Source organism: Oryctolagus cuniculus, chromosome 5 (assembly GCF_964237555.1).
Source record: "Oryctolagus cuniculus chromosome 5, mOryCun1.1, whole genome shotgun sequence".
NCBI classification, from domain to species: Eukaryota; Metazoa; Chordata; class Mammalia; order Lagomorpha; family Leporidae; genus Oryctolagus; species Oryctolagus cuniculus.
This window is the reverse complement of record NC_091436.1, coordinates 121,651,799-121,723,887: the sequence shown is the minus strand read 5'-3', so window position 1 is coordinate 121,723,887 and position 72,089 is coordinate 121,651,799. Positions and strand designations below refer to the sequence as shown.

At 36.1% G+C, this 72,089-nt stretch overlaps 1 long non-coding RNA gene across 2 annotated transcripts; it reads right to left on the bottom strand.

Moving 5' to 3' along the window:
* Positions 1-17,897: 17,897 nt before the first annotated feature.
* On the bottom strand, positions 17,898-67,666 carry LOC127493030 (uncharacterized). 2 transcript variants are annotated; one of them, XR_007922952.2, is made up of 5 exons: positions 67,478-67,666; positions 43,013-43,066; positions 27,488-27,609; positions 19,371-19,567; positions 17,898-18,340 (listed from the first exon to the last, which is right to left on the bottom strand). It is a non-coding gene; the product is annotated as an uncharacterized lncRNA (long non-coding RNA). The 2 variants fall into 2 exon arrangements; XR_007922951.2 differs by having other exon boundaries at positions 17,898-19,567.
* Positions 67,667-72,089: the final 4,423 nt, after the last annotated feature.

Here is a 72,089-nt window from a genome sequence, read left to right as displayed (position 1 = left end):
ACTAGGGTCTTTAAAAAGAATGAATCCTCTACACCAAGATGGCTCATATAGACCCATTAGATTGCTTGTTGGTTTGTATAATTTGCCTTTAACAATACATCTGTAATATTGGAACACGAAATAAATTAGCACTAATTTCAGAATCAGAAAATTTTCCTATTCATAAACCATTTTCTAAAACTTTCTTCCCATTTGGTTTTATAAAAGTGGCTTTAAAACTCAATACATAGTCTGTCAGCCACTTTCTTGCTTCCCAAAGTATGAAATTCTGAGTGAAAAAAAATAGGCAGATGCTCTAGGAAAGTATAGGTTTCATTAAAGAAAAAGTGGTGAAACCTCACAAAGGGAAAGCCTTCTTTTAGGAATCTTTCTCCTTTTTTTTTTTTTTTTTTTTTTTTTAAATCTTGATTGAATAAGTAGAGTTGAGGTGGGCAGTTTTACCATGAAGATAAAAATGTCAGGCTCCTCAGCAAACTTGGATGAAAGCTAACAGATTGCTTCCCTATGCTTTAACTATCAGTGATATGTTTTTCTTCAGATTTTTAGTATATTTTATTTACATTTAGTAAATTTTAAATTGACATAACTCTAAATAACTGTACTTAAGACTACATTATTAGAATTATTCCTATTTCTGTAATGAAAAATGAACTGGATATTTTTCAGATCATTCTCAGATCTTTAATGATTTGTAAAGTGTTCAATTTTTCAGCAAAATGAAAGAAATAAAAATACATGACATAATACATGCCAAACTTAGGAAACAATGAAAGAACAAGTTATTGTCATTTGCAACACTCTCAAAAAAATTGAAACACTAAGGAAATGGTGATTTTCTAACAAAGATTATGAATTACCAAAATATTATCCTAAGGGCCGATGCTGTGGCATAGTCTGTAAAGCTGACACTTGGTTAGGCTCATGGCTGCTCTGCTTCTGATCCAGCTCTCTGCTGTGGCTTGAGAAAGCAGTAGATGACGGCCCAAGTCTTTGGGTCCCTGCACCCACTTGAGAGACCCAGAAGAAGCTCCTGGCTCTCCTGGTTTTGGATAGGCACAGCTCTGGCCATTGTAGCCAATTGGAGAGTGATCGAGTGGATGGTGAGCTATCTCTCTCTCTCTCTCTGTTTCTCCTTCTCTTGGTGTGTGTTACCCTGACTGTCAAATAAATAAAATCTTTTAAAAAATATTATCCTCAACCAGGCATCAAATTTAACAAATTAATTTATCTTACTTATCAGAGAATATTAAAATGATGTAGACCCTCTACTATAAAAGAAAAAAGAAAGCAAAAATCAGAAAAAATACTAGTTTTCTCAATTTTTAAAGAAGATTTTTCATTACTTCAAATTATTCAAATTATAGGAGAAAATGGAAAGCTTTTGAATCATTTTGTAACAGTATTATGCATTTAATACCAAAATATAAAAGCCAAAAGTCACATTCAAATAAAAATATTACCATAAGAGAATAATACAAATAAATACCTAGCAAATAAAATCAATGTGGCAGGAAATATTGTTCTATGGACTTATAAGCCTTTTTCTAGGCAAATATAAATGATTCAATATCTAGAATGTTAACATAATTCATCATAATTGTAAATTGAACAATTATAGAATAAAAGTCTATTCATAAGTCATACCAGACTATAAAATTAGAAACTCTATCTCTTTATAAAACCAAAACTCTTGTAAAAAATCTGTCAATGATCAGAAAAAATGGGTGATAATTTGTGGATGAGTGCAAATATTTTTTTCTAGTGGAAGTATTCCTATAATATACAATATTATTCTTGGACTTTTCCATTTGAAGGTGTAAGATATATTTTCAAAATAAATACATTATAATTTATTTCATAAAACAGTACATGTTATTTTTTGAAATAGCAATGATTAGTGCTCAGATCCTAAGCCTAGTTCCTTCACTAAGCTATGTGTACATAGTCAAATTGGTAAACTTATCTGCCTGTCATATAAAAACCTAATATACTTTCCATATCACGAGGTATTTGTACAGCTTATATAAACTATGTATGTTTAGGTTTCTATAATCGTATTTACCTCATAGCAAATGAATGCTAGCCTTAGGATCTTTGTCATCATCATTGTCACTGAAACTACTACTACTGTAGTAGAGACCTTCCCAGTGTCAGAGAAAGAGAAACTCTGGAAATGAAATGAGGTCATTATCTGCTTGCCTATGAATGCTTCAACTGTAGTTATTATCTGCTTATATGTAACCATTCCAGGTTCTACTTGCTAGTAGAGAGCAATGGTGTTTACCTTGCCAGCCATGCAGCTCAGTAAGTGTGTGGGGGAAAAAATCAGTAACTATATACACATGAACAGTATTGTATCAACATTAGAATATCCAGTCAAATGTATGCATGTAGCCATATAAGGGAGACAAAGAAGATAAACGTTTTATAAAAAAATACCCCCTCAGTGCCAGCACTGTGCACAGCCAATTAAACTGAAGCCTGCAGCACCAACCCCATATGGGTACTGGTTTGAGTCCTGGCTGCTCCACTTCATTCCAGCTCCCTGCTAATGCGCCTGGGAAAGCAGTGGAGGATGGCCCACATCCCTGGGCCCCTGCCACCCATGTGGGAGACCCAGAAAGGGCTCCTGGCTCCTGGTTTGGCTGGGCCTACCCCTGGTTATTTTGGCCATTTGGAGAGTGAGCCAATAGATGGAAGATTTCTTTCTCTCCCTCTCCTTCTCTCTATGTAACTCTGACTTCCAAATAAATCAATATTAAAAAAAAAATACCTTTTGTTCCAGTGTTTGTCTTTTTGGAGGAATCCAACTGAGTCTTATGCCAGCATAAATTAAGACTGCTTTCTAGCTTTGATGTCTTGTCTCTACTATGAATCCCAATGCACTACCACTATAGAAGTGATTCCAATCTGACCAAATCAAGGTGCCTTGGAAAGAGAAGGGAAAGTCAGCAACTAGCATAATTTAATGAATAATATATACTTTCAAACACTGACTTCTTAAATTTTCCAAAATTTGTCTGTAGTTGGGAATACATCTATGAATTACATCTTGATGATGAGGATAAAGCATTTTTTGCAAGGAATAAGATGTGCTTAAGCATATACTCAGCTTATTTTAGTTGAATCCCTACTGGCATCTAAGCCTATACATCTGTGTCCTAAAACTGGTCATTTTTGGATATCCTGCAACAGTTGAATTTAAGAATCCTTTATTTTAGTCTTCTGAGCATATTTTAGTTACTCACAACATGTGGAGAAAAATGGTGGAACAGCCTTCATGAAGGTTCTATTCTGTTATTTTCATAAATGCCAGCATAAAAGATTCGTGTATCATTTATGGAATGATGAATCAATTTCATTATAATTTCTAAATTTATAATTTTTGATTTTTAAGTAAGGAATTTTATAAAGATTAGTAATATAACAGTAGTATTTAAGAATGACTGGATAAGAGAAGTTAATGCATTTCAGAATATGGGAAATCTGTACAATCTTGAAGGCAAAATAAATTCATGTGCTATATGAACTATGAGTTGGTTTCAGAGAGCAACTTAGATCTTACTACATTATTTTCCTCCAGGACATTAAACATATTGCCTCTCACATTATTATTCAAGACCCATTAGCTTCATTCAATTCTATCTTAATCCCTAAATGCCACATCCCTTACTCAGCATCCCTCTTTGATACTTCTTAATCTCTTTGATGGTCCAGCTAATGCTCCAACACATTCTTTTTCTCTTTTCCAATTGTATACATTTTTTTAACTCTTTCTTTGCAACCATTAAAAGAAAAATAAGGAAGGAGAAAGGGTGGGAGAGAGGGAGAGTAGGGTGAGAAGTATCATTATGTTCTTAAAACTTTACATTTGAAATTTTTTTGCTTTATATAAAAAAAATTAAAAAGGAAAAAAAAAGCATGGAATTCATTCTTAGTACCATCACACTTGCTTTCTTCAAGGTGTATTTGTTTTACCCTTCTAAAAATGAATTTGAGGGAAGGGGATTGATGTTCTCTGGATTTTACTTCAATTAGATAAAATTCAATGGCATTTTGTACATAAAATAATGAAAATTTCTTACAGTGTCCAAACTTATAGTGTATAATAGACAAGGATCTTCAAAAACTTCATGGAAAGTATAATTAAACACATCTATTTTATGCATAAATATTTTGAAATCCATGCATAGTTTTTATAATATATATCTCCATGAACTTTCTGAAGAATCATTATATGAACATTCAAAAATCTCACTGCCTCAAATAACTGGGTCCCCATCTCCCATTTGTGAGAGACTTGAATTGAGTTCATTCCTCCTAATTTGATGCTGACTCATTCCTGGCCAGTATTCTCTCTCTCCTACCCCACTTCTCTCACAAATAATTTTTTTTTAAATAAATCTCAAATCCAATTCACAAAATCTGTTTGTGGCTATGATCTATCTGTTTGATCCTTGATATCATCATGGAGCCTTCAAATCTTGGCTCCACTGTTACCTAGATTGTAGACACCAATTATTATACATAAACATTATTTGCACAGGTGTTCTTAGGATTGAAGAGATGATCTATTTTAATAAACTAGGACAATGGCCTGCACCATACACTTCCTAGGTTATAGCCCCTTCTGCCTTTCTTTGTCAGCTTATATTTCATATGCTTTCACTTATTCGGCAAAGATGCCAAAATTTTTATACCACTAACACTTAACTCCTGTTCTTTTTTTGATTATTAAATATTTATCACCATTTATTTTCTTAGTATCTCTGCAATGGAGTCTCAGCAGCAAGAGAAGATAAATGTGTAGTCTTATTCTTCCACTTCGGATAATAAACTCAATATAATTTTGTTACCAAATAGATTTCTTGAAAGTGACATTTTCTAAGTCTATGAATGGTATACATATAAAACTTAAAACTTACCAATAAGTTGAATGTTATTTTCTAATTTTTATATAAAATTGAGTTTTTAAGTGGTAAAATGTTTTATCTCACTGAACTAATAAATTCTATAAGAATGATTCAAGCCCGCTTCTTTAAATAGACTATGGTCCTTTTACCTTCTCAGACTGAGGCACCATCAATAGTTTAATTGAGATGTAAGCTTATTTTAGTAATGAGAGAGACACAGCAATAATATTTGTTTCCTCAAATATTGTTTAATTTCCTTTTGTACTTATCATAAAAGAGTGCCTGTCACCTGTGAACACTTTCACAAATGTGAAATTGGCAATTCCAGGTCACCAATGATTTTTCCTGTTGCTGAATCTGAGTCAATTTTCAGTCCTTTGACACATTTGATTACTTCCTTCACCAAGAAATATTCTTTTTATCTGCACTCTAAATGGCTACAAGTCAAATGGACACTATGAGAAACAGTGACTTGATCAGATCTTGTCCTGACTATTGATGTACAATGTAATACTTTATCCATTTTAGTATTTTGTTCTAGTACTATTGGTTGAACTCTGAAATTAACACACAATTATTCTTAGGTGTTTACATTTTAACTGAAAAGTGATCCCTGTTAGGAATTTGGAAAGCAATATGCTGAGTGAAATAAGCCAATCCCAAAGGGACAAATACCATATGTTCTCCTTGATAGGTAACAACTAACTGAGCACCAAAAAGGAAACCTGTTAAAGTGAAATGAACACTATGAGAAATGGTGACTTGATCAGCCCTCACCCTGACTGTTGATGAACAATTTAATACGTTATCCCTCTTAGTATTTTTTTGTTTGTTCTACTTAATACTTTTGGTTGAATACTGTAAACAATACACAGTTATTCTCAAGTGTTGAAACTTAACTGAAAAGTGATTGCTGTTAAATATAAGAGTGGGAATAAGAGAGGGAAGAGATGTGCAATTTGGGACATGCTCAAGCTGACTTACCTCAAATGGTAGAGTTAGAAACATACCAGGGGATTCCAATTCAATCCCATCGAGGTGACATGTACCAATGCCATCTCACTAGTCCCAGTGATCAATTTCTGTTCACAATTGATCATAATGATAGGACTAAGAGCCAAAGGGAGCACACAAACAAGACAATTGTCTGCAAATACTAGCTGATAGAATCAAAAAGGGAGAGAATGATCCAACATGGGAAGCGAGATACACAGCAGACCCATAGAATGGCAGATATCCTAAACAGCACTCTGGCCTCAGAATCAGCCCTTAAGGCATGTGGATCTGGTTGAATAGCCCATGAGAGTATTACAGTCATGGAAAGCCAAAACACTTTATCAAAAAAAAAAAAAAAAAACCTAAACGAAAGATCTCTGCAAGTGAGATCCCAGTGGAAAGAATGGGTCAGCAAAGAAGGAGGTACCTTTCTCTGTTTCTCTGAAGGGAGGAGAGAACTTCCACTTTGACCATGGCCTTCTCTAAATATGATCAGAGTCGGTGAACTCAAAAGTCTTCCATAGCCTTGGCAACTCATGACAAGTGCCTAGGATGATTACTGATGCCATAAACAAGAAGGTCAATTGGTTAAGTCAACAACAGGAGTCATTGTGCACTTACTCCGCATGTAGGATCTTTGTCCTTAATGTGCTGTACATTAAGATTTAATGCTATAACTAGTACTCAAACAGTATTTTTCACTTTGTGTTTCTATGTGGGTGCAAACTGATGAAATCTTTACTTAATATATGCTAAACTGATCTTCTGTATATAAAGATAATTGAAAATGAATCTTGATGTGAATGGAAGGGTGGAGGGAGCAGGAAAGTGGAGGGTTGCATGTGGGAGGGAAGTTATGGGGGGGGGGCATTGTAGTCCATAAGTCGTACTTTGGAAATTTATATTCATTAAATAAAAGTTAAAAAAAATAAATGGCTACATTCCTTTCTTCCTCTTTCCTTGCTGATATTTGTTCTCTAATTCTACTAATATTGGAGGGCCTTAGAATTTAGCCTTCATTTGACATCATTTCTGCCATTATAATTCCTTTGGAGATTCATCTAATCTCCACAAATACATCTCTTGTTTATGACTTGCACAGCTATTTCACCAGCCTTGATTTCTCCCCTAAAATCAATATTTCTTTATCTCATTAGCTACTTGACATCTCCATTTTTTTCTAATAAAAATAGACATCTAAACATACCAAATTTCACATGTTCAGAACCAAACTGTAGGGAACATGTGATGGCGTAGTGAGCAAAGCCTCGGCCTATGACACCAGCATCCTGTATGGGCACTGATTCAAGTCCAGGTTGCTGCAGTTCAGATCCAGCTTACTCCTTATGTGCCTGGAAAAGCAGCAGAACATTGCCCAAGTGTATTGTTCCCTACCACCACATGGGAGACTCAGAAGAAACTCCTGGCTCCTGGATACGGTCTGGTCCAGCTCCGGCCTTTGTGCCATCTGGAGAGTGATCCAGTAGATGGAGATCTCAGTCTCTCTCTCCCTCTCTGTTACTCTGCCTTTCAAGTAAATTAATTAATTTTTATAAAACAAACTCTATAATCTTACTCCCAATTCTATTTTTTTTATAATTTCTCATGCCAATTATTGGTTACTTCATCTTTCAGTGGCTAAAGGCAAAAATATGGCTTTCATCAACATGATACATTCATTCCATCAAGCAGTTAACTCTACCTTAAAAATATATCCTGTACCATCTTCTGATTACAACTGCCATTGTTTCTTGTTTTTTTTTTTTTTTTTTTTTTTTTTTTTTTTTTTTTTTTGGACAGGCACAGTAGAGAGTGAAAGAGCGAGAGAGACAGAGATAAAGGTCTTCCTTTTACCATTGGTTCACCCTCCAATGGCCGCTGCGGCCGGCACACCGCGCTGATCCAATGGCAGGAGCCAGGTGCTTCTCCTGGTCTCCCATGCGGGTGAAGGGCCCAGGCACTTGGGCCATCCCCCACTGCACCCCCGGGCCACAGCAGAGAGCTGGACTGGAAGAGGAGCAACCGGGACAGAATCCAGCACCCTGACCGGAACTAGAACCCGGTGTGCTGGCACCACAAGGTGGAGGATTAGTCTATTGAGCTGCAGTGCCAGCCATTGTTTCTACACTGTTTCCAAGCATTATAATCTCTTGCACTGGCTATTGCAACAAACTCTCAACTGGTCTTCTGCATCCTACCCTTATCTCTATAGAGTCTATTCTCAGACCTGTAGGGATATCAGATTCCATCATACCCTTCTCTAAATCCTCTAATAGCATCCTGTTTCCTTCAGAGTAAATAAGAAATCCCAGTCATAGTGTTGGTGGTATTGACATAATTTACTTTTAGGACTTTCCCTATCGTGTGCTCCACCTTTATTGCTGCTTGAGGTTCCAAGCACCCTCCAACCTTGGAGTTTTGCATTATGTCCTCTCTGCTTATAATATTCTTCCTTATATATGAGTATCTGCAGGGCTTACTTCTTAAATATTTGCTAAGAAATCGCCTTCCCTGTATTCTACTCAGTACATTGTATGTACAAATTGTAGCCTCTCGCATAGCTTTTAAAGCTTCCTTTGTTTTGTGCCATTCTTTCCCTCAGGATTTGTCACTTATTAGACTATATAATTACATTGTTTTTCTATATTTCTTGTCTCTCTAGTTTCATCAGTATGTTAGCTTCATGAGAGTGTGGATTTCTCTTTCCTCCCTTTGCGGCTGTTTTCTCAGTCCTTAAAATGGTGTCTGGTTTATAGCAGAGTCTTGAAAACATTTGTTAAATTGAAGAATGAAATGAAATAGTCTTACTATGATAACACTCCAGATATTTGGGATAGTGGTTGATTAATCTACTACATGAAAAATTAAAGTACACTGACTTGTAATATATTTTTGTATCCAGGCAGTCTCTAAAACAAAAAGTTCCGAAACTCTGATTCTTTTATTTACATCATTCTCAGATCACATCGCTAAACAGTCCAGTCTCTATGACAGCAAAGATTTGAGACAGATCCTCTGTTATGTTAAAATAATTTCTTAAGAGAAAAATTTAAAAATGTGAGCAACAAGGTGTAAAATTAAGCAAAAAGCTACATTTGCTGACTTAATGTTCATGGAAAAATACTAGACATCTTCATTTCTTTTCCTCTCCTTTCACCTCATAAAACACGGCTAGGACCTTGAGAACATCAAAAATTCTCCAAACTAGGTCAGTAAGTTCATTGCCTTCCCAAGCTATTCTTTAAGTAATGCTCCTTCCCTTAAAACTGGCTGTTCAGTTTGCCACTTTTAGGAGCACTAACATTTGGCTGACCAATGCTCTTCCCCCACTCCTGCAGGTAGCTAGCTTTTTAAACAGCAAGCCTTGCTCTAATGAACAGAAGTTATATCCCCCAAGATATTCATTTGGCAGAGCTATTGGGCTGTTCTCAGCAATTCTCCAAACTTACATTTCACACTTCTTTACGTCTGAACAGGAAAAAGGGAAAAACAACTTCTATGATTTTCAAAAGCAAAATAGAATATGTCATAGCGTTAAGTAGCTACAAAATGAATTTCTAAGTGCTCTTTTGCTAGCTTTCTGGGACAAATCATACAAGATGATACCACTTTGAATTCAATACATGGTTAAGTGCTTTCTGCTCTTGTTAAGGGCTAGGTTACCTAAAAAGTGTTCCTATTTTCAGCTTAGTGTTGATTCAGTGCTACAAGTATTTTTGAGAATCTGGTTTTACTTGGAAGAACTCAGAATTGTAATGAAATAAAGACCACATGCCTTGCTAATGTTGTTTGATATATTGTATCAGGATAATTAAGGTACATATTTAAAATTAACTGCTTTGTTGAATTTTATTTCTTCTAAAATTCTGAAAATATTGAGGGAGTTTTTTTGTTTGTTTAGTTTGAGAAAATAGTTGTGTAATAATCAAAAGTAGGCTTAGTTAAATGAGTAGTTTATGCAGCAACAAGAGAGAAGGAACGAACCAGTATGAGGAGAGCTAAAGTAGAGATGCTGGGAAAAGAAATGAAGAAGATACTGTTTTGGAAGCAAAAAAGGGTGGTTAACTAACCCTGATATTATGAAACTGCGTATGATGTTGAAGGAGGGGCAAGGAAAGCATTAATCAAATCTGGGAAAGATAAAACAACATAAGCTTCTAAGATGCATATTGGTAGATGAATTCACTTTTGTAACATTCTCATGAGTACAGCTAGCTCATAAAATATATATGAATTTCCATTTATAATTCAAATGCTCAGCTTACATGCATTCTCTCTGTTCCTCTTTCTATTCAACTACCTTTTATCATAAATAAAGGCCAAACAAGCTTTAGTATATACATAGTACATTGAGTATACACACATTATCTTTAGTAAATATTACTAATTAACCAAGAACCTGCATTTGAAAGGGCAATAGACAAATATTTAAGTACTGGAAGAACTGTTTTCTTTATGTTCTCAAAATACCTCCTCTGGGAACCTTAAATCATTTCTGCTCTAGGAAGTAAAACTTCAGAAATTACATGTTTTTAAGTTTGGAAGTTATATTTTGTCTGTACTCCTGTGGAACTGTGATCTTTCTACACTTTTCTTGTTGAGCTCTTTGTTTCATAGAGTATTAAGCCTAAAAATATGTTATTGCAAAATTTAAAAGAAAAATGAATAAGGGAGAGAGTGAGGGAAGTCTCATTATATTCTTAGAATTGTATCTATGAACTACATGAAATCTGTTCTCTTTATAATCATAAAAAATAAAAAGAAATAATAGTCAAAGTAATTATTTTGATGAAACATATATTATAATAGATTATTAATCTCATCCTCTGAGATCATCTTCCATCATCCTAAGGGTTTTGAATCTTTAATTTTTGGAATCTCTCTGAAAAATACTTTAAGGACTTTGATAAAATAATAGAAATATATATTTATGAGAGTTGATATTGATTAAAAATATTTATTGGGGGCAGACATTTCAGTTAGTGCCTTAGAGGCCTTCTTCTACATCATAATACCTGGATTTTATTCCTACCTCTGTCTGCTGTTCCCAGATTTCTGTCAGTACACACCCTAGGAGGAAGCAGTGATGACTCATGTGGCTGGATCCCTGCCACACATGTGGGAGAAATGGGCTGTGTAGTTGACTCCAGGCTTCAACCCAGACCCTCTGACAGTTGCAGGCACTTGGGGAGTGAATTGGTGAATGGGAGTGTTCTCTATTTCAAATTAGCTAAATAAATACTTTAAAAGTTCTCTTCTTCACAATTAAGATAGTCTGTGTAGTCTCTATATACAGCCTTTATAATTAGCAAACAGAATGCCTTCTGGAGAAGACACCTATGTAGATGAAGCTATCACAGAGGCAGAGTAATATGAAAGAGAAATCAGTTTTAATACCTGGAATATTTCCTTAAAAATATAACATAACCCCCTGAGGTTTTATGATTCAAAGCATAAATATCTCATTTAATTACAAAGCATTTATGTCTTTTTCTGAATAATTGAAGATTTTTTTAAAAAAAATCTATGTAATAATATGTTAAGTAATTGAACATAAATAATATGGACAAAGTAGGGAAAGGGAGAAATTTGGTCCAATTTCTGGGACTAGCAAAGGGTCTCCAAAATTGATTCATCCTTCTGCTTCAGCAGTCTTTCTGTATCAAAGACCTACCCCATCTGGTCCACTATTCCAAGGCATGGTTTTTTTTGTATGATTGTGTGGAAGACAGAAGGAAAGATGGTTCTTTATAGAGTATAAGAAAGGGAAAATCAGAAAAAAAAATCAGACTTACAAAGTGACAAGTACAATAGACACTTTCCATATTTAATGTGTCTTATTCCCTTATCCTAGTAATTTATTAATTCATTAATGCATGTGTTACTCTACCTCTTACCCTTTGAATAAACCAAGGTTGATCCCAAGTATATAAGAAACTAATAATAAAATCTATTTGTTTATTTGAGAAGCAGAGTTACAGAGAGACACAGAGGTAGAGACAGAATGGGAATGCTTCCATTGGCCGGTTCATTACTCAAATTAGCTGCAATGGTCAGGCTGAAACCAGGAGCCAGGAGCCATATGGATGGCAGTGACTCAAGCACTTGGGCCGTCTTCAGCGGCTCTTCTGAGTGCATTAGCATAGAACTGAATCATAAAAGGAGTATCCAAACTCCAACTGGTGCAAACTCCAACTGGTGCTCATACAGTGTTCTCGTGTTAGAGATAGCGGCTTAACCCACTGTGCTGGAAAGCCAACACCTAAACCTAACATTATATTGGAAAATCTTTACCATCTGCTATAAGATGCCCCATTAAAGATAACAGAAATCTTACTAAGTTAGATTTTCCCCTAAAGAACTCAATCCAGCTTTAATGTTCCCAGTATACAACATTGCTTGGATATTATCGTATTTTATGATAATAGCGTTATTATTCTTCCATGCCATAGGAACTATTGTCTCAAATGATATTCATGGTTTACTGGGAAGAAAAGGAGATGATACAGGTAGTGACCCAATAATAAGACCTCACTTTTAATGCTCTACAGAATTCACAAGTTAACATTAGCTTCTTTTAAAATTTTATTTATTTGTTTATTTGAAAGGCAACAAGACTAAGAAAGATCTCCCATCAGATGATTCACTACCTAAATGCATCCAACAGCAGGGCTTGGTGAAGCCAGAAGCTGGGAACTCAATTTAGATCTATGTAGATTATAGGGACCAAGGACTTGGGCCATCACTCGCAAGGCGTGCTTTAGCAAGAAGCTGAAATAGAGGGCAAAGCTGAGACTTAACCCAGGTACTCTGATATGGGATTTGGGTGTCCAAAGTGATGGTGTAAGTGCTGTGCCAAAAGCCCACCCAAACATCAGTTCTTTCACTGTTGGTGGCAAACAGGTATTTCAGCTAAGGGACGTACTACAATAAAATTCTCAAGTAAGTGGCATTTATCAGTGGAAAATAGGCTATAAAAGGAGAGAAAAAGCAAATAAACATGAGTTATTGATTTGCTAAATTGAATATGTCCTAGGGGATGCTCCTTTCCTTATCCTGATCATTTCCATCTGCATGGGTAAATTTTTACCAGTTTTGCCCTCTATACCTCTCCAAGTCACCTAATCATTATGTCTCTGGGCAGTGGGCTGGATTATCTGACTGATGAAATGGGATAGAAAAAGAATCTCAGCAGAGCACAGATTTACCTTTTTTTCTTCTTCCATGAGCTGGTGGCACATCACAGCAGTCATTTTTTAACCTGGTGAAAGTACCACAGTGGACAAAGCTTTCACTAGCTACATTACTATAGCATCTCCTAGGCCTGGCTGGAAGACTGTTTGGCTTCCAGGTTTCACATGGAGAATACATTTCAAACTTATTCAGAGTTTATATTAGTAGTTCAGGCAATATTTTTATCAGATTTATTTTAAAATAAAATTATATAATAAAATTTACCAAAAAATAATCAAAATTAAATGTGTACATATATGATGAATTTTGAAAAATATATATAGTTGTCTAACCAACACAGTAACAATATAGAATGTTTGTATTAACTCATATTTTCCCTTGTGTCCCTTTGCAATCAATAAACATGGTTCCTGACAATGACTTCTTAACATTTTTTAACCTATATTTCCTCCATTTATAGAATTTCACACAAATCTAATTATATAGTACACAACCTTTTGTGTCTCATATATTTCATTAGCCTAATGCTTTTGAGATAGGTCCCTGTTGCTTTACATTTATTGGAAAGGCACAGAGATCAAGATAGGTGGAGATCTTCTATCTGCTGGTTTATGCCCCAAATGCCCACAATAGCAAGGATTGGGTTGGGCCAGTGCCAGGAGCTCTGAACTCAGTCTGTGTTTCCCATATCAGGGACAGGGACCCGAGTACTTAAATTATCACCTGTTGCCTCCCCAAATGCACATTTACAGGATCCTGGATTGGGACCGGAGGTGGAATGCCTACCCAGCAACTTTAATATGGGATGTTTTTTAAGAGATATCTTAACCACTCTGCCACATGCTCTCCTCCTTGTTGTTTTTAATCAGTATTTCTTTCCTTCTTGTTTGTAAACAAGTTAATGGCTATTTCAGATGTGTATATGGTTTGTATTTGTGAATAAAACTGATATAAACATCCAAGAACAATACTTTGTGTAAACGTATCCATTATCTCTGTTGCGCAGTTATATGGAAATGGTATTTCTGAGTTCTAAGGTAAGTTTATATAGCACTTCATTAGATTTGCCAAATGGTTTTCCCAAAGTGGTTGTGTAATTTTTCATTGCCACAAACAATGCACAAGGCTTTATATATTCACCAAAATTAGTATTTCTGTTTTATGAATTTTATTGTAAATTTTATGGTATTAATTTTCATTATAACTTTCAATTCTTTAGTGACTATTGATATTGAATACATTTTCACATTTATTTAAAATTAATACTCATGCTAAAATATTTATTTAAAATTTCTCTGTTTAATAGATTTCTCTTATTTCTGTTGTAAGACTTTTTAATATGTATAAATTCTTCAGCATATATTTCTGTGTCTGACTTATTTTCTTTTACTTGACTAGCTCCAGTTCCATGGTTAGTTTAAAGAAACAAAGTTTATTGTTGTTTACTGACATTTATGATCTTGCCAACACCATTTAACTGTTTAATTGCTTTTTTGGATAAATACCTTCAGATTTTTTTGTTAAACAATTAAGTAACTTATTAATACAAATATTTTTATAGCTTTTATAGCCTTTTAATTATATTGTTTTATTCCACTGGCTAAGAAAATCAGGAAAACATTGAATAGAAAGGTGAAAATAGATTTCCACATCAAATTGGAGTATTTATTCAAAATAGAATTTTGATGAGAGACTTTAGATTAATGACTGATGGGCTTTTGTGAATATTTTTTCTGTACTAATTAGGGTAGTTGTAAAGTGTTTTCTCTTAGCTGTTGTGAACTCCCACTCCAGCATCCTCTTAATGTGTACTTGAGGAGGCAACAGATGATAAGATACGTGGCTTCATCATTTTGAACATCAAACCAACTTTGCATTACTGGCATATGTCTGAATTTTCATATTTTGTTAATTTGGTATATTGATATTTTTAATTTGCTAAAATCTTAATATGCATTATGACATCTATGTTTACAAAGGTTATTTATAGTTATCTGTTATTATAACGTCTTTGAGTGATCTTGATATTAGAGTAATGATAGTTTTATATAATTGAAGTGGAAAGTATCCCACTTCTATTTTCTGGAATGTTTGCTTTCTTAACTATTTAGTAGAATTAGTCAGCAAACTTATCTTGGCCATGGTTTTATTCATTAGAAGATTAATAATTGAAAAATGCTAATATTTAGTAGTTAAAAAACCATTCAATGTATCTTCTTTAGTGAGATTAGATAGTTATTTTTTCTCAAAGAGTGTGTTCATTTCCTCTGTTGTTTCACTTATTGGCATAAAATTGCTATAGTCCCTGCATTTCCTAACATTTGTGTAATTTCTCCTCTGTCATGTATCTGTGTTTCTTTTTGCTCTTTCCATCAGTGTGTCTAGAAGTTTCTCTATTTTAATCCTTGAAGAGCCTACTTTTATTTGCTTTTACTGTTATTAATTTTATTTGCTTTTCTATTTCATTTACTTCCTCTTTTGCCTTTATTCATCGTATTCTTATTTGAAATTATGGTTAACTTGCTCTTAGTTTCTGATTTTAATTAACACAGTTATATATTGTGGGCTCATCCTGTGAGGCCCATGCACCGTTGGCATGGTGGGGCAATGGCATTCGTTGAGAAGAAGCACCAGAGACAAGTTTTGGTGAACATGTTTGCTTTATTAATGACCAAGCACACCTTTTAAAGAGTAGGCAGAAGGGGCAAAGCTAATTCAAGACAACAAGAATTCTATAGGATAGAGCTCATATTGGTGCTGCTATGCTTCTCCAATGAGCTTGAAGATCACAAGGCTACAGTAGCCTTCCGGATGGGCCTGGGCCACACCAGAGAGCAGTTTACCCAATTGGCAATTACTAGGCTCTTCCACAGAAGGCAGGAGTGGGGAAAAGGTGCCTGGGAATACTAGGGCCCCTGCTGCCTGCCACCAGGCAGGCAGTCTCACAGGATCACCCACAGTATATATTTTTGAGGTGTCATGTGAAGTCTTTGTATACATTGTGTAATTGTCAAATCAACATAAATATATATATATACATACAGATATATACTTATATATTAATTTTTGTGATATTAAAAATCATTTAGCTTTTAAAAATCATTATAGATAATGTGATAGATAACACCACTGTTATCTATAGTCTCTCTACGGTTCAACAGAACACCAGAAGTAGTTTTCAAATCTAAGTACAACTTAGTTTACAGTGATCAATCTTCACCCAGATAACAAGCCCCCGACTCTCCCTGGCCTCTTATAATTGTTATTCTGCTCAAAACTTGTATGAGATTAGCTTTGTTAGATTCAACATATTACCTATAACATGACAAAAATTTCAGAAATTTCTCCTTTGGCCCTCTCATTCACAACAGAAGTTCTCGTTTCCAAAGATTATAACTATTCTGTTGTCCAGCAGTATGGATTATTTGCTTGGCTCTGAGTTTTACATAAATGTAAGCACACATCATGTATGTTCATATGTTTTGTTTTCTTTGCATAACACTTTATTTGTGAAAGTCATTCATACTGTTGCATCCAACTGTAGTTTTTATTTTCGTTCTTTTATGGACCTCACTATATAAATAAACTCCAATGTATTTGAAAAAGATTCAACATATGAGTGACATCATATAGCATTTTTTCTGCTTATTTATTACTGATACTAAAATTATAGATTCTTGAGCTAAGCCTTATATTTTGTCTAATATAAACATTCAGTGCTAGAAATTCTACAAATCTGCTTTTCTTTAAATATGATATATTTTACTTTCAGATATCATTATTATTAATCTTTAGAATTCTATTTAGTATCTCTCGAAATTGTTCTTGTTCTTGCACTTTCTTCTGCTTTCTTTAACAAATGCAAAAGAGTTTTAAGTATTTATTTTGAGAGTAAGAGAGAGAGAGGAAGACACAGAAAGAGAGAGAGACGTAGTCCATCTTCTGGTTTACTCCACAGATGGCCAAAATGGCCAATGCTGGCCATGTTGAAGCCAGGAGCCAGGAGCTCCATCCAGTTCTCCCATGTGGATGGAAGGGGCCCAAACACTTGGGCCATCTTCTACTGTTTTTCCCAGGCCATTAGCATGGAATTGGATTGGAAGTGGAGAAACTGGACCATGAACCAATGCCCATATGGGATGTCAGCATTGCAGACGGCAGCTTTACCCACCATGCCACAATGTGGGCGCCAAAACATATTTTAAAAGTTCTTTAATTGTCCTTGTCTACTGCTTTCATCATCTCTCATGTCCAGGATTGTTTCTATTATTTGATTTTTGGCTGATTATAGGTCATATTTTCCTATATCAATGAATGCTTGATAATTTTGGACTGGATACAAAACATTGTGAACTTACACTTTCAATTGTTATGTTTTGTGTTGGAGTGCAGTTGAGCTACTTGGAATCATTTGAATATTTATAGAATTTTTAAATTTATATTGTGGTTGGTCCAGAAAGCCTTTGACCTAGGGCTAATTTAATCATGATATTAGGGCCATAAAATTCAGGGAATCATACCTGATGACTCATATATCAAAATATCTTTTTATTCTATCTGGTGGAAAGATAAACTCTTCATAGTCATTTTGATATCTCTGAATTTTTTGTCTACTTTGTTACAGTTTTATGTTGACCATTTCCCTGACTGTGAATAGTTACTTTATTGAAGAACTCTGGGAATCTCTAGATGCATTCTTCCGTTTTTTCCTTCCAACTTCCTTCCTTCCTTCCTTCCTTCCTTCCTTCCTTCCTTCCTTCCTTCCTTCCTCCCTCCCTCCCTCCCTGCCTCCCTTCATTCTTCTCTTCCTCTCTTTCTAATTTATTTGTATTCTTACTAAAAATTTTAGTCTTCTCATTTTGAACTTCCTCCTCAACTTAATGAAACCCCAAAATTACATTTGAGCTTGTCCTGTCTGTGCTGCAACAATGAAAATTGCTTCATGCTGCTAAATTTGTAGGATTTGTCTTGTATTTTTCATTCCCAGGAATCACATGTTAACTGCCTACTATTCAATGACTAAACAAAATTATTTCATATTTCATCCAAATTTTTTACTGAGGCAAGAGAGCAGATACTGTCTGTTATACCATTTTGTCTATGAGCAGCTGTTTTCACACATGATATTTTTATTTGCCATCTGCCTCATTCTTTTGTATAATATCTCAAAATTTTCAGAACTTGGTGAAGAGTATGATGTTATTTATTTGGCTTCCCATGATGGCCTCGATGATATCCTTCAAATTTAGAAAAAAAAAGCACACTAGATATTTTGGGAAATTTTCATCATAAAGTTAGTTTAAAATAAAAGAGTATTAGTTACACAATGGCTATTTATGATAACTGAAACTTAAGTGGAGAAATTATAAACATACTTGGTTATTTTTCCTTGAGGGGCAGTCATTTAACAGAAGACACATCCACAAACATAGATGTGGAAACTTCCAACTCCCTAAAATAATTTGAACTGAAGGTAATATTCTAGACAATTATAGATCTCTATAAATTCTTCTATAAAATTTTTAATGAATGACAGCAGGGTTTGATGAAGGCTAGAAGCCATCTTTTAACTTGAAACATATGCATGAGGAGTGTAAGAAAAAGACGAGAAATTCCATTTCATTAATTTGGGATATTTTTTCTTTCTTTGTGAGAAAAATAATAATAGTGTATTAGTCTTTGCTTCATAACAAGAACTTCAAAAATAATTGTTTATTGGCCTGTGCCGGGGCTCAATAGGCTAATCCTCCGCCTTGCAGCACCGGCACCCCAGGTTCTAGTCCCGGTCCGGGCGCAGGATTCTGTCCCAATTGCCCCTCTTCCAGGCCAGCTCTCTGCTGTGGCCCGGGAGTGCAGTGGAGGATGGCTCAAGTGCTTGGGCCCTGCACCCCATGGGAGACCAGGAGAAGCACCTGGCTCCTGCCTTTGGATCAGCGCGGTGCGCTGGCCGCAGTGCGCTGGCCACGGTGGCCATTGGAGGGTGAACCAAAAGCAAAAGAAGACCTTTCTCTCTGTCTCTCTCTTTCACTGTCCACTTTGCCTATCAAAATGATAATAATAATAATTGTTTATTTAACTCCTACTGCTGTGTCTTGTTAACATGAGCTGAGCCATGATTTGCCTCTTATGGGAAAATATTGGTTTAAAAGTTCCTCAACATGGAGTGTTATTTCCAGAGCAACAAAAGTGACAGAACTCAAATGTGTAAATGCATCTCATATCACTGCTGTGTCAGTTTTACAGTTGTTGCAGTGACAAAAATGTTACCTGGCCAACTCCTGATTTTAAGCACGAAAGAAGACACGTTATATCCACTAAACGAGGCTGCAAAGTTTTGTGCTCCTTCTGCAATCTGTCATATCTGTTGTTCTTCTTCTTTCAAAAATTTCTGATGGCTCATTTTCATCTTCAGAATGAACACTAACTTCATTAGAAGGGTATTTGATGATCTATCTATCTGTAACCTTAAAACAAACATATTTAAGAATTCTCCTTGATACTGACCATTCATCTCTCATAATAGTTCAGGTAACTTTCACAAAATAAAAAATGTTTCAGAATAAATATATTAAACACGATGATAGGAATACTCATTGTCATGGGACCATACATAATACATATGCTAGGTAAAGAACGCCCTAACTTATGAGAAAACCATCTTTATCTGCCATTTTAGAGTACAATTTTTACTCATTTAGATATATTCACCATTCTTCAGTTTTTGTGCTTTAAATATGGAATATATACACACAAAATTATGATATTTCAAAAATATTTCGGCTGATGAATAATTGCTCTTAGATCTATCCACATATCCTGTAAAGTTGACCTCAAGTAGGCTAATACTACTAACAATCCAAAAATGAAGACTTGTTCTCTACATGATAGCCATCATTTCATTTGAATTTTCACGGTATGTCAAGTATATTAAATGTATAACTGGAATTAGTTCACTAATGTCCATAACAATCATTGAATATAAAAATTATATCCTGATACATAAATATTTCTCTAGTTGTACCCTGTCTGAATTGCCAACCCAGATTCTTGAGATATAAAACAGTAGCTGTTTTCAATCACTACAACAATTGTGGAGTTTGTACACAGCAATAGATAACTTAGAAAATGAACATGTCCTTGTGCTGTTATAGTTATGACTCTAGCCATAATAACTGACAATGAGTGAAAATTATATTATTGAGCAGGTTACTGAGAAAATATATACAGTGGCTTATTTTCTCATTTCTTGATCCCTGTGCCTTTCAGGAAATAAATATCACCATATTACTTACCTGCTCATGAAATCTCTGAGACAAGCCATTTCCATAGTCATCTGATAAAGTATCTGAGCTTTTTCTACATTAGAAGGTATTCACCTTTGTAGCTTATCTGATTTAGGGATAAAAGTCATTTTTTCACAAGAAGAAAATATCAAGAACATGTTAAAAGGAATTTCAAGGGGAAGATATAATCAATACTTGTCAGAGAGAGCTTGCTGCCTGTGCCATATGTCTTGGCACACCTACAGTTCAGTTTAAGTTCTGGGGGGTTTCATCATTACTTCTGTCTGTGTTCCACCTCAAACTGAAGCATTTAATTTTTTTTTCTCATTTTGTCTCAGTCTTCCTTAATAGCATGCTAGAATATTCCAGGAATTGAAGGCAGTTAACTCTCCCAAGGATAATCCTTCAACAGTTCTGGTCCAGAGATATTATAAATGTCAAGCCTCCTATTAATTATGTGAAAAATTCCAGGTGGCATTCTACATATTTCTCAAAAGTCCTGAAAGTTTCATATTCATATTCTCTCTCCCACTTGCCCTCACTTTCTTCCTCTTCTCTTTCTACCTCTTTTTTTTTTTTATTCTAACTTTTCCATCTTACCTTTCTTACTTGTTCAGTTTCCTTACTCTTGCTTATAGGGATCTCATTGAAAATAACACTCCTGTACACATATTTTTGCCTATTCTTTGTTTTGAGGGAAAGTCCAATGAAGAGACTGTCCTGATATGACATCACTTAGAAGGTACTCTACTTCATTAATGCTTAAGTCTGGTCCTCTTATTGTACTCATATGGCTTACACTGGAGACATTTTCTGGGTAAATAGAGGTTTTCCCACGGAGTTAATAATTCTTCCTGTCTTCAAATGACAAGAGGTGGCCATTGTGGCTCATCAGGTTAAGCGACTACTTGAGACATATGCATCCTTTATCAGAGTGCCTATCCATCTCTACTCTGTCAGACAGTAGCTGAAGTACTTGGATCCCCGGACACCCACAAGGGAGACAGGAAACAGATTCAGTGAGATTTACAAATAAAAAAAGTCACTCTATAGGAGCAATATTCAAATTCAAATGTTTTTTTTTGGCTTCCAAGTTTGGTTCTCTATAATATAGTATTCTACCTTTACTGAATTAATGCCAACTAGATCCCACATACAGCTCATGGCACCATTAACATAAGGAGATATTTTTTAGCTAAGTTTCAGTTCTTATAAGCAAAAAGCACCATCTACTGATGAAGTGTATAGGGAATTAAAGTGGAAGGACAGAAAGTGTTCCTGTTTCTATTCTTATAATGTAATGTTTCTATCTGTCTCCTGAGGTAATATTACAAACAGAAGGCAAAATACGCAAGAAAGATTTGAGAGAGTAGGGGCAGGAAGAGAGTTTATCTATCTGGTATTTCCCATGATTGAATTGTAACTTCTATGCATAAAGGTCTCTAGAATCTTTGCTCAGTAGAGCAAGGTCTTTGCTATTATTTACAGATAATGGGAGACATTTCCATGCAATGAGGAAATGTTACATTGAGAAGAAGTTTTCTATTGATTGGGAGGTTGAGTTTCTGTTTACCTTTCTCTTCCATTTGCTGCATTTACTATTTGAACGTGCATTAACATTGGCTTATGTGTGGATTGTCTCCTCTGCTCAACCTTGAAAGTAAGTTTCTAATTTTTGTTTTACTTCATTCCATGTGCTGCAGTGTTATCAGTTTTCTGTTTCTACATGACCCTTGGCTAGTCTTTAGCAATTTAAAACAGTTTGTTGTCTCCTAATCCTGTGGGCCGGGGGTAAGGCATGGCTTAGTTAAGACCTCTACTTCAGGTTCTCTCACAAGGTTGTCAACAAGGTATTGGCCAGGAAAAGATCCTATTTGAAGATTCATTTGGGGAGGATCCCCTTCCAGCTTCACATGGTTTTTACTCTGCAGTTCATCATGGATGGATTGAACTGAAAGCTCCAGCTCTCCAACTGTTAGCTGAATTTTGACTTGAGGCAAACTCACTTGCTTGCCACAAGGGTCTCTTCAGCACAGCAGCTTGTTTCATCAAAATGTGCACATTGAGAAAACTATCTCCTATCAAGATGATACTATAAGGCATGATGTGCTAAGCACCAGATGTGGGGTAGGTGTGAGTTCACACACACACACACACACAATCAGAACCACAAGATTAGAGAGATGACAAAAGATTGGAATTCAAAAATGATTTTTTATCTATGAGAAAGAGAGAGAGTGATAAAAAAAGATGTATTTATTAATTTGAAGAAAGAGCTAGATAGAGGCAGAGGCAGAGAGGGAAGGAGTAAGGGAAGGAGATAGGGAGGGAAGGAGAGAGAGAAAGAGAGAGAGAGAGAGAGAGAGAGAGAGAGAGAAATCCCATCTGCTTTCACTCCTCAAATCCCTAAAATGCCCCTGGTTGGGGCTGAAGACAGGAGCCAAGAATTCCCTCCAGATCTCCCATGGGCTTGACAGGAACCTGGTGAATAGAGCTATCACTGTTGCTTCCTACAGTTTAAATTAGCAGAAAACTAGACATAAAAACTGGAAATCAGACCCAAAAGTGCTCCTGTATGCTACATGGTTGTGTTAACTGGTGTCTCGATTGCTAGGACAAACACACACCCCAGAGAATAGTTTAAATTTAGGTGTAATTTCACTATGACATAGTAAATAGGTGAATGATGTGAAGCATAGAAAGGAAAGGCATGTCCTCAACTGATGGAAGTAGCAAAGGCAAAAGACAGTTGTATGAATTCAAATAGCATATTCCAAATAAAAAGGGAATACTGAGCCAGTGGAAAGACACAAATTTTGGGGGAAATAATGACATTTGCTTGCGTTACATAGAATTTCATACATTTCTGACACTGTATTTGTTAAGTTTTAAAATTTTTATTTAAAAGACAGAGTAACATCACATACAAACACACACACACACACACACAGACATCTTCCATCTGCTGATCATTTCTCTAAATGAACCAACAGTTGAGGTTGAGCAAGGCTGAAACCAGAAACCAGGAACTCTGTTAGGATCTCCCCTGTGGGTGGCAGGGACTGAGGTACTTAAACTATCATCTGCTGCCTCAGGGTGTGCATTGGCAAGAATCTGGATTAAAAGTGAAGGGGAACTCAATCCTAGGCACTCTGATATGGTATGCAGACGTTCTGAGAGGGAGCTTACACTACTTATCCCACCTCTCAGACCATGTTTATTTTACCTACATTAACTTATTTAATCTTCTTACTAACCTTTTAATATAGACAAAGTTATTATTTCCAGTTTACAAATGACAAAAGTAGAAGCTGAGAGTTTAAATGAATCGCCAATTTATACTGCCAGAAGCCAACAGAACTCAGATTCAATTGTGATATTCTGACTCCACAACTCAAGCTCTAGATGGCTTAAAAACATTTGTGTATTTCCATTATTCTAGATGCACTATATTATAGTCTGGTTTGACTGATTATAATTATGGTAGCATAGTGAAGTCACAGAATATGTAGACTTTAATATTCTATTCTTTAAAATAAGGTCAAAGTAGATAATAATACGCTATTTCTAAACTTGAAAACTCCATGACTCTCTTTAAAAATGGGTTTTAACAAAGTAACCAAAAAATATTTTAGGAAATTCTTTTGGCAAGAAGTTCCATACAGCCTCCTGAGAGAAAGAATTATTCAGTTGACTAGATAGGAAATCACTGCTTAAGGTCACACCTACGTTGACTGTCAGTGTGTTAGAGGGCATAAGAGTTCCATGGTGGGGCATAAGAATGACAGAGTAAGAATATATAGTAACAGGTCATTGTTATGTAGTAGGAATCCTATAACCTTGCAGTGAGATTTGAGTTGAATTCCTGGTTCTGCCATTTACTAACTATGATCCAGGAAATATGAGTTACATTCTGTAAGCTTTAGTAAGATTTACAGAACATGACAATGTTGGTTAGAATGGCATATATGTGGCGGAGTGATGAGCAACTTCCAAGAGAAGTAACTTACACAATACATTCATTTTGTTTTGACTTAAAGGTATGCTCAGGTGCTACCTAACTCTCCTGGTAGTTGACCACTGAATGGTGATTAGTGGTTCAGACTTGGTTCATCTTGCGGCTCCAGTCCTTAATGAAGCACCTCAGCAAAGGATGAAAGAGAAGACAGATTATTCCATCTTTTTGATATTTCGTTTTGTTAGACATGTATACCTTTCATTGTTCAGGAATATATATGATTAAGAGTCAAGGAAGTATAATCTCTTCACTCAGAAAGGAGAAGAAGATATTTTTGATAATTAGTATTGTCTATGAAAAACATCCAACTTATATTGGCATAGTAATATTCTCAGCATGAGAGGTGTCTGTGTTTTTTTGTTGTTGTTGTTGTTTTTTGTTTTTGTTTTTTTTTGCTATATATCTTTCTTGACAGATTGGGCATAATAGAGGTAGGAAATAAAGACATTCTTTTAAAAATCTGAAATATTTAAAGGTATTTATTTTGGGGGATGGAGAGAAAGAGAGAGAGAAAGACAGACAGACATACACACATAGAGAGCTTCCATCCATTAGTTCACTCACCAAGGAAGCTAAAGTTGAAGCTATAAACCAAGCACCCAATCCAGATTTCCCACATGATGACAAGAATTCAATTACTTGAACCATCATGTCCGCACTCCAGGATCCACATTCACAGGGAGGTGGAGTTTAGGACTGGAACAGGGAATTAAATCCAGGTACTCTGATGTGCAATGTGGGCATCTCCACCTGTAGACATAATGCCTGCTTCCAAAAGATGTTTTTAGCCTTCTCAGTCTCTATGACCTGATCTTTTTCTTCTTCTCCCTCTGATGTACACACAAACATACAAAAGAAGATGTACCTACACATTCACACACCAGAGTTTCATCAGGGAGAACAGATGTATGCTAAGCACACAGGATCAACCTGTTTCTCAAATATCAGCTAAATGTTGTTTTGCTGTTAAGATTTTGGAGAGTGCTAAATTGACTAAATTTGACAGGTCAGTCCCAAAGTTAACATTATTTTAGTCTTCGTTTTGGAATTTCAGTCTGTATCTGTTAAATGTCATTTCTGATATTCCACTGTTGAAATTTAGGAGAGACAAATGCTTGTTATGCTGGAATGTTTCCTGTATTTCATTTGATACCTGCTTCTAAATTATTCAAGGCCTTTTAATGATTGTTATAAACAAAGTTGCTCTACATATTTTATATATCTCTGGTTTTGAAGTATTATGCTAATTGGGAAACACTATGTAAGACCATTAATTAGAGTCTTTCTACCTCAGATAGTGTACTGATAAAATGGATAGTCATGGTGTAGGGAAGAAAATAAAAGTATATAAGTAGCATTGGGTATTAATTTTAATATTTAAATTTCTTTAATTTTTAACCGGATATGAGTTTATTCTGTTACAATCCAAAAGAGGAAAATTGGGGCCAACACTGTGGCATAGTATTTAATGCTGCCGCCTGCAACACCAGCATGTCCTATGGGTACTGGTCGTGTCCCAGCTCCACCACTTCTAATCTAGTTCCCTGCAAGTGCCCTGGAGCAAACAGCAGAAGATAGTTCTAGTGTCGGGGCTCCTGCCACCCATATGGGAGAACTAGGCAAAGCTCTTTGCTCCTGGCTTTGGCCTGACCCAGCACTGGCTATTGTGGCCATCTGGGTAGGAAACTAGCAAAAGGAAGATCTCTATCTCTGTCTCTGCTTCCCTTTCTGTAACTCTGACATTCAAAATAAATAAATAAATCTTAAAAAAAAAGAGGAGTTTGCAATTGTTGTAGTATATGCCATCAAATAAAAAGTGTTATAGATAGCTTAATATTGAAATATTTTATTAACTCACTAATCCAAAAAATTCTGATTAGCATTTTTTACAATAATAGATACAAAGTAATAAAGATGAAAAACATAACAAGCACTTGTAATAATTTAATTCTTCCTATTTACTTATTTAATTGTTCAGTCAAAACAGAGTGACAGAGTGAGTGAGAGAAAGAGAGCGTATGTGCTTCCCCTGTTGTTTTACTCCACAAACAGCTGCAACAGTCAGATCTGTGTCAGCATCTCTATGTGGAACCTACAGCCCATGGGTAACTACTACACACTCATTTGGTGCTTATCCTGTCGAATTTCAGACAAGGAACAGCTAAACTTTCCAAAGGGATATCATAATTTAGTGAAGTATAATAGAAGTACCTTAGTATTGAATATATTTCTGTAGTCATTACTAAGCTTATTCTTAATTGATTTGGCTTTGGTAGCCACAGATGAGTCATGGTGATTCTATCATCTAGCATGGTGATTCTGGTCATCTCTAGCTAGTTGCTCAAAATTTTATTCTGTGATTCGCTTGTTCCAAGCATTGCGGTCATAGGTAGATCTCTTCCAAGATTTTGAACAACGCTTCTTGGACTTAACCTAAAGTGTTGCAGATACTTTAGCCTGAGAACTGAGTGCATATTCACACCTATCAATTCCTTTAAGCTGGAAGCATTTCTTCAGATCTAATATTCAGTCAGTTTACTCTGTCATCCCTCACTGGCAGACAGTTACTTTTTTATTTTTTAATTTTTTTTCCTAAAATATCCCAGGCCTACTTGACCACTCCAATTGTCCGTTGGCCTATAAGTCACTGGACTACATTTAAAAATTAAGTTATCATAGTATCTTCAGAGGAAAACAGGTAAGCTAGTTGAGGACATACAAAGCCAAAATGGAGTGACTCAATGGATTCTGGAGAGATGGAAAAAAGATATACAATTATTAGGAGAAACATCAGTCATCTACTATTTCCAAATGTTTTTAAAATTTAACTGACACTGCATGTTCCCAGCCATCTGCTATATTTACAAAAACATAAGCACACTCATTAATGGGTTTCCATGGGATTTCAAACTCAGCTATTTGAAAATCCAAAAATCTGTATTTTATTTTCATGGCACTATGTTAATTCATTCTCCAGGTTTTGATTTTCAGCTACTTTTTCTGTACCCTATTATAGATGGCAGATTCACTGTGTTGTAGCTATTTGTGCTTGGTAAGTGACAGTAAAAAATGAAAATGCTTACCTGCTAAAGATGTATTTGTTCTGCTATGTTCTGACATAGCAAAGAGGAGATAGTGTCATAAACAGCTGTGATCCACAGAAACGCTTAGAATGTATTTTAAAAACTGTAACATGGTCCTTCTACTGTCAAGGAATACAATCAGAAAAACATTGGTAAGGCACGAAGGTGTCATGGGTGTTTGCTTTATATATAGTGGGCCAATATACCTCCCCAGTAGCTTTAAGCTGTTAGTTACGACAAAGAGTTCTGCAATAAAATAGTATTTTTTTAATAAACTGTTTTGGGGACAGTTCGTTATTAGGACAATTACTGGTCCTGACTGTTCTGAACAAAGATACACAGCCTAATTATAGGTGGGTAAATAAACAACATCATGGTATTAAGACCCAACGAGAAAAGGTTTTCTGTTTATGGGAAAGCTAAGGAAGAAAGCTATCAGAGAAATATATTTAAAAAGACAGAAACCAAATTTCTTTATAAATCTAAAATTTCTCTATCAATATAACAAACTAGAGTAATGTTCAAAAAGCAGTGAAGCCGAATAGGAACAATTTGTGCATATTTTTGAAAATCTCATTTAATTCTGTGTTCTTGTTTATATAAAGCAGACTTGTGCAGAGTAAAATAGATTCAAGAAAATTTACTTGAGATTTATTGCAAATTTAAATATGTATGTTTCAATCTCCCTGTTATTGGGTCTTAATCATGAATTCTTATTCAGTTTTAAGAAAAACACCCTGACAATTGATATCCAAGTTAGCTCAAGGGATTATAGGAAGTGAATATGTAAATCACATTTTAAAGTAATGTACCTTAAGGTGTGATAGAATAGCATGCACTACTAGAAAGCTGATGAGAAGGAAACTCAGTTCTCATTTATTCATTGGACTATGAGTATAATTAAATTTGGAACAGTGCTTTGCAATGTGTTAGCTTGTTTGAGCTATTTGGTCTTCATATATTACACACACACTTGCATACATACACCCTATGGGTGAATAAACCTGTGAAGTTCAAAAGGTGGATTTTGTTCCTTCCTTTGGGGACCGGGGCCCAGAGCCCTTCAGTGACTTGCTCGAAGCACACATTCTATACGCAATGAAGCCAATATTTTAAACCAGAATAGTCTTCCTCCTAACCCCATAGCTTTGTACCACCCTCTTGCTATCACTCATATAGAATTCGGGGCAGATGTTTGTTTCATTAGGCAACATGTGTTTAAAAGAATACCACCCAGTGTGTCAAGAAACCCCTGAAGGAGAGCCAACCTGTCTATTTTTTTTTCAGGCATCAAGTTGGGTCCCTTCCAGGAGATAAAGTGGGATCAACACAGCATTTGCAGTAACCAGCTGCTGTTTGCCATAGACTGAAAGACACATGTCACTACTGCAGCTAAATTATTCATACTATGTTGGAATAATGCTGAGTAGAAAAAGAGAACTGTTATTAGTATTTAAGAGCCTTTTATAAGAAGGCTTATGGTGTATTCATTTTTGCATTTAAAAAAAAGTTTATTAGAATTGCAGATACAATAAAGATATATTCCATGCAAAATTCACTCCTTAAATTCTTGCTACAACCACAGATGGGACAGGTTAAAGTTAGGGAAGCTGAACTCAGTACAAGTCTCCCAAGTGAGTGGAAGGGACCCCATTACTTGAGTCATGTCCACTGCCTTCCAGGGTGTGCACTGTGAGGTAACTGGAGTCAGAAGCGGAGCTGGGACTTGAAACCAGGCACGCCAACAAGGGATTCAGGCATCCCAGAATGCATCTGAACTGCTGCATCAAATGCACATCCAGAGGTTTGAGGTTAATATCTATAAACACTGACTTTGGCATTGTGTAGTTTGATTTTCACCATTACAATGGAACAGTATAGTTGTCGTCATTGCACAGCGAAGAATCCAGTAGGAGTGTGTAGACAGGATGATCCCCAGAACCCAGAAGTCCCTGGTTTCCATAGTTCACCATCCAACAGAATGCTCCTGTATTGCTCCAAGGGTCTTCTCCATGTCAAGTGTCGTCATCTCTGTGGTTGTGCCTGTTTTCTTCCCTCATTTTTCCAAAAATATGTTTTCTCTTCCCATCCTCCTGTGAAAATTCTGTCCTCCTATACTCCTAGGCCTGGTTTAACAGTCACTCCTTTTCAAATCATTACTCTCTAGTGGTCTTGCCCTTTTCAGTTAATAATTATAATGTTTATAACTCATAATATTTAGTGCTCACTCCATATTTTTGGTTTTTTTTTAATTATTCTTCCAAAATTTTAGAAAATTTCTTGTGGAACTGACATGTACTGAGTACTGAGTTGTGCATCTCAACACTGCACTTATCATGATTAACAATGAATGATAGCTTTTAAAATATTTCATGTTTTATTTATGAAGGAAGATGAATATTTGAATTCTTCACTATGGCAATAATTTAGTTTGCTCAATAGTTACTCTTTGAATTAGATCAAATATGTCTTTTTCAGTCACTTAATAATAGTTTAATGATATTTAGAAAGCTTCCTTAAAAATCTTCATATAGATATACTATTAAACTTCATGGTTTATGCACATTTGGTGCAGTATGAGTAGATATATTAAAAATAGGATTTCATATAATATTAGCTTAATAGAATATATCTTTCAAGTTGATTTTACTCTTATTAGGATGGTAGATATAGTATAATTATATTGTCTCTTTTTTAAAAATACTTCCCTGTCCCAATTATATAAGTTATACAGTTATAGTCTCGTGATAATTTAAGATCTAGAAGTAAAATAAAACTATTCTGCATTTACTCATAACATCATGTGTGTGTGTGTGTGTGTGTGTGCTGTTTTCAGCCAAGAACTGATGATGAATCAGGGAAACCAGAGTCCAAATAGGCACATTAGCACAGAGTCTTATCTCCTCTGTCACCATAAACACATTCACTGTAATACATTCACTAATGTGTTGAGGAAATGAGTCAGCACTCTTTCACAGAGAGAGATGTCCCAGGTCCACTTTTCATGTTGATTTACTATCAGCTTCTATATGAATTAGACTTTGGTCTGAATATAAAATAGAACCCAATTCATTCCTCTAATGATCATTTCTAGGATCCCTGACATTCTGTTCTCTTGCTCGGGGCAAGAGAATAGAGATAAGACAGAAAAATGCGAGAAAGGATCCCTAACATACATATGTACATACATACATATATACACACACATATATACATACACACACACACACACACACACCTTAGAGTTTCCAGTGTTGTAATGAACTATTTTAGGGGATGCAAAGAGCTGCAGAACTGTGTGATGCAGAGAGCTAAATAGATTATTAGCAAAAGTGGTTCAATGCCGTGTTCCTAGGCTTGAGTGCACTGTTTTGCTGCACACTTTCACTGTCTTACTCATAGACAAAAGCCACACAGAGTGAAATCAGGGGTGACAGACTTCATTTTCAAAGATGGCCCCAGTTGCATATACATCCAGTCCCACATGCTCTTCTAGATCTTTTGCAGTCTCCTTCAGAGGATGAAGTTTATTTCTTCTGCTCTGGACCTCAGCGTGCTCTTTCAAATGCGCATGATTGAAATGCTGCTGAAAAGTGCCTGTTAAAATCCTTAGAAGAAATCCAAACGGCCAACAGACACTTGAGAAAATGCTCAGGATCACTAGCCATCATGGAAAGGCAAATCAAAACCACGATGAGATTTCACCTCACCCAGGTTACAATAGATTTCATACAGAAATCAAAAAACAACCAACACTGGAGAGGATATGGGGAATAAGATATCCTAATCCACTGTTGGTGGGAATGTAAACTGGTACAGCCACTGTGGAAGACAGTATGGAGATACCTGAGAAATCTGAATATAGACCTGCCATATGACCAGGCCATCCCACACTGGAAATTTACCCAAAGGAAATGAAATCAGCATATGGAAAATTTGATATGTACTCCATGTTTATGGCAGCTTAATTCACAATAGCTAAGATATGGAATCAACCAAGACATCTGTCAACTAAAGACTGGATAAAGAAATTATATATTTATATATATATATATATATATATACACACACACACACACAGTATGGAATACTACACAGCAGTTAAAAATGTAGTCCTTTTGTTTGCAACAAAATGGGTGAAACTGGAAACCATTATATTTAGTGAAATGAGTCAGTCCTAAAAAAGACAAATACCATATGTTTTCTCTGATCTGTGGTCGTGGAGTACCTAAAAGATAATTTATAGAAGTGAAATTGATACTTTGAGATGCAATGTACTTGAATAGCCTTTGCTCCACTGTTGAGGAACAGTTTTTTTTTTTTTTTTTCTTATACTATTTGTTATATGCTTTACTTAGCGTAGGGTTAATCTTATGAGTACAACATTAACTGAAAAGAGATCTTAGTAAAAAATAAAAATGGGACTAGGAGAGGGAGGAGGAAGAAGGGCGGGAGTGTGGGTGGGAGGGAGGGTAGGGTGGGAAGAACCACTATGTTCCTAAACTCTTGTATATGAAATGCATGAAGCTTGTATACCTAAAATAAAAATTTTAAAAAGAAAAAAAATACTGTGAAATGACTTCTTAACTTCCAATACCAGATCATAAAATGTGATAGAACGTGGTTCTGTCTGCCTGTCTGTCTCTCTCACCCTTAGAGCTGGGCCACCATGCTGTGAGGAATCTCAAAATTGCCCACATAGAAAGGCACTTCAGCCTCATCTAACACACATCAACTGACAGATTGGAGTGAATGCATCTGCAAAGAATTCTAGCCCTCAACCTTATACTCTTTCAGTTGCGGTCACACATAATGGGTTCTACTGAGCTTGATCCAAATTGGTGATTATTGTAAGTGATGCATAATAAATTATTATATTGCTCTACGACACTTGGGAGTAATTTATACAGCAAAAGCAAATTAAATTGATGTTAGTACTTGGAATTGCACTAGTAGCAAAAGCTAAAGCATGTACCATTGGGGCCATGTGATGGATGAGCTGAGTTATTAATGAGGAGAATTTTAGTGAAAGTCTAAAGAACCTCTGCTATGGTATGGAAGTTTATGTCCTCCCAAAATGTGTGACCCCCACAGTGATGATATTAATGGGTGAAGGGCCTTTGGGAGATGGTCATGTGATGTGACCAGGAATAATACTCCCATGAATGTAGACTTGAGAGAAGGAATCTGCCCTTCTCACATATGAGGACACAGTGAGAAGAGGCCATCTAAGAACCAGGGAATAGTCCCTCAACAGACACTAAATCTGCCAGCAACACTAAGTGTGGGCTTCCTAACCTTCATAACTGTGATAACTATATTTATATATTGTTTTATATATTTAAATATATTTTAAATATGTATATACTGTTATATATTTATGTTGTTCTATATTGTTTTTGTTACTTTTTATTTTAGCAGAAGATTGGCAGGCAACAGACACACAAAAAGAATGCTCAGGATCACTAATTATCAGGGAAATGCAAATAAAAGCCACAATGAGGTTTTACCTTACCCCAATTAGAATGACTTTCACACAGAAATCGAAAGACTGTAAATGCTGGTGAGGATGTGGGCGAAAAGGTATATACACTGTTGGTAGGAATGTAAACTAGTTCAGCCATTGTAGGGGACTGCATGGGGATTCCTCAGAAATCTGAGTGTAAATCTGTCATTTGACCCAGCTAATAACACTCCTAGGAATTACCCAAAGGAAATAAAATTGGCATACAAAAGAGTTATCTGTACCCCCATGTTTATTACAGCACAACCCACAATAGCTAAGATATGGAATCAACCCAGATGTCCATCAACTAATGATGGGATAAAAAAAAATGTAGTATATATATACAGTGTGGAATACTACTCAGCCATAAATAAATGAAATCTTTTATTTTGAAAAAACAAAATGGATGCAGTTGGAAACCATTATACTAAATGAAATAAGCCAGTCCCCAAAGACAAACCTCATATGTCTACTCTGCTTTTTGGTAACTAATAGAGTACAAAAAATGTAATGTATGTGAGACAAAATGACATTTTAAGATTTGCTCTATGTTTACAGTCCTTGGCATCAACTGTTGAGGAACAATGTTGTTTGCTTCAAGCTATTTGTTGAATTCTTTGCTTAGTAGAGTGTTAAGCTTATGATTATAAATAAGAAGAACCAAGAAGATTGGCATGGAAATATTTTTAAAGATTTATTTATCTAATTGAAAGGCATAGTTAGAGAGAGGACACACACACATACACGCATGCACACACACACACAGAGGGAGAGAGAGAGAGTGAATCTCCCATCTGCTGGTTCACTCCTCAAATGGCTGCAACAGCCAGGATGGGGCCAGGCTGAAGGCAGGAACCAGGAGCCTCTTTTGGTTCCCTTATATGGCTGCAGGGGCTCAAGCACTTGGGCCATCCTCCGCTGCCCTTGCAGGTGCATCAGCAGGGAGCCAGATTGGAATTGGAGCAGCCTGGACTAAAACCAGTGCCCATATGGAATGCCAGCACTATAGGCCACAGCTTTAATCCCCTGAACCACAGTACCAGCCTCAGGAAGTTTTTTAAATTAATTTATTTATTTTTAGTTCAATGGCAGGTACAGAGAGAAAGAGAGAGAAATTTTCATCTCTTCGTTTATTTCCCAAATGCATGCCCATAAGTCAACGTTGGAGCTCAGAACTCAATCACATCACTAAAATGGGTGGCATGAACCCAAGTACTTGGAGTTATCATCTGCTGCCTCCCAGGGAGCACACCGGCAGAAAGCTGGATCAGAAGCCGGTACTCAGGAGTCCAAGCAGGCACTCTGATATGGGGTGCAGGCATCTCAGGCTGCAACTTAACTATTGCAACACATTCCTGCCCCTGTCAAGGAAGCCTTAAAGTATGGAAAATGTTACAGCAAGATGCAGAAGGGGGGAGGGTAGGCTAGCAATGGACTGCATATTTGCAGTGACAGGGAACACAGAAACTGTATCTAGTGAACTGATGGATCTTGTAAAGGTAAATTTTAGGCAGAATTTAGAAAGTGCCTTCTGACTTTTTCTCCATGACTGTGATAAAATGAGAGAGGAGGGAAGCTGAGAAATGATTTGTTCTGTTTTCAATAAAATTTTAGAAGACATGTCAAGGAGCTAGAACTTATTGTGGTTGAAAATAAATCATTTTCATTCTCTACCTCTACAAGATTCTCAAATTAAGAAAAGGATTCATGGAGAAGTAAAAAAAAAAAAAAAAAAAAAAAAAAGACATGACTTAATATTTTTTTGCTAGGTCCCCATAAAATACTAAGTCAGTGCCTGGGAGAGCCATTCTGGCATAAAGAGGTCCCTCTACAAACCTTCAGGCCATGCTTTGTGGGCTTACTCTGAGAATCATAACAGCAAAGATTCTAAGAATGTCACCTGAAATATAATATTAAAAAAATAAAGTGCCAATAATAATGGCATATGATTGAAACATGGAGAGAAAAATTAAATATGTGTATCATGGCTTTAATTACTTGATACAATGCAACAAGCTGAAATAATATTAGTTTTGGTACAGAAGAAAAAATACCATTTAAAAGGCACAGATGTAGGGGCCAGCATTGTAGTGCAGCAAGTTAAGCTGCTCTATGACCTGGAATACTGGCATCCCATATGGGCACTGCTTGGAGCACCGGCTGCTCCACTTCTCATCCAGCTCCATGCTAATGCAGCTGTGAAAGCAACAGAGGATGGTCCAAATATTTGGGTTCTTGCCACCCACATGGGTTACCTGGAAGAAGCTCCTGGATTCTGTCTTTGGCCTGGCCCAGCCCCAGCCTCGGTGGCTATTTGGGGAGTGAACTGGTGGATGGAGCATCTCCCATTCTCTCCGTCTCTCTTTCTCTGTAACTCTCTGCCTTTCAAATAAATAAACAAATTGTTTTTTAAAAGGTATAAATTTAATAAAGATTTTCAACAGAGCATATAAAATACCTTTTCTGGATTGAATCAGAAAATTACAGCCCAGAGAACACATGATATTAACACACTCTAGAACAACTTTCATTGAAATTCATTCATTGTTTATATAATTGGGCCACAGTGAAAAACAGTTCCACAAATATCACTAAACAATTCAGTGCTGACTTTCATTTTTTTAAAAGCATGGTGATGAGTGTGCTGTTTCCTAAGCAAAATGTTTTTGTTATAAATAAACATAGAGTCATTTTTCTTCAGGAATTGGAATCAAGACTACTCGTTGTTGAAAACTGTTTGTTTTATAAACACTGAGCTCATGGAGTGATTGGTTTGCCTATTATGAGTTAGCTTCTGGAAAGCTGAGAGAGAAAGTCATGATTCACTTCCTAACAGAAAATTATGCATCTTAATTTCACCTGAAGCTGTATCTTACTTTATCTAGTCTTATTTTCCTCCTCCCTCCTTTAAATTAATTTTAGATACAAAATAAAAAGTTTTGTACTGTTTATATTTTCCTAAATCATCTCAAGTCATATTTTATGATATGGCCAGGGAAAAGGAATATAAACTAATGAATAATAAAACACTTTCTAAGTAAACTAACATTAACTTAAATGTTATCTTTAAAAAAATATATTTGCCATGATTCAATGCAGTTATCAAAACTCTAAACTGAAAATATTTATTTATAGAATGCCCTTTCTGTCCATAACTTTCAATTTTGTAGTCTTTTTTTTTTTTTTTTTTGGCAGGCAGAGTTAGACAGTGTGTGAGAGAGAGAGAGAGAGAGAGAAAGAAAAGTCTTCTTCCCTTGGTTCACCCTCCAAATGGCCGCTACGGCCAGCCTGCTGCAGCCAGCATGTTGCACCAATCTGAAGACAGGAGCCAGCTGCTTCCTCCTGGTCTCCCACGTGGGTGCAGGGCCCAAGCACTCAGGCCATCCTCCACTGCCTTCCCTGGCCACAGCAGAGAGCTGGACAACCAGGACAGAATCTGGCGCCCCAACCGGGACTAGAACCTGGGGTGCCAGTGCCACAGGCGGAGGATTAGCCAAGTGAGCCGGTGCACCGGCCAATTTTGTAGTCTTTTAATAGCAATCTTTATTTATAAATGGTGACAAATTCCAAATATTTTATATGTACAGATTTAAGAACATAGTGATACTTCCCACCTCACCCTCCTTCCTGTTCACACCCTCACTCTCCCTCCTCCTTCCCTTCTTATTCTTTTAATTTTTACAAAGACATACTTTCAGTTTATTTTATAATCATAAGAAATATGTGTATGTAATTGAAATAAATATATGTATATTTATCATAACATATATGTCTCTAAATGTGTACATTTATATTTATCTTACGGGGACACAGGCAGCATGGCATAGTTACCATGTGTAGCACAATATCGCTTTTGCCACCAAATTTTGATCAAAAAATGAAATGTGTTTGAAACAAATGAACATATATATTTTATACGGATATTTGTAATAAAAAAAAACCTCATTGTTAAGAGAGACATAGGATTTGCTGCACAGGATCTACTATGTCCCTGAGAGTTATGATATAATGTAACACCAAATTGATAGTGAAGAAAGATGGCTGAGAAATTTACCTAATAATTCTATGGGAGAAACCTGTGAAAGTGTGATTTCAAAGACTTTAACAATGGCCAAATGTATATTTTGATTACTCTGGATAAATTTATGTGATTCTAAATGGTTTGGTGATATGTTAGGTCATAAAATTCCTTTAAGTACAAACTCAGTATTTCCCTAAAATGTGGCAGAAACATAAAAAAAAAAAAGGTTGATAATCACTGCTTTAACTGAGAATCTGTATGACATCATGTGCTACTTAATATTCCCAATACCATCATTTCAAAGCCCTAGAGGCATACCTGTTTTCTATAGCAGTGGTCACAATATGGGAATCAGAGTAATGTTTGCAGATGTAAACCAAATCATAGCCACCTTCATGGCACTTTATTTGCTTAGAGTTGTAAGGTACCCCCACTTATGTGCTGAATGTCTCTATCTAGCATTAGGCAATCTTCCTAATTTTTTGCTTTTGTATGCAACTTTAGGTTATTTCTTTCTTTAAAAACTTGAAATGATTTCCCATTTTATACAATGGAGTCTCTAGGCACTTTAGGTGAGCATGAGTAATGTCACGTTCTTATCTCATTCTATATTTTCAGGATAGTAACCAATTACCTCAGATAATCACAATACTTGCTGCAACCATCATATACTCTTGGGCATGTCCACCATATTTTGGTAAATTGGTAAAGTTCATTTTTCATTGAAAAAAAGTCTTCATAAAAGTCTGCATAGCAAGGCAAATAATCAACATAGATAATGGGCTATCTATAGAGGGGGGAAATATTTTCAAACTGTATATCCAACTAGTGGCTAATATCCAGAATATATAAAGAGTTCAACATAAAAATAGTCTTACTGAAAAAATATGAATAGTTTGAATAGACATTTCTCAAAAAAAGATACACAGGCATCCAAAAAATATAAAAATTGCTGAAGACAATTAATCATCAGGGAAAGGCATAGTCACTTTCAATTGTTCAGTATCTCCTAGTTGTCATAACTATTTTCTCCTCTCTAATCCAAAACAAAAATCCTTCCAGTTCCAGCTGAGAAGTAGTCTGAGTTTCAGCCTACAGAACTCTTCCCTACCATGACCCTCTTTAGAAGTTGCCTTCCTATCTTGCTGTACCCCCCACCAAATACTACTGAGTGACTTTTTCTTCTTCGTCCCTCCCTCCCTCCCTCCCTCCCTCCCTCCCTCCCTCCCTCCCCCCTTCTTCCTCTCCTTCCTTCCTTCCTTCCTTCCTTCCTTCCTTCCTTCCTTCCTTCCTTCCTTCTTCTTTTTATATTTAAAATTGTAACTATCTAAGTAAGAACAGTATCAAAATATTCACCATCTTGATGATGGTCTCCAGCTCCTTCATTTCATTTAACACAATGGCTTAACTATAACAGGTGATGAACCAATTGAACATTTCATTTGTTCAAAATTTCATTCATTTAGTACAATTGTTATGGGAAAACGGCAGCAGAGGAATTATAGTTACTTTGGTTTTTGTCTCACATGGAAGAAGAATTTCCAAGTAGACAAGAGATTTAAAAGTATTTATTAGAATCAAGGACCTCTAGCCAGAGCAGCATGAAGCAGGGCTTCCAAGAGAGGAAAGAACCCCACAAACTTCCTAGCATTTGGATTTTAAGTACAATTTCAAAGGAAAGAAACCTTGACAATCAGATTGGTATTCAGTTACCAGGTGGGGACAAAAATCATCAAAAGACCTGATTTACAATCCTTTATCCTATCTGGTTGCTCATGCTAAAACAAACAACCAAAAAACCATCCAGAAGGCTGGGATAGGTAACCTGCCTTCACAACAAACTGAGAACTCAGATGCCATCTCCACCTTCCTTGCTATTCTCATGGTAAATTTGTAAATTTGAAGATTCCTAAGGAAGCAGACACTTTGATCAGCTAAGCTTTTGAAAAAGGAAGCAAATATTTTACACCCCAAATTCCATTGGGATCCCCTGACCCATCTGACTCCTCACACAATATATATATATCCTCACAGGATACCTCTTATGCTGAATGCTACACAGCTAGAGAAGAACACTAAACACAAAGCAAATAATTCTTTTGTGACATCAGCAAAATTACCGTGTTATTATATATGACTAAAGTGAAATAGATGAGCTCAGCAGGGAAGATAGCAAGATTTGGGAAAGCAGGTTTTTAAGACCTATTGATGCTCTAAGTGATAAGTAATTGTTAATTTTGTTTGTGAAGTTAATTATCTAGCAGGAGAATGCAGAAATCAACCATATTTCTGTAGACATCAATAAAATTTATAGTTCATCTAGAACAGCTCTATTTCTTTTCTTAATAATAAGGAGAAGTATCTTGTAAATAAACGGAGTTTAAGAATTCTGTGATCCAGCATTACCACTACACTGTATTTATGCAATAGAAACAAAATTACTATATCAGAGAGATAGGTCCACTCCAGTTTTTTGTTTTTTGTTTTTGGTTTTTGGTTTTTTTTTTTTCTTGCCACAGCACATAGGATGCCAGTGTCTTGAGTTTATCAATACACAATTATAATTGTACCAAACTGTCATACCACACCCCTTAAAATGTGCAGTTATTTTCTGCTACTGAAAAAATTAAAGTTGTATAATGACTCAAACTGAAGAAAAAAGTATTGATGGAAAACAGCACGGTGGAGAAAGAGTGCAGAACAAAGAGATCAGCTAGAACTTTCTATCTATTTATTACAGTAAATTCTGGTACCTCTTATTTTAAATTTGTATTAAAATTAAAATATTAAATATTACATTATATGCTAAATTAAAATGTACCTACATGAAGATTAATAATAATAGAATTATCTATTGGTTTACTTTCCCTTTTTATGCAATAATAGAAAAACTGAGACTTTTGAGTTTCTCACTCTTCCTCTTGCTTCTTTCCCTTATTGTTGATAGAGCTATCAGTGTGTTTTAAAAAATTATAAAACAATCATGCTTATGTAAGTATGATTATCTCCCAAGCCATGATTTATAGAAAGAAAATAGATAGGGGCCAACATTGTAACACACCAGGTTAAAACTCTTTTCTATATTGATGCACCAGTTGGAGTCCCAGCTGCTTCATTTTTGATCCAACTTCCTGAAAATGCATCTAGAAATGTTAGGTAGGAAGTCAGAAATGAGCTTATGTGTGTGTGACAAAGGCCTAAGGAATTGACATCTAGGTCCAGCATCCGCATCTCAAAGTCATCCCAATAATCTTCCAGGTGCAGCCCAGTATCTGCACTTCAAACGTCCTGCCTGGATCCTGATGACCTTCCAGAGGGTCCTGCCCCTTCTACCTGGTAACAATCCTTCCTCTGAGGCGGGGTGATGTCAGCCAGGCTTCCTCTGTCTGATAGCATCAGGGAAAAACTCAGAAAGGAATTTTTTGTATTTATACCCTGGACTCCTGGCACCTGGCTTCTGCCTTCTGCCTCTACCTCTTTCTCATTCTTTCTCTATCCATTTGTCTTTCAAGTAAATAAACTACTAAATAAGTAAAATTTTTAAGAAGCAAAGAAATGGCAGATTTAATTTTTTAAATATGAAGAAAACACTCCCTGAATACAATTTAGAAAATAAAATATGAGGTAAAAATAAAATCACCATAATCCCATGCTCAAAATTGAATTATTTTATTCACTTCAGCTTCGTTCCTTCCATTTTGAAATAATACCTTTTTTTGTTAAATTGAATGGGCACAACTTCTGTAATCATTACAGGTATTTTTATTTTTCTGTCTTTTTATATTTTATTCAGTAAGAAAGATTTCCCCCAGCCACTGGACAAAGCATCCTTGAGGCTACATTTTATTTAATCTGAAGCAATACAAGTTTATTGGGCTCTCAAGCATTGTCTCTATTCAAAATTTGAATGCTGTGTTTAGTATAATAAACAGAATTCTATACTTGATTTATGACTAACTTTTCTCCCTATTTCTTGTTCGGGTCCCCATTAGGTTGGAATGCTACAATGGTCTTGGGTAAAAGGTTATTCTCCTTCTATATTGCCAGCTGATCTTAAGCTCCGCTGTTACTAGGAGTTGGAGAAGGAGAGCCAAAGAAAACATGGCCTCTTTGAAATGTTGTTCTTGAAAGCAAGTTCTATGCTCCATGTAGTCTGGTTTAGCAAGATTGATCTCCTCCCCTTGATTTCAGTTAAGTACACTTCTATCCTTGATAGTCATTTGGGAACCTTTCTAAAACCATGAATTTCATCGGCATGTCTTGTGGCTGGTGTCTCTCCACTACTGTAGAGAACCAGATTATTAAGAATCACACTGATTTTTCTGCTAAAAACATCTAGTCTGTGGAAACATTGCTTGCATTTATGTTGCATGTCCCAAAAAGACCTGGTTATGCACGTCAGTCCCAATATGTCACCCTCTGTTACCTATAACCTAAAAAAGTTATGATCCTTTACTTTTTCATGTGAATGTCTTAGTATTGCTTTATGCTAGGAAAATTCATCATCATTTTGAAGTCTAAATTTATATTTTCTTTTCAAATAAAAATTGAGAAAAGGATTTCTCTTTTATTTTCCCTATAAATGCTGCAAATTGTTTGACTTCATATTTGTTTAGATTGCTCTTTGATTGAGACAGTTTTATTTTTAAAAATGAAATCAAGCTCTCTGATTTTGTCATTATTTCTGCTTAGAAAGCAGAAACAGATATTGCTTGATATCAGGAAATTTCTCTTTTGCTTAAATGTTCTTTTCCATTTACTTGAATGACATCAAGCTCTCCTTACTATCTTCATATTTTGGTGCTTCTTTAACAACTCTTCCACTTGACCATAATAATTGAATGTTAGAGTCATTTGAGATTCTATTTGAGATCTGTTTGTCTTCGTGGTAGAATCTCATCCATCCCTATGAAATCAGCTGCTATCTATAGACAGACAATTGGCATATTTGTACCTTCTTTGAAGAGTTGTCTTTGACCTCTAAACATAAATTCACTTTTTCTATTTAATCCCTTCATCTGTAAATCAGTCCTTCATATTTAAATAGTAATATCCATTGTTCTCCAACATACTTTTTGTCCCACAATGCTCCTTATTTCAGCAAAAAATTCAAAGCTCAGAGGGGTCTTCAAACAGTGTATAGGAATTTATATTATGCAAAAATTGTGCATTGATTTAAAATCTTTATTTGGTGGAGAGTTTGCTTGTGATTATAAAATAAAGTATGTCATTGTAAAAATTAGAAGAAAAAATAAGAAAGGAAGGAGAGGGGAGGGTGGGAGTATGGACAGGATGGAAAGTATGGTGAGAAGTATCATTTATGCTCTTAAATCTGTATATATGGGCCGGTGCCGTGGCTCAATAGGCTAATCCTCTGCCTGTGGCACTGGCACTCCAGGTTCTAGTCCCGGTCAGGGTGCCGGATTCTGTCCAGGTTGCCCCTCTTCCAGGCCAGCTCTCTGCTGTGGCCCGGGAGTGCAGTGGAGGATGGCCCAAGTCCTTGGGCCCTGCACCAGCATGGGAGACCAGGAGAAGCACCTGACTCTTGCCTTCGGATCAGCGCGGTGCGCCGGCCACAGCGCGCCGGCCACAACGCGCCAGCCACAGCGCGCTGGCTGCAGCGGCCATTGGAGGGTGAACCAACGGCAAAGGAAGACCTTTCTCTCTGTCTCTCTCTCTCTCACTGTCCTCTCTTCCTGTCCAAAAAAAAATCTGTATATATGAAATATATGAAATTTTTTCAGTATATATAAATACAACATTTTTTAAAGAAGAAAAAATTAAAACCCTATTTTAATTCCATTTTTCCACAACCTTTCAGAATTTGCCTATTCTCATGGTTTGTTCTTAGTGTACATGAAATCTGCAATTCACTGTGCTTATTCTTAGCTCATATATTCAATAAATCATGATATTAGCTCTTAGTCTAAATATCTTAAATCCATTAATTTCTCTACATTTCATTTGTCATCATCCTAACCATTATTAAAACCATTACCTTGATCATCATGTCATCTTCTAGCCTAGATGAAGTTTCATTCAAGGTAGTTTTCTACAATAAAATTGACAAAACAATTATTGATTATTGGATTCCTTTGTCTAAATATTTACATTTACCCTCTACTTTTATTCAGACTTCAGATTATTATGTTTCATGATATGCTACAGTCCAATGATATAATCATACTTGTGTATGTAATCATATTTTCATCAGAAGCATTTCGACGATAGTGGCTTATTTTTTGTGTTCTTTCTAGTTTAAAGGCTGTTTCATGTACAACCTTATCCCAACCACAAACTATTTGCCTCCTTTCCATCAACCCCTACACTACACACACACAGATACTCTTGGCCTAGTTGATATTCTACTTTGTGTAACTTCCTTTAGGAAGGTTTCTTAATCTTAGACAAGTTTCTTTTTTGTCAAAAACTATATTCATTTTAATCATATATCTCATCTTTATCATTTTTCTATGTCTCTAATGCTGACTGAAAGTGTATAAATCATGCATACTTTATCCATTACTGTATGTTCAAGGTCTAGAACAGTGCTTAACACTGAATATGTGCTTAGATATATATTGAAAAACAAAAATGCAGCTATAGCAAAGCTGTAGTTCAAGACCAATAGACTGAATGATCAGAATCGGTGACGAAGTAAAAGAAAATAGTTCTTGTTTTTAATTCTTATGGGCTGTTATAGCAGTATAAAAAAACTTCCAGAAGAGTTTTTAGAAATGTGCAAAACATTCTGTGCAAGGTGACTGGTGAAACTCTGCAGCTAGAAACAAATAAAAGTAAAGCTTGAATATTCTTTTCTATAAGACAATTCCTCACCTCACATTACCAGATTAAATATACCTGTATAGGTTTATATATCACTCTATCCAACCAGAGAGACAGAGATGAGGAGAAGAACTGGAATAAATATATAACAGATTTATCACTGAGTGGTAGAACTTAAGAAACTTAAAAATATTCATTTTACTCTTGGTATTTGCATAAGACTATACACATATTTAACTTCATAATCATAGTATATCACCAGATATAAAGTAATATTAAACAAAAGTCTGCAGCAAACACACATTTACATAGATTCAACCAATGTTTATTCAATGTGCTAGAAGCACTGTTAAACTTAACGTTACAGTTTTAATTTTGAATCGGATGTTTTTCATTTGTGTTCCCAAAAGAATCAAATATAAAGCACAAAAAATTAAGAAATTAGTCATTGTTTAAGTTTTATTTAAGTTATACAAGTTTCATGCATTTCAACATACAGATTTAGGACCAAAGTGACACTTCCTCCCTAACCTCCCTCCCATCCATGCTTCAATACTTCCTCCTCCTCCCTCTCTTGTTTCCACTCTTAATTTTTTTAAAGTTTTTTTTTTTTTTTTTGACAGGTAGAGTTATAGACATTGAGAGAGAGAGAGACAGAGAAAAAGGTCTTCCTTCCGTCGGTTCACCTCCCAAATGGCCACTATAGCTGCCGCTGCGCTGATCCAAAGCTAGCATCCAGGTGCTTCTTCCTGGTCTCCCATGTGGGTGCAGGGGCCCAAGCACTTGAGCAATCCTCCACTGCCTTCCCAGGCCACAGCAGAGAGCTGGACTGGAAGAGGAGCAACCAGGACTAGAACCCAGTGCCCATATGGGATGCCGGCGCTGCAGGCAGAGTATTAACCAAGTGAGCCATAGCACTGGCCCTCCCCACTCTCAGTTTTTACAATGATCTATTTTCAGTTTGCTTAGTGATCATATAGATAATCCTACACTAAGTAAAAGAGTTCAATATAGTATGAAGAGAAAAAAAATAACAAAACACTGTATCTCTATGGAATAGACAAGGGCTGTAAACAATCATCAAATCTTAAAATGTTAATTTCACTCCAACACATACATTTTAGGTAACCTATTGGATATATTAGATCAGGGAAAATGTATGCTATTTGTCTTTTGGGGACTAGCTTATTTCACTAAGTATAATGGTTTCCAGTTGTGTCCATCTTGTTGCAAAAGACAAAATTTCTTTATTCTTATAACTGAGTAGTATTCCATAGTGTATATATACAATAATTTCTTTGTCCAGTCAACAATTGATGGACATTTGGGTTGATTCCATATCTTAGTTATTGTAAATTGTGCCTCAATGAACAAGTGGGTACCAAAAACCCTTTCATGTAATGGTTTTGTTTGGTTTGGGTAAATTCCCAGGAGTAGGTTGGCTGGATTATGGCAAGTCTATATTCAGATTTCTGAGGTATCTCCATACTGTCCTTTTTAGTCGCTGCACCAGTTTACATTCCCATTTTTCCTACATCCTTGCCAGCATTTGCTGTTGTTTGTTTTTCTATGACAGCCATTGCAACTGGACTGAGGTGAAACCTTATTATGGCTCTGGTTAAAACTTCCACGACTAATGTTAGCCATCGGAATTGTCTCTTGAAAAATTCCTATTCATGTCCTTTGCCCATTTCTTAACTGGACTATTTTGTTAATGTTGGATTTCTTTATCAGTTGTATAGTTTGCAAATATTTTCTCCCATTCTGTCATTTTCCTCTTCACTTTCCTGAGTGTTTCTTTTGTAGTGCAGAGGCTTCTCAGCTTGATGGAATCCCATTTGTCAATTTTGGCTTTGATTGCCTGTGCTTTTGGGTCTTTTCTAAGAGGTCTTTGCCTATGCCAGTGTTTTTCAGTTTCCCAAATGTTCTGTAGTAATTCAATGGTATCAAGTCACAGATTTAGGTCTTTGATCTAGTTTGAGTGGATATTTTTTATTAGGTGTAAGGTATGGGTCAAGTTTCATATTTCTGAATATGGAGATTAAGGTTCCCCAGCACAATTTGTTAAAGAGATTGTTCTTGCTCCAAGGATTGATGTTAGCTCATTGGTGAAAGAATAGTTCATTGTAGATGCATGGATTTATTTCTGAAGTTTCTATTCTCTATACATCTGTTTATGTGCCAGTACCAGGTTGTTTTGTTTAGAACTGTCCTATAGTATGTCTTTTTTTAAAATTTATTAATTTACTTGAAAGTCTGAGTTACACAGAGAGAGAAGGAAAGGCAGAGAGAGAGAATGAGATATCTTCCATCTGCTGGTTCACTCTCCAATTGGCCGCAACAGCCGGAACTGTGCCAATCTGAAGCAAGGAGCCAGGAGATTCCTCCGGGTCTCCCACATGGGTGCAGGGGCCCAAGGACTTGGACCATCTCGTACTGCTTTCCCAGGCCACAGCAGAGAGCTGGATTGGAAGTGGAGTAGCCAGGACTCTAACCTGTACCCATACGGGATGCTGGCACTGCAGGTAGCAGCTTTACCCTCTATACCACAGTGCTGGCCTCTGTAGTTTGTCTTGAAATCAGGTATTGTGATGCCTCTGTCATTGTTTTCTTGTATAAGATTGCTTTAGTGATTCAGATTCTCTTGTGTTTTCATAAGAATTTTAGCATCCTTTTTCTGTGTCTGTGAAGAATGTGTATTTTGTGCTATTTTGATTAGGATTGCATGCAATCTATAAATTGTTTTTGGTGGTATGAACTTTTTGTTGATGTTGATTCTTCCAATCCATTAACAGGGAAAATTTTCCCATTTTAATATTTTCTTGTATTTCTTTAGTGTTTTCATTGACATCATTGGTTAAATCAATTCCAAGTTATTTAATTATTGTTGGAGCTCTTGTGATTGGGAATGATCTTAAAAGTTCTTTCTCAGGCATGACATTTTTATATCCTGACACTTTACCAAACTCTTTTATAAGATCCAATAGTCTCTCAGTGGAGTCTGTTGATCCCCTATATATAGAAGCATGTCATCTGCAAATGGAGATATTTTGATTTCCTCCTTTCCAATTTATATATCTTTGATTTCTGTTTTCTTGCCTGATGGCTTTGGTTAAACTTCCAGGACTATATCTCTGGTTAAAACTTCCAGGACTAAATTGAATAGCAATGGTGAGAGAGGGTATCCTTGTCTGCTTCCAGATCTGATAGGGTATATTTCCAGCTTTTCCCCATTCAACATGATGCTGGCCATGTGTTTGTCATAAATTGCCTTAATTGTGTTGAGGAATGTTTCTCCTATACCCAATTTGGTTTATATTTTCATTATGAAAGGATGTTGTCTTTATCAAATGCTTTCTCTGCATCTATTGAGATAATCATATGGTTTTGGTTCTTCAGTTTGTTAATGTGATGTATCACATTAATTGGTTTGAGAATATTGAACCATCCACGCTTACCAGGGATAAGTCCCTCTTTGCCTGGTAAATGATCTTTCAGATGTATTGGATTTTGATTAGCTAATATTTTGTTGAAGACTTTTGCATCTATGTTCATCAGGGATATTGACCTATATTTCTCTTTCTCTATTGTATCTTTTTTCTGGTTTAGGAATTAAGATGATGCAGGCTTCACAGGAGGAGTTTGGGAGGATTCCTTCCCTTTCAATTGTTTTGAGTAGCTTGAGAAGAATTGGAATTATTTCTTCTTTAAGTGTCTGGTAGAATTCATCAGCGAAGTTGTCCAGTCCTGGACTTTTCTTTCTTTGGAGGATCTTTATTAATGACTCAATTGCCGTCTTTTTTATTCTTCTGTCTAGGTTTTCTGTGTCTTCATGACTTGATTTTGGTAGATTGTATATGTGTATGAATCTATCCATTTATTCTAGGCTCCTCAATTTATTAGAGCTGTATGCTCTTTGTAGTAATTCCTGATGATTCCTTTTATTTCTGTGATTTCCGTTGTTAACATTTCCTTTTTCACTTCTGATTTATTGATTTAGGTTAGTGTGGCCAATGGTGTATCAATTTTGTTAATTTTTTAAAAGAACCATCTCTTCGTTTCACTGATCTCTTATGTTGATTTTTTAATTTAAATTTTCTTAATTTCTTCTCTAATTTTAATTATTTCTGCCCTCCTACCAATTTCAGGTTTGGTTTCTCTTTTCTAGCTTCTTGAGATGCATTGATAACTCATTTATTTGGTACCTTTCCTATTTCTTCATGTAGGTACCAATTGCTATAATCTTCCCTCTTAACTATTGCATTTACTGTATCCCATGAATTTTTTTTATTTTTTATTTTATTTTGACAGGTAAAGTTAGACAGTGAGAGAGAGAGACAGAAATAAAGGTCTTTCTTCCGTTGGTTCACCCACCAAATGGCCACTACAGCTGCCGCTGTGCTGATCCAAAGCCAGGAGGCACCTGCTTCCTCCTGGTCTCCCACGCAGGTACAGGGCTCAAGCACTTGGGCCATCTTCCACTGCCCTCCCAGGCCACAGCAGCGAGCTGGACTGGAAGAGGAGCAACCAGGACTAGAACCTGGTGCCCATATGGGATGCTGGTGCCACAGGTGGAGGATTAACCAAGTGAGCCACGGCGCCATCCCATGAGTTTTGATATAATGTATTGTCTTCATTTATTTCTGGAATTTTTTTGATTTCTCTGTTGATTTCCTCTATGAGCCACTCTCATTAGGGAGTATGTTGTTCAGTCTTCATGTGTGCATGTACCATCTAGAGATTGTCAAATTATTTATTCCCAGTTTCATTCCATTGTGAATAGAAGATGCTTAGTCTGATTTTGATTTTTCTGAAATTGTAGAGACTTTATTTATGTCCTAGTATATGGTCTATCCTAGAGAAAGTTCCATGCACTGATGAGAAGAATGTGTATTCTGCAGCTGTGGGTTGAAAAGTTCTGTAGGTATCAGTTAGCTCCATTTGTTCCACAGTGTCTGTTAGCTCTGTGGGTTCTTTGCTAATTTTCTGTCTAGTTGATCTGTCCATTGATGAAAGTAGGATGTTGAAGTCCCCAATTACTATTGTATTGGAGTCTATGTCTAACTTTAGATTAATTAGTATTTCTTTTAAATACCCAGGCCCCGTGTAATTATGTGTGTATACATCTATTATAGTCACATCTTTCTATTGAATTGATCCCTTAAGCATTACAAAAATGCCCTTCTTTGTCTCTTTTAACAGTTCTTGTGTTAAAGGCTATTTTGTTTGAGGTTAGGATGGCAACTGCTAACCATTTTTACTTTCCCTTAGAATGGAATATCTTTTTTATTTTTTTACATTCAGTCTGCATGTCTGTTTGTTGGTGATATGTTTTCTAATAGGAAGCAAATAGATGGGTCTTGTTTGTTAATCCATTGAGCTAGTCTGTATTTTTTAACTGGAGAGTTGAAGCCATTTACATTCAAAATGACTATTGATAAATAATGAGTTTGTCCTACCATTTTTTCATAAATATTCCTGTTGTTTACTTTGGATTTCTTTTGTACTTTTACTGGGAGATTTTTCTGCCTTCACATTCTTTTATAATGATGACTATCTTTCTGTGTTTCTGTGTGTAACATATCCTTAAATATCTTTTGTAAAGCTGAATGAATGGCAACAAATTCTTTCAATTTCTGTTTATTATGGAAGGTCTTTATTTCACCTTCATTCATAAATGAGAGTTTTGCAGGGTAGAGCATTCTTGGTTGACAACTTTTTGCTTTAGACTTGGACTATATCTTGCCATTACCTTCTAGCCTACAGGGTTTCTGATGAGAAGTCAGCTGTGAGTCTAATTGGAGATCCCCTGAAAGTAATCCTGCTTTTCTCTCCTGTACTCTTTAGAATATTTTGTTTATGTTTTACTGTGGAGAGTTTGACTAATATGTGTCATAGTGAGGATCTTCTCTGGCCATGTCTGTTAGGAGTTCTGTGTGCTTCCTCTACTTAGGCATGTCTTTCTTTCTCTAAATTGGGGAAGTTTTCTATAATTACCTCACTAAATAGGCCTTCTAGTCCATTCTCTATTTCCACAACTTCAGGAACTCCAAGTCCCATATGTTGGGTTGTTTGATAGTATTCCATTAATCTTTTCTTTTAAAATTTATTTACTTATTTTAAAGTCAGAGCTACACAGAGAGAGAAGGAGAGGCAGAGAGAGAAAGTAGTCTTCCATCCACTGGTTCACTCCCCAATTATCTGCAGTGGCTGGAGCTGCTCTGCTCAGAAGCCAGGAGACAGGAGCTTCTTCTGGGTCTCCCACATGGGTGTATGGGCCCAAGGACCTGGGCCAACTTCCACTGCTTTCCCAGGCCATAGCAGAGAGCTGGATAGGAAGTGGAGCAGCAAGGACTAGAATTGACGCCCATATGGGATGCTGACCCTGCAGGTGGTGGCTTTACCTGCTGTGCCAAAGCACCGCCTCTCCATTTATCTTTAACATTGTTTTTAAGTTTATTTTCTTCTCAGTTTTTTTTTTATCTGAGTGTAAGATTTCCAAAGATTTGTCTTCTAGTTTAGATATTCTTTATTCTGCCTTGCCAAGTCTGCTGTTAAGGCTTTCCACAGCATTTTGATTTGCTCTACTGAATTGTTTATTTCTAATATTTAATTTTGATTTTTCTTTAAAATCTAAATTCCATGGGAAAAATTTGCATCCATGTTCTGTTTGGTTTTCTTTAATTTGTGGATTTGTTTCCAATTGCTTTTGAGTAATCCTATGATTAATTTTTTGAATTCCATTTCCTGCATTTCCTCAATCTCTTCATCTTCACATGCTGATATTGAAATGTTTTTGTGCTCCTTTCGGAGGGGGGTGTCATGATATCTTCTTTTTTCCTGTTTCTTGAATTTTTTTATTTGTTTTTAGGCATTTGTTGAGTTGATTTTTTTGTTTTTGTTTTTGTTTTTGTTTTCCTCTGATGTCTTTTATCTTTAAACTATGCCTCTGTGGCTTTGTAGAATGTCTTTACTTTCAGTAACTACCGAGAGGTGTGTGGTGTGTGTGTCCAAGGAGCTCTGGTCAGTGCTCCAGGATTTGGCAAGTATTCAGGGTAACACCCAAGCTGGGTGTGGCAGATCTCAATGGTGGGGTGTTAGGCCCCAGTGTGTTCAACACTCATCTGTTCCACTGTATGAACCACACAAATGATTTGTTCATTTTTCACTATGAGAATGTTTTTCACTGCAGTGACCTGCTGTAGGCAACCAAGAAGCTCTGCGCATGTGGAGCCACCCCCAATCATTGCCCAGACCCCAAGCTATACCCTGCACTCTCTCAAGTAACCACTGAGCCCCACTCCCATCCCAGTCTCAGCATACAGTGTTCCCAAAGTCACTGGTGAAGAGATTTCATTCTGCACTGCAGCCTTTCCAGTAACAGAGAGGCAGATGTTTCCTGAGCCAGCTCTGCCTATGCATCTTGAGCCTGAGAGGCTGTGGGCACCTCACCATCCTTTGTAGCTGCCCAGCCACCTCCCAGCCAGGCTCAAAATCAGTAGGGACTGTGGATTGTTCCCTCCACTAGAATCTCTGAATGACATGTGTACACAAGAGCCACTCTCTGAATGTTGCCCTCTCTTCCCCACTGCCATCGGTACTGCAGAGCAGATGGCACCTGTCTCAGCTAGTTCCTTTGCTTGTACACAAAGGCTTTCACAGCTCCCGCCCAAACCCAACATGGTACCTGCATTTTCTCAGCTTGGCAGTGGGTGCTATTGCAGGAAAATTGGGGTGAAATAAATGTGCCCCCTCTATATCCATTGGGTCTGTGAGCAGCCACTAGCAACTACTAGCCCCCAGAGCTCCAGTCTGGACTCATGCCATGCTCTCCTGTGGTTGCTGCAGTCTTGCTCACCTCCACCTTCAAGATGCCGCCAGCTCCAACACTCTGCAGCAGCAGCTGTGCTTGTGTTCTTGCTTGTGATGAGCATCTGCACCCTCCACACAGGTCCATGGCATTCTTCTTCCTCTTGTAGGATTTCCAGTGTGGTTGTCTCTCAAATTCTCCCTGAGAGTGCACTTCCTACACCTTTTCTTTTTTTATCTATTTATCTCTAGCCTCATATAGTATGTCATTCCCTAATCCACCATTGTGATCAGTCTCGGAAATTTCATTTTTTTATTTATGCCACCATGAATTGCAGGAACAGTAGTTGTCATGTCTTTATTTATAAATAATAAACTTATTTCAGAAATATTGGCTCTTACAGGTCATCATTCTTGACAAACAAAAGGGTGCACAGTTATCTCACTATTCCCTTTTTACCATGGGTATTTCATTGATATTTTAATAACATTTACAACAAAGATGGCATTAGGTTGCCAGGCACCTCATAATAAGATAATTTCCAAATCACATTAAAGTATTAAAGTATTCACTCCAGATTGATGTTTGCTATACTAATCATTAAGAAATTTGTGATTTAAAAAAAGTGAAAAAAGTGTGAATTGCTAAAATTGAGCAACTTTGTATGAGCTTTGCCATATATATGCATCTACAATCAAGAAGAAAGTAGGACCTCTCTTGAATATTTCATTCTAAAGTGAAATCCTATCTTACTATACAGAAATTGTGTCCTCTGGTGGATAGTAAGATGTATACAAAGAAATATCATTTTAAAATATTTATGCCATATATGTATATGACACATTTAAATAATCCCAGTAAATACCAAACAAGTATTTTTTTTTAACTTTTATTTAATGAATATAAATTTCCAAAGTACGACTTATGGATTATAATGGCTTCCCCCCAATACCGTCCCTCCCACCCACAACCCTCCCCTTTCCCACTCCCTCTCCCCTTCCATTCACATCAAGATTCATTTTTGATTATCTTAATATACAGAAGATCAGCTTAGTATACACTAAGTAAGGATTTCAACAGTTTGCTCCCACACAGAAACATAAAGTGAAAAATAATAGATGATTTTTTTAAATGATGATGAAATCAGATCAGACCTATTGTCATGTTTAATCCCAGTGAGAGTCAAGTTGGGAATTGATAATTTCTTTTTTTTTTTTTTTCAGAGGATCAGTTTAGTATGCATTAAGTAAGGATTTCAACAGTTTGCACCCCCATAGAAACACAAAGTGAAATATATTGTGTAAGTACTCGTTATAGCATTAAATCTCAATGCACAGCACATTAAGGACAGAGATCCTACATGAGGAGTAAGTACACAGTGACTCCTGTTGTTGACTTTACCAATTGACACTCCTGTCTATGGCATCAGTAATCTCCCTATGCTCCAGTCATGAGTTTCCAAGGCTATGGAAGCCCCTTGAGTTCTCCGACTCTTATCGTGTTTAGACAAGGTCATAGTCAAAGTGGAGGTTCTCTCCTCCCTTCAGAGAAAGGTACCTCCTTCTTTGAAGACCTGTTCTTTCCACTGGGATCTCACTCACAGAGATCTTTTGCCAGAGTGTCTTGACTTTCCATGCCTGAAATACTCTCATGGGCTTTTCAGCCAGATCTGAATGCCTTTAGGGCTGATTCTGAGGCCAGAGTGCTATTTAGGACATCTGCCATTCTATGAGTCTGCTGAGTATCTCACTTCCCATGTTGGATCACTCTCCCCTTTATTTATTCTATCGGTTAGTGTTAGCAGGTACTAGACTTCAAATAAGTAATTTTTATTTTCAAGTCAATTTATTCAAGGATCAACATTTTGATATGCATCTAAGATGTCATTTTATTCATATTTTCTTTTTATAAAGATTATTATGATTTGAATGTTTTAATGATAATAACTTTTTCTCTCGTTATTATCTGTTGCATTAATCTTATAGAACTGATGATCCTTCATTTTTTCAATTATGTAAACTAATTGGTAAGATAGTCTACCTCATCTCCTGGCTAGAGTTATTGATTCAAGATTGGAGCAACTCAAGAATATGACATTTGACTCATTGTAATCACCTCATCTATAGATTCAGCTATGTGCCCAGACCTAAATTTTTTGTTCAGGTATACCTCTCATTTGTTGTTGGAAATGGTGATTGTCAGACAATCAGTCTCTTTTTCACTGATTATGAAACAGGGAACATGTAGTCTTGGAGATTTCTGGCCATTATTTTTCCCTATCAAGTGTGACTTTCACTACAATGGAGAAGAGAAGCATACAGCTAGGAAATAAATCATTGTTTTGGTAAGATCACTGAGCTATCTGATAACATCTTGTTTGAAGCTTTACTTCAAGGTACACATTTACTTGAACATACAACCTGACTGTTTGTGTTAGGCAGTTTGAATAAGGAAATTCATGGTTGCACCAAAGCAAACTGATCCTAGAAACTAAGTTATTCCTTAAGTTTTGGTAAAGAGTAATTGTATGTGGATAAAATACACATGTGTCGATCACCAGAAAAAATAGGTAAGATGAATATATGTAGATAAGATTCTTATCAGATTACCTCCTGTGTTTTCTACATAACCTTAGCAACATTAGTGGGGATGGAAAATAATCTTCAAATTTAAAAGCTACCAAATAGTAATGCATGGTTCAGGTTATCTGCTCTTGCAATCTTAGAAGTAAAAGTAACCCAAATTCTCAAAATAAATCTGTAAATTGAATTTTAATACAATGAGGTTCAAATGTTATTGACCTCTGACTATACTTTTCATTCTAGAATAGACAATATTAACAAATATGTATAAATAGGCAAATATTAAAAAAAAACTCCAACCCAAGTATAATTTATAAGCATCAACTGGACTATAACTAAAAAAGACAAGAAAAAGTGCTTTCAGAGTAGAAATACTCCAAATAGCAGAAGTATGTCACAAGATACATTAAATCTTGCTATATAACAAATTTATGCTTGCAGGACTAGAATTTCCAGGAAAACTACTTAGAAAATGTACCACAAAATAAAACACATAAACAAACTGGTTGACTTTGAGTTGAAGCAGACTTTTCCTAATTGTCCGTAGCTCACTCACCCAAATGAAATTAGGACTAGTGGCAAATTAAATCATCTAGAAACAAAGACTCTAAGTAGAGAAGCTGGGGAACATAAAATTAACTGCTCCATGTGAGTCCATTTCTAGTCACGAGGCTAAAATAAATCTCACGGTCTGTTGGCTATCAAAGTCACATTGCTATGGCTAAAGCAACAGAGACTTGACTTTAAACATTCTTTGTCTTCTCATCAAAAATTATTTATTAACAGGGCAGTTATCGATAAGATTTAGGGAACACATTTTTTCCATGTGCACTATACCTTCACATTTGCATGCATGAAGATTTTATATATTTGTGTATTTATTTGTATTTTATATAATCTTATATGAATATATATTCATGTGTGTATGCGTATATGCATGAGTGTATGTGTGTACAAACTCATATGGGTGAGTTTAGCACTAAACAGAGTAGATTTCCTTCAAAATAATTGATTAAATTGATTAGAAATTCATTGAAAACTATTACAAAATTATAATTGAAAGTGATGATTTGGAGATAAACAAGGGAAATACAAATAAAATATTTAATAAAGATAAAAGCTCAGCATATGGATTAATAAAAGAGCAATTCATTATATGATGAAAGTTGCAACATATCTATTTCTTCCTTTGTGGGTCTTCATTGACCACCAAGAATGGCTAAATTTCCTATATCTACTGATTTAATGAGTTCCCTTTCATAAATTGATCCCAAAAGCCATGAAAAGAAAGTATGTAAAGACATATTACCATGACTGTGAATTATACTATGAAATGATGGAGGATAAATCTCTCCCTATTTCTACCATTCATTGTAGTTGTCTTATGCAAATAGAAATTGCAGCATGTGTAACCTTTTCTTTTACTCCTATTTTCTAAAACATTGATTATATGTTCAAATTCTCTAGAAGTAAATGTAATTTTGAAGATAAATTTTTAAAATGTCAATATCCTATTCTATTCCCTATACTGTGAAGAGATTTAAAAAATCCTTTATATAACTTTATTTGAGGTAGACTATCCGGGGGAAGAATAAATTATTGAGCAGTCAATTTCATCAAATAAACACTTTTACTCAGTTTCTACTGAAACATCTATGTTACCGCACCAGAAACAGTGGCATGCATTGATATAACAAAATACTTAATTTTTACTAGGTAGTAGACACTACGCTCAATTATTTGGGACTGAAATGATAAATGGTGTATAATCCTTGGGTTTGAAAATAATAGAATGAGACAGACTAGGAAAGTGTAACGTGAACAGATAGATGTTTTTAACAATGAATGTTTTCATTTGAATGATCATCCTAACTTATTCTTACAATCACGTGGATGGACAAAGGATATAATTGTGTATTATATTTGAGGAAGCAAATTCCCAAATTACATTTTACTAGATATACAAAAAACTTGTAGATATACAAAAAAATACATCCTTTGTATTTGAAATCTCTCACTTATTAAAGTCTGCTTTTTAATTACAATAAATAAATAAAATAGAAAATCAATCATTTCCCAGTGAACTATTACTACACTTGATAATATTCTAATTGATCTTATTTATCCTGTTGAATAGTTACTAAAATACTTGGGCATGCTCCATTTGTGCTATACTCCAGACTGACTTTCTGAATTGAAAAACATGATGGTTATTGATAAGACTACATTTTGCATTCTTCAATACACAGATATTTAACCCAAGTTAGCTGAATATTTCAAAACAAAATTCAATTTGTTATCAGGAAAAAATGATGGTCATCTATACATGTGTAGTAAAGCTTGGAAAAGTTACCCTAATCCACTTTTGGTGGGAATGTAAACGGGTACAGCCACTGTGGAAGACAGTATGGAGAAACTTCAGACATCTGACTATAGACCTACCATATTATCCAGTCATCCCACACCTGGAAATTTACACAGAGGAAATGAAATAGGCATATGAAAGAGTTATCTGTACCCCCATGTTTACTGCAGCTCAATTCACAATAGCTATGATAAGGAATCAATCCAGATGTCCATCAACTGAAAATGGGTTAATACATTATACTCAGTGAAATGAGCCAATCCCAAAAGACAAATACCATATGCTCTGCCTGATCTGTGGTAAATAATAGAGTACCTAAAATGTAAAGTATAGAAGTGAAATTGACACTTTGAGATGCAATGATCTTGAACAGTCCTTGTCTCCACTGTTGAGGGACAAGTTTTTTGTAATTCATGCTATTTGTTGAACTCTTTACTTAGTTCAGGGTTAATTTATTTGTATAAATTTAATTGAAAATAGATCTTTGTAAAAAACTAAGAAGGGGAATAGGAGAAGGAGGAGGCAGAAGCGTGGGAGTGCTGGCAGGAAGCAGGGTAGGTTGGGAAGAATCACTGTGTTCCTCAGTTTGTATATATGAAATGCATGAAATTTGTATACATTAAGGAAAAGGTTTATAGGTTAAAAAATTTGCTCACCCCAACATGCATAATTAAAAAATATGGGAACGTGAATAAAGTAGGATATGATATAATAACAGTGATTCTTTTCATTAAATTGAGAAAATAGGAATTAAACATAATGCTGGACGGATAGTATATTAAAGCAGAGATATATAAACTGTGGGTAGTTTTGATAGTGAATTTGTTTTGAAACTTCATCCATCTAGTGTTACTAAAGGATAAATGAATGTTAAGAATTTTCAGATTGACCTATATTTATACATTTTGATGTAAGATTGTTACCAGTTAGTCGGGATTTTAAAAAAAAATCTTTAACTGACAAATGCAACATGCATACATACATGTATAATGTCCAATTAAGAATTGCATCTCTATCTTAGATGTTTATCAATTCTCTATAGTGAAAACATTCAACATCCTATCCCCTAGTATTTTCATTTAGAGAGATATCAAGCATATTGTGAATTTCTATAACTGCACGGCTCTGCAAGAGAACTTCTTACTCCTATATCAGTATAACTATGTGGCCATTAATCAAACTTCCCCACCCTTCCCTCTAGCCTCCTCTTCCACAGTGTCTGGTAAACACCATTATGCCCTTCACTTCTATGAAATCAACTTTTTAGATTCCACATATGATTGAGATCATCCAGTACTTACCTTTCTGTGCTTTGCTTATTTCACTTAACATATTCACCTTGCAATTTCATGAATGTTGTAACAAATGACAAAATTTCATTCATTTTTAATCCTGAATAGTATTCCATTGTGTAGATATATCACACTTTCTTTATGCATTCAACTGTTGGTAGACTCAGATTGCTTCCATTTCTTGGTTATTGTAAATAATACCGCAATAAATATTTGAGTAAAGATATCCTTTTCAGAGAGTTATTTCATTTCCCTCTGTTATATACACACAGAAGGGGGATTGCTTGATCACTTAGCAGTTCTAATTTTAGATTTTTTTTTCCCTAGGGATCTCAGTACTGTTTTCCACAAGAGCTGTCTTAATTTACATCCCTGTCAATGGTGTGCAAGTGTTTCCTTTGCACCACATCTGCATTACCATTTGATTTCTGCTCTTTTTTTTGGTTTTCTGTTAGTAGCCAATCTTACTGGACACAGCTCACTGTATTTTACATTTGCAATTCCCTGATGATCAGTATTTATTACCATTTTTTACATACCTTTTGGTCATTTGTACATCTTCCCTTGAAAACTCTGTATAGGACCCATTTTTAAACTGGATTACTTCATGTGTTTGCTATTGAATTATTTGATTAGCTTATATATTCTGGTTATAAACTTGTCAGATGTGTAATTGCAAATACTTTTTCTCATGCTAGAGTTTATCTCTTCATTGTATCCACAGCTTCTTTTGCTGTGAAGAAGCTCTATAGTGTGATTAAATCCTGCTTGTCTAGCTTTGGTTCTAGTTTCTGTGCTTTTTGTACATGAACAGAAAAAAAAAAAAAAGAACACTTTGCCTATTCCAATGTCTTGAAGAATTTCCTTTATGTTTTATTCCAGTAGTTTCAAAGTTTCAAGCCTTACATATAGGCCACTGATTCACTTTGCATTAATTTTTTTTTGCATATTAAAATATAAGGATCTAGACAATGGTTCCACAGTGTGTGCTGAAACATTATTTTCTAAGGCATGTTCTTAGCAACTTTGCAAAGATCAGTGTGCAGATTTGTAGGTTTACTTCTAAAGCCTTTTTCATATACCATTTATTTGTGTGTCTAGTTTTATAACAATACCATGCTGTTTTAATGACTGAAACTTTATAATTTTTTTCAAAATTAATTAATGTAATGCCTTACACTTTTCACTTTTTTGTGTTTTCATCAAACTGTTATCTTTGTAGAGATATTTCACCTTACTTTTTAGATTTATTCTTAAATATTTTGATATTTTTGCAGGTATTGAAAATTACATTTCTAGCCGGCGCCGCGGCTCACTAGGCTAATCCTCCGCCTAGCAGCGCCGGCACACCGGGTTCTAGTCCCGGTTGGGGCGCCGGATTCTGTCCCGGTTGCCCCTCTTCCAGGCCAGCCCTCTGCTGTGGCCAGGGAGTGCAGTGGAGGATGGCCCAAGTGCTTGGGCCCTGCACCCCATGGGAGACCAGGAAAAGCACCTGGCTCCTGGCTCCTGCCATCGGATCAGCGCGGTGCGCCGGCCGCAGCGCGCCGGCCGCAGCGGCCATTGGAGGGTGAACCAACGGCAAAGGAAGACCTTTCTCGCTGTCTCTCTCTCTCACTGTCCACTCTGCCTGTCAAAAAAAAAAAAAAAAAAAAAGAAAATTACATTTCTTTTTCAGTTAATTTACCATACGTTTATTACAATGCTATTATTTTTTGTACATTGGCTTTGTGTCCTGCAGTTTTGCTGAATTTGTGTATTTATTATAATAGCTTTTTGCATAGTCAGGGGTTTTCTATATATAAATTCCTGTCATCTGCAAACAGTAAAAATTTGATTCCTCCTTTCTAATTTGTAAGCCTTTGATTTCCTTTTCTTGCCTACTTGCTCTGACTAGAACTTTCAGTATTATATTGAATAAGATGGGTGAAAGCAGTATTTTTTGTTGCATATCTTAGAAAGTTTATCACTATTGAATATAATGTTAGTTTACTTACCATATTTGGCTTTTATTATATTGAGGTATATTCTTTCTATAAAAATTTGTTCAGCATTTTTATCATGAATAAATTGCTGGGGTTTTAAAATGTATTTATTTGAGCTGCTGTTGTGGCATAGCAAGTGAAGTCAAAGCCTGTGGTGCTGACATCTCATTTGGCCATCAGTTTAAGTCCTGGATACTTCACTTATGGTTCAGCTCTTCGATGCTCTTCCTGGGAAACAGTGAGAATGGCCCAAGTGCCTGGGCCATTGCCAGCCATGTGAGATACCTGGATGAATCTCTGGGCTCCTGGTTTCAGCCTGGTCCAAAGCACACCTGTTGTAGCCATTTGGGGAATGAACCAGCTGATGGAAGATCTCTCTGTGTCTCTCCACCTCTATTTCTGTAACTGCCTATCAAGTAAATGGATTAATCTTTTAAAAATGTATTTATTTATTAGTTCAGTTGAGAAGAAAATACATGGGGAGGGAGGGAGGGAGAGAGAGACAGAGAGGGAGAGGGAGAGAGAGAGAGATATATGGAGATCAGAGTTCTGATCCATTGGATTAGTCCCTCAGAAATCAGGAATTCAATCCAGGGATTCTACATGGGTGGTAGGTACCCAATTATTGAGCTATCAAGTGCTGCCCCCAAAAGTGTGTATTATCACTAAACTGGAATTAAAAGTGAACTTGAATTCAAACTCAGGTACTCTGATATGGGATGTGAGCAAAATAGCCACTATGCTAAATGCCCATCCCTGTAGATTAGCTTTTTTCAAATGTTTTCTCAACATTTCTTGAGATTTACATGATATTTTTGTCCTTCCTTCTGTTGATGTTGAATATGGTGTTTATTGATTTGTAAATATTGAACCATCCTTGTATACCTATAGTGAATCCCATTTGATCACAGTGAATAATCTTTTTTAGTGTGCTGTTGGATACTGTTTGCTAGTATTTTGATGGGTATTTGTTTTAATCTGTATCTATCAATGATATTGATTTGTAATTTCTAGAAAGGAGAGAGAGAGGAGAGACAGAGCGAGAGATCAATAAATACATAGAGATCATTCATCTGCTGGTCCATTCCCTGAAAGCCTGCAATAGCTGGGGTGGACCAGGCTGAAGCTAGTTGACTAGAACTCCATCAAAGTCTCCTTTATGGGTGTCAAGTACCCAGCTGTGTGCATTAGCTGAGGCTGTATTGGACCTGCATCCAGGACTCAAACCCAAGAACTCTGGTATAGGGTGTGGGTATTCTAACAGCAACTTGAACACTGCAGGTGAGGCATGCCAGAGAAGAATGCATATTCTGCAGCTGTTTCATACAGTGTCTGTTGGCATCTGTTAGCTCTTATTGTTCTAGGATGCAACATAAATCTACTTCTTCGTTGATTTTCTGTCTAAGTGATCTTTCCATTTCTGAAAGTGAGATGGTAAAGTTCCTTACTACTATTATATGAGAGTCTAGCTCCAATGTTGAGTGCATATATTTACAACTGTTAGTAACTCATGCCAGATTAACTCTTTATCATTGTATAACAAATTCATTGTCTCTTAATACTGCTTCTTTCTTTGGGATTATAATTCCTTATATTGGTTTATCCTTTTACTTTCAGCCTGTGCGTGTCCTTAGAAGTGAAGTGAATTTCTTGTAGGCAGCATTTCAATGGATCTTATTTTTATGCATTTTTCTGTATTTTAATTGGAGAATCAAATCCATTTACATTTGAGGTAGTTACTGATAATGCAAGGTCTTACTATGGCCATTTTCATACTTGTTTCTAGTTTTAATGTAGTTATTTTTTTCCTTTCTTCCTTTCTTGGTCTTCCTTTGTGGCTAAGAGATTTTCTCTAGAAGTGTGTATTGATCTCCTGCTTTTAATTTTTGGTCAACAAATTAAGTATATTTTTGTTTTGTGGTTAAATCAGACCTACAAAAGTGTCTATTTGTTATGACAAGATTTTTCTTAAATGGAAGAAAACTTAACATGGATTACAATGTTAGAAAAAAAGCAACAAATATGCATGAAATACTAAAAATGAACTACACATTTGTACTTCATTTTTGTCACAGACTTTGAATTCATGATATCTCATTTTATTTCTTTCTGTTGCCTATCTCCAAATATTGTAATGTAGGTGCATTTTTAATTGTTTTACTTTTAGTCATCACACTAAAGATGACTGTTTAGCACACCATATTTACCAAATTAGGTTACCTTGAGTCTCTTTTTATAGGTCACCTTCCAGTAAAGTTTCTTCCTTCCTTCCTTCCTTCCTTCCTTCCTTCCTTCCTTCCTTCCTTCCTTCCTTCCTTCCTTCCTTTGACAGGCAGAGTGGACAGTGAGAGAGAGACAGAGAGAAAGGTCTTCCTTTGCCATTGGTTCACCCTCCAGTGGCCGCCACGCTGATCTGAAGCCAGGAGCCAGGTACTTCTCCTGGTCTCCCATGCGGGTGCAGGGCCCAAGTACTTGGGCCATCCTCCACTGCACTCCCTGGCCACAGCAGAGTTGGCCTGGAAGAGGGGCAACTGGGACAGAATCCGGCACCCCGATCGGGACTAGAACCCGGTGTGCTGGCGCCGCAAGGCAGAGGATTAGCCTAGTGAGCCGCGGTGCCGGCCCCAGTAAAGTTTCTATCTTTTGATATTTTCTTCTTATTTGTTAGCATTTTGAAGACCCCCCTTTGGCATTTCTTGTCTAACAGATCTGAGGGTAATGAATTCCCTAATTTTTTATTTGTTTGTCTTTATTTATCTCTTGCAACTATAGGCTAGTATCTTGGTATGATATTCTTGGCTGACATTTTTTTGCCTTCAGTATGGTGTATCTCATCTCACTTTCCAGGCTTAGAAAGTTTTTGCTGAGAAGTCTGTAAACAGGAAAATTTTGACTTCTTTACATGTTATTTGATTCTTTTTCTTCAGCTTTGAGAATCCTTTCTTTGTTGTTTCCTATACTCTCTCCATATATTAACTACAAATAAGGGAAAACTTATGATATTTATCTATCTGTATCTGGATTATTTCACTCAGCATCCTGGATCAGTTGTATTCATTTTGATGCAAATATCAGGATTTCATCATTTTTTGGCTGAGTAATATTTCATCATGTATATATACCATGTTTTCTTTATTCAGTCATCAGTTAATGGACATCTAGGTTGATTCATATATTTTCTATTGTGAATCGATCTGCTATAGTCATATCTGAGGAATCACCATTATGTTTTTAATAAAAATTGTACCAATTTGCATTCTCACCAACAGTGTATTAGTGTACCTTTTTCTGTACAACCTTGCCAGTATTTGTGATTTTTTTGTTTTTGGATAATAGCTATGCTAACTGGGATGAGATGATAACTCATTGTAGTTTTTATTTCCATTTCACTGATGGTAAGTGCCCTGAGCATTTTTTCATGTACATGTTGGTCATTTGTATTTCATACTTTGAAGAGTACGTGTTTGTATCCTTTGCCCATTTTTTAGCTGGATGATTTTTGTTTTATTCTTATAGTTCTTGAGCCCTGTGTACATTCTGGGTATTAATCCTTTATTAGTTGCATAGTTTGCAAATGTTTTCTCCCATTCTATCAGTTACTCATTCTGTTGGGTGTTTCCTTTGCAGTGCAGAAGACTCTGCTTGATGTAATCCCATTTGTTTATTTTTGCTTTAATGGACTGTGCTTCTGGGATTTATCAGAGTCTTTGCCTATACCAATGTCTTGCAGAATTTCCCCAATTTTTTCTCTAGTAATTTGATGGTATCAGATCATAGATTTAGATCCTTGATCTATTTTGAGTTGATTTTTGTATAAGATGTAAGAGGGATCTTGTTTCAAACTTCTGCATGCAGTGATCCAATTTTCCTGTACCATTTGTTGAACATAATTTCTTTTCTCCAGGGATTGATTTTAGCACATTTGTCAAAGATCAGTTGTTTGTAGATGTGTGGATAAATTTCTGGAGTTTCAATTATGTCCCAAAGCTCTACATGTCTATTTTTTTTTGCCAGTATCAGGCTGTTTTGATTACAACTGCTCTGCAGTATGTCTTAAAATCTGATATTGTGATGCCTCCAGTTTTGTTTTTGTTGTATAAGATTACTTTAGCTATTCAGGGTCTCTTGTGTTACCATATGAATTTTAGCATCATTTTTTCAAGACTTGAGAAGAATTTCATTGATATTTTGATTGAGATCACACTGAATCTCTAAATTGCTTTTGGTAGTATGGACATTTTAGTGAAATTAGTTCTTCTAATCACTGTACATGAAAGATTTTTCCAGTTTTGGTCTTCTTAAATTTCTATCATTAATGCTTTATAATTTTCATTGCAGAGATTGTTCACCTCCTTGGTTAAATTTATTCCATGATATTTTTATTTTTTGTAGCTATTGTAAATGAGACTGATCTTAGAAGTACTTTCTCAGCCATGACATTGTCTGTGTATACAAAGGCTATTGATTTTTATGTGTTGATTTTATATCCTGCAAATTTACCAAACTCTCTTTTGAGTTCCAATAGTCTTTTACTGAAGTCTTTTGATTCCTCTATAAATAGAATCATGCATCTGCAAACAAGGATAATTTGACTTCCACCTTTCCAATTTCTATCCATTTAATTTCTTTTTCTTTCCAAATGTTTCTGGCTAAATCTTCTAAAACTGTGTTGAATATCAGTGGTGAAAGTGGGCATCCTTTTCTATTCCACATGTCAGTGGATATGCTTCCAATTTTCCATATTCAGTGTGATGCTGATTGTGGTGTTCTCATGCATTGCCTGGATTGTGTTGATGGATTTTCCTTCTATACCAAATTTGCATAAGGTTTTTATCATGAAGGGATATTGTATTTTATCAACTGATTTATCTACATCTATCCAGATAATCATATGGTTTTTATTCTTCAATTTGTTAGTATGATGCATCACATTTATTAATTTGCATATGTTGAAACATCCTTGCATACTAGGGATAAATGCAACTTGATCCAGGTGAATGATCTTTCTGATGTGTTATTGGATCCAATCAGCTAGAATTTTGCTGAAGATTATTGCATCTATGTTCATCAGCAGTATTTTCTACAGTTCTCTTTATTTCATGTTTCTGTTTCCTTTGTGGTCAGAAAAGATACATGATTTGATTTCAGTTTGTTTTTTTTAATTTGCTGAAACTTGCTTTATGCTTTAGCATATAGTCTATACTAGAGAAAGTCCCATACACTGATGAAATTAATATGTTTTTTTTTTTTGCAAATGTGAGATGAAATGTTCTGTAGAAATTAGTTAGGTCAGTTTGGTCCATATGTCCATGGTGTAGATTAAATCTGTTGTTTCTTTGTTGATTTTCTGTCTAGCTAATCTGTCCATTGATGAAATGTAGTGTTGAAGTCCTACATTCCTATTTTATTGGAGTCTATGTCTCCCTGTTAACATTTGACTTTAATAGCCAAGTGTCCTGGCATTGGGTGCATATTCATTTATTATAGCCACATTTTCCTGTTGTATTAATCCCTTAATTATTTCATAATACCTTGTCTCTTTTGACAGCTTTTGTATTAAAGTCTATTTTTTTCTGATATTAGGATAGTTATACCTGCTCATTTTTACTCTCTATTAGCATGGAATGACTTTTTTCCATCCTTTCACTTTCAGAATATGTACATTTTGGTTGGTGAGATGTGCTTGTTTTAGGCAGCCAATAGATGGGTCTTTTTTTTTTTTTTTATATCCATTCAGCCTGTGTCTTTTAATTAGAGAATTAGGCTATTTACACTCAAGGTTATTATTGGTAAGTAAGGACTTGGCCCTGACATTTTCCTTAAGTATCCCTATTGTTTACTTTGGATTTCTTTTGTGCTTTTACTAAGGATTACTTGCCTTCACATTCTTTCATAATTAATGACTATCATTCTCTGTTTCTGTGTGTTGCACATCTTTAAGAATCATTTTTAAAGCTGGACACTTGATGACAAATTCTATTTCTGTTTCTTTGGAAGGTCTTTATTTCACCTTCATTTATATTTTACTGGGTAGAGTATTCTGGGTTGACAGCTTCTTTTAGGACTTGGACCATGTCTCTTCATTTTTATGTAACCTATAGGGATACTGATTTGAAATCAGCTATGATTCTATTTGAGGATCCTCTGAAGGTATTCTGGTGTTTCTCTAATGCACATTTTTGAATCTTTTCTTTATGATTTACCATTAAGAGTTGACTACAATATGTCATGGTTAATACTTTTCTTTTCTATTAATTTAATTTAATCTAATTTAATTTATATTGTATTTAAGGTAAACAATTTCATGTACTTTATATATACAGATTTAGGAATACAGTGACACCTCCCACTATATACTCCTTCCCTCCATGCTTCTACCCTTCCACCTGCTTCCTCTCTTATTCCATTTCTTAATTTTTACAATGATCTATGACCTTTTCTAATCATATCTGTTATGACTTCTATGTACTTCCCATACTTGGATGTCCCTTTTTTTAAAAATTTTATTTATTTGAAAGACACAGTTACAGAGAGAGGTACAGACAGAGAGAGGTCTTCCATTCGTTGGTTCACTTTCCAGATGGCTGCAACGACTGGAGCTGAGCTAATCCAAAGCCAGGTGCCTTCTCCTGGTCTCCAACATCTGGTCTCTGACGTCTGGTCTCCGACGTGAGTGCAGGGGCCCAAAGGACTTGGGCCATCTGCCACTGCTTTCCCAGGCCACAGCAGAGAGCTGGATCAGAAGAGGAGCAGCCGGGACTAGAGTCGGTGCCCAATGGGATGCCAGTGCTTCAGGCCAGGGCTTTAACCCACTGTGCCACAGTGCTGGCCCCATACTTGGATGTCACTTTTTTCTCTAAATTAAGGAAGATTTCTGCTATCATTTCACTGAGAAGGTCTTCTAGTCCATTCTCTTTTTCCATACCTTCAGGAACCCCTAAGAAATGAATTATTCATTTGATATTATCCCATAAATCTTAAACACTTTTCTATTTTTATTATTTTTCTTCTTTTTTGTCTTTTTCCAAGATTTTTGCTTCTAGTTCAGATATTCTTTCTTCTGTTTCACCAAGTCTGTTTTTGAGGCTTTCTACTGTATTTTCTATTTGACATTTTAAAGTTCTTCATTTCTAATATTTTAGATTGATTTCTCTTCAATATTTTTATCTCTTGGCAAAATTTTTCAGCTATATCTTGTATTGATTTCTTTATCTCCTGAATTTATTTCTCAGTTTTTCTGAGTAATCTTCTGATCATTCTTTTGAATTCATTTTTAGGCATTTCATCAATTATTTTGTCTTCAAATTCTATTATTGAATTTTTGTTATGTTACTTTTGGGGAGTGGTATTGTCTTCTTTGTTCTTGTTTCTCATATTTCCAAATTTATTTTTAGGTATTTGTGGAAATATTTTTGCTTTTCTCCTATGATGCCTTTTATCTTTGAATTGTGCCTATTTGGCTTAATGGAGTGCATGCACCTTCAGTAGATATCCAGAGGCTTGTGCTGGATGGGGCCAGGATTCTCTGGTCAGTACTCAATGGTGGGATGAGTGTCCAGGGTGACACCCAGGATGGGCACTGTAAATCTTTATTGTTGGCAAGGGGCAGGGTATGATCATGTCTGCTGGCATAAGCATGTACTTACCTCCTCTCTTCCAAGGTGATAAATGCCTGGGTTATCTCACGTGGTTATAACCACTGTCCATGCAGGAACATGAACCTCAGAAGCAATCCGTGCAGTTCTCAGTTCGAGCAGAGATTCTTCTACAATGAGCCATTTCAGGTAGTTGGGGAACTCTGAGCCTCTGAAGCCAGACATAGTGATTGCTCAAAGACCTAGTGACACCCATGCCCTGTTGTGCAGTCACAGAATTCCCACAGTCATAATGCATAAGGCTCCCAGAGTCGCAAGGTTCCATTCTCAGTCCTGCAATCCTGCCCCATCCACTGAGACAGCAGAGGTCATCCCAGAGCCAGCTGCCTGTGGATGTTCCACTTTGGCAGTTTGAGCCCCAGAGCCTGTGATGTGGTGGGGAGGTGGGAATACCTCACAGTCCTAAGTGGGTACCCAGCTCTGTGCCAATACTCCAGACAATGAATCTCCCTGATTGGGGTTGGGTGTTAAGGGCAACCTCTTGATAACCGATGATGGCATTAAACAGGATAACACTTGGATCTTATAGTCACCAAGCCCTGAATAATCTTGCAGATCTTATCAGGCCTATGTGATGATAGCAATGATACACACTGAAAGTCCCCCAATGCTATGGTAATTGTAGTCAGTACCAGCACTGACCTGGGGGTATTCTCCTTCAGGCTTCATCAAGTTCGTAAAGTGAGTCTAGGAGCCGGAGCCATGGCTCACTTGGTTAATCCTCTGCCTGCGGCGCCGGCATCCCATATGGGTGCCAGGTACTATTCCTGGTTGCTCCTCTTCCGGTACAGTGATCTGCTGTGGCCCGAGAGGGCAGTGGAGGATGGCCCAAGTTCTTGGGCCCTACACCCGCATGGGAGACCAGGAGGAAGCACCTGGCTCCTGGCTTCGGATCGGCACAGTGCGTCAGACGCAGCAGCCATTTGGGGGGTGAACCAACGGAAAGAAGACCTTTCTGTCTCTTTGTCTAACTCTGCCTGTAAAATAAAATAAAAAAAAAGTGAGTCCGGCTCTGAGCACCCACGTAGAATACTAAATTATCTTTCCTGCTCGACTCTCCAGAAGTTGGAACCTTCCTCAACTTTCTCTTGGAAAAGTAGTGCTGGAGGTGGTTCTTTAGCTGACTGGCTTGAGGGAGTTCAGACTCAGACTCCTCTGGCCAGCAATGATTTTATCATTATATGCTTCAGGCTAGGTTTCAGGTCTATGGTGTTGACTTACTTCCCTTTTCCTATCCAAGTAAGTGTCAAGAAATAAGTTTCTGAGCTATGCTTCTTGAGCTAGGAGAGGAATGACATTGGAAACTTTTTCCTTCTTATATTATTTTCATTATTGCTGTCATTATGTTTATATGTCCAGACACCGTGGTCTCTCACTTGGCTTCTATAGCTCTTGTGAATTGACAGCTCTTGTGAGCTCTTGTGAATAAATGTTCAAATTGGTTTCCCTTTGGCAAAGATGGTTGTGCTGGAACATCAACTCAGCCACCATCTTATTTCCTCTCTCCCTTATTGATTTTATCGAGGGATATTTTCTACTTCAGTATCAGAGAATTGCTCAGCATCATGAATCATTAGTCATTAATATCACCACCACTACCATCATCATCAGAATTATAAGTTAACATCTGAATTTTCTGCAAACTTTCCAATTCACAGTGTACATCTGGCTATGATGCCCCAGTGGTTAGCAAGCCAGTGAAGCTAATGTGGAAATAATTTTATCTTTTATAAAGACTGCAATCCTAGACTTGAGAAAAATAAATCAAGTAATTTATACATGGAAGAGTCAGGAACCACAACTTGGTTTTTGAAATCAAGATGTCATATACTCCTTTAGACTACAATTTATTTCTTATATTTGTTAATTATATACAGCTAAATATTCTTTCCTATGCATTTTCCCATCCAATTATCTCAATCCTACCTTAAAATAATCATCAAAGCAGGTGTTTATAAGAAAAAACTGTATGAATATCACAGTGGGCACAGAACACACATGCAAAAAAAAAAAAAGAAAGAAATCATGATAATAGAAAATTTTAAAAGTAGAAAACAAGAAAGCAACTTATAAAAATGATTCTTATGGAACAGTACTGTGGAGTAGTAGACAAAGCCTCTGTCAGCATTCCATATGGGTGCCAGCATTCCATAGGGGTGACAGCATTCCACAGGGACTCTGCCATAAAAATATGCAAATATTGCACGTTAATCAAAATTTTAAATAATAAAATTAAAAAAAATCAGATGTATGTTTGATTCAGCAAAGAGTTCCTAACACAGACCTCCTGTCTTCACCTCTGAGCATCATGGACACAATAGATGCTTAAATAAAGAATATGGAAGCACAAGAATGCTTGGAATATTATCTTGAGAACCTATGGCCTGCATACTGAGGTGTCCATTTTCAAGTACATAAAACCAATTAACAGGGATTCTACTTGGAAGATGTTTAAAAGCATTGTAAATATGATTTATTACTGACTTTATTTTCAAAAAGCATACAGAGAGACCATTTCATCACAGCTTTTAAGTGCTTGATGATCTCTCATATTTTATTGCATTTCCTCCTGGGTGGCTGGGTTGAAGTCACCCCTTGTTTCTCTGCCTTTTCAGATGTCTGAGGCACCAGCATACAAACTACTGATCTTTGTCTTCCCTTTTGCACCTGCTTAGGTGACGCACAAAATCTAAATGTGGCCAGGCCCCATTAGCTCTCTGAAAGCCTCCAGCTGACAGATATTCCTGTATACCTGGGGCATTTAGTGTTTTCAGCAACACTTTGAGTCTGAACTGTGAGAAACTAATGAATATGTTTTATCTTCACAAAAGCAAAATGTAGAAATAAATAAATAAGACAAAGGATTTGCTATCTGTAAGAAATTTCTAAGTTTGTTATTATTCTCCCTTTGTAGACTGGCATGTAATGTATTCACTTAATGCATTTAAAGGAACAAGGAAAGGAATTAGATTGTATCACATGACTGTGTAGATTAAAAAGACTACAACACATAGATGAGGCTACCCTTTGTGCTATGCAGACAGAAACTTGGTTCATATGTACACTTTTCTTCTATATGGGAAATTTGAACTGTTCCTACAAATGCTGTCTCTAGCTCATTTAGATAGAAGATGGAAAGTGGGAGGGGATACTCCTTAGATCCCCTATGAAAGGAAAGCCCTATATTTCCTAATTTGGAGAAATTAGAAGAACAAATATACAATGCACATTTGTTAAGTGCTCGCTGATTGTCTAGAAAATTTATATAAGTCACTTAATTGATTCTGCACAGGTGTCTTATGTTCTCTTGTCTAAGTGAAATTCAATCGGGCTGTGTTTTACATCCTTGTTACAATAATTTAATTGTTCCAAATAACAGAAAATTGATGTGCATGAAGAAAAAAAACAAGGTAACTCACAATTATTAGGGGCCTTTTCATTGCCAAGCAGTTCCCTCACAGAAACCTTGGTGAGGACTATCATATTGACGTGGCAGATGAAAATTCATAGCTCTAAGAGTCTACCTATGTTGCCAAACAAGATATAAGTTTAATAATTGGAAGACACATGGTGTGGGAAGAGGGAGTGTGTTAAAGCATTCTGTCCACAAACTTTTTTTTTAATCAGTGTTATCTGTGTTTCAAAAGTTAGTTATGAAACAAATCTTTTTTATTTATTTCTGAAATTCAGATAAACTGTTTGCCTTTCAATATATAATGGCATATCAAGGTTTAGAAAACACATTTTTTTGTCACTTCTAGAATTTTTCACCCTCCTCTTTCATGCACATAGTAGATCACTTTATTAAATTAATTGCTCAAAATTAGGTAGATTTCTCACTTTTATTTAGACTGGCTGCCCCTATTACCATTTAAGAGAGATGGTTAAGAATGAGGTCATTAAAAGATCCTGAAGAGTCTAGTCAGATCTAAATACACTGTGTTTATTTCTGCTCTTTAATGCATTCTTGTAGAGAAAAAAATACAAAACATTTTTTGTTCTGACTACTTCAGATTTCAGAATGAGCAAAACAATACACATGTTACTATTTTTTAAATTTTTATTTGCAATGCAGACTTAGAGAGAGGGAAAGACAGAAAGAGATCTTCCATTTGCCCACATGGGTGCAACAGTCAGGCTTGGGCCAGTCCCCACATGGCTGCAACAGATGGGCTTGGGCCAGGCTGAAGCCAGGAGCCAGAAGATTCATCCAGGTCTCCCATATGGGTGGCAGGAACCCAAGCACTTGGGCCATCCTCCACTGCATCCCTAGGCCAATAGCAGGGAGCTGGATCAGAAGTGGAGTAGCCAGGGCACGAATTAGTGCCCATATGGGATGCTGGCAAGGTAGATGACGTCTTTATCTCTTATACCACAACACAGGCCCCCGTTACTATTTTCCAAAATTCGATTTTTATTGTGGAAGAAATATGTGAGTTCTTTTCAACAGTGGTTTACCGGTGCAAACAGAACTTGTTTGTCCTGTACAAGTGAATTTTTATGCCCATTGAATGCAACTACGCCGTTTCCTTCCCTTTTCCACTGGCAACCAACCTTATGTTTTGTCTGCTGACTATCCTTGGTACCTCATGTAAGCAGAATC